A 71718-nucleotide genomic window follows, 5' to 3' on the forward strand; every position below is an offset into this window, starting at 1 on the left:
GGAGCTGTTTACGAACACCTGTCAAGTCAAATTAAATGAATATTATTGTGAACACTGACAGGGCTTTTTGATAATTTATACTGTTTCAAAACAGATTTATAGAAACTGAGGATGTCTCTTTATTGAATATTTGACAGTTTAGATCTGAGCAATAGTATTGTTTAAATGCTGATAGGATTGTGAAATCAGTCGGCTATTGTTCAGTTTATAACATTTTTGATTTGATTTTGAAGGGTTTTAAGACTTTGATCAGATAGCTGACCTGTAAGCATTTCTAACTGACAATACAGTGAGAACTAAATTGACTTTACACGAGGTCTTGAGGATTTGGTTCTAAAAAGTAAAATAATAATAATGATAAGGCACTGAGTATGATTAACAATAATGTCATGATATAAAAATACATGCATGACAATAAGTGAACAAGTAAATTGTATTTTTGAAGTTATGCACTTCAATACTTAAAATGTCATTTCGACCGAATGTCCTTAACATTGACAAGTTTAGGTTTCTGTAATTTATGTTTAAATAGCATGTGGACTGTAATGACTGCAAATGGATCCGTGGTGAAAGTAAAACTTAATAAAAGGGCTATTAAGTAATAAACTAGGAACTGTTCTAGGTTTTCGAGGAAATAATGTTTATGATTACTTTTATTTCTATTTTTAAAGATGGCTCAATATTGGTCTTATATATATTAATGATTTGTTAAATCTGGTTAATGAATATGCAATTTTAGTTTTAAGGCTGCTGTCTAAATGTATTGTCTAAAAAGAAAGTGTGAAGTAGCTGTAGTAGGAAGAGTGGTATTTACAAAGGTGTGTTGATGAAAACATATATGGATGGAGGACACTTTTACAGTCGGAGGGACAGAAACAATGATTCACTGGAAAGGACATAACTTTTTATGTGAATATGTGAAGAAAGACTAGTGCATGTAGGGAAGTATTTCTACGAAAGAATCTGTTCATTACTAGAAATGTACTTTCCGTAGTGACCTCACTTGGTAGACCAGACGTGGGGTATGGGAACCCACACCGGTCTAAAACGGGGGACTGAAGGAATGGATTGCAGATCTACAATGGCCCTCATAATAATGTTAATTATAATATTTCTTGAATAATAATTGATCAACGTTACATTTATGCATGTTAGAAAATAAGCTGAATATGGCTTTAGTCTGCCTTTTTACTCTCTAAGAAGCTGATTTCATTGTGTGTGTGTGTGTGTGTGTGTGTGTGTGTGTAGTTAACCATATTTGATAATATTCAGGGCAGAGCCCGGCAACTTTGAAGTACAGATGTGTTCTCTGCGTTTGTGTGTGAATGTCTATTTTTGCAGCTAGATGCAGAGAGAGAGAGAGCTCTGGGAGGAAATCGTCATTTGCCGTCACCCTGATGTCCAGGGTAACAGATATACGTCTCTGGAGAGACCTACTGCGTCTGACCTCTGATCAGTTGTCACCAAAATAATCACTAGAAGATATGCTTCGAGTTTTACGTCCATGTGTGGAGATTTTCTATGTTTACCATCCAGAATCTTGCTTACCTATGTATTGACGTAATTCGTGACCTCTGTTAGAGTATAACTGTTGGTGTCTAGAACATGTACGCAGAGCGGCCTATACGAACTCGATTGCGAGTCTTGAAGCTGACTTCTGCTGATGAAACTGCAAACTGTCTTCCTCAGTAAATTTTCTTCATTTTTATCGAATCTTTGACTTCTGGTCTTCATTCAACACACCTGGTCTGAGGGTCTTTACTGTAAATTCCCCTATTAGAAAAATCATATACTGATAATATACAACAATGCCAAGGTCTCTGGAAGAGGTTTGGATAAGTGATAGTTACGTTCTCTGTGGTCGAGTGAGCAGTCCGGTGGCGGTGACTTCATCCACTGGTTGTGCTGGTAACAATGCAGTGGGGAAAGGAGCAGGAATCCGTTTCGACAGCCTTGAACACGAAGCGCTGGAGGATGCTGATCTCCTGGAGCACCAAAGGGTCCTAGAATCTGGAATACGCAGATGTGGCCCTGGAGTAGGTGCAGAAGGTCCTTAGCCTGGAACACGCAAGCCAAGGTACCTTGGAGTGAAGGTTGGCTCGCTGGAGCTTAACCTTGTTACAGATGTCTGTGTGACTTCTGCCTCTTTGGGCTAGAGACTTAGAACTTGGTTGATCTGTTAGTGTCTCACCCTTGCAGGCCGGAGACTCAGATCTGGTTGATCTGTTGCTGCCTTCCCTGTAACAGGCCGAAGATTCAGAACCGGTTGATCTGTTGCTGCCTTCACTGTAACAGGCCGAAGACTCAGAACAAGGAGTGTCTTTTGGGAAGGTACCTTTATCTCTTTTCGATGAGGAGGAGATTGCAATCTGGCGCTTCTCTATTTCCATGCTGTGATTGGCTGTTTCCATCAGAGTGGGGGACACGGTGTGGCCCACCCTTCTTTCCTCCTGTGGAACTTATTTGCATAGTCCAAACACAAAGTTATAAAAGTGTCACAAAAGTTTTACAAATGCCTCATTCACTTACCAAACCACAACCAGAATACCTTTGGTAATGTTACGAACACATTAAGTCCAAACATGATGGAAGAAGATTGAACTGTCATGCATGCATTCATTGTCCATCAACAGCTGAGTTTGTGTAAGATGTTGCACTACACGTCGCTGTCACTAAGCATACTTATTTCTCTGAATAAGTAGGATGTGTGTGTTGTAGTTTGCATCAGTTTAAGGTTTGAGAACATAGTTATGAATGGATTTGGATGGAACTTTGTGATCTCTCTTTGTTTTACCCACTGCTGCTGCATCCAGAGGTCCTAAGGAATTTTTATGGCAGTCACAGGCCAAAACCTTAGGAATCAGTCTGTTGGTGGGTGAAGGGCAGAAATGGCATTTGACCAATGAGAAGTCCTGTCCTTCCTGGGCTTTTTACCAAAGGTCTTCTTCTTGCCCTCTAAGAGGTGTCTGGCTGTTGTCCTGGCATCTTTATCTGATGGCATTGGACAGTTTGCTTATGTTAGTCCACCAAGATCCAATCGAAATGTAGCAAATCTTTGTCCACTATTGTGGTCAGAGAGGGGCCCCGCCATGAACTGGGCCCTGGAATGTGCTGTCCACTACAGGGGTCAGTGAGATAAAAAAAAAAAAAAAGATACTTTTATTTAGCAAGGATGTATTAAATTGATCAAAAGTGACTGTGAATACATTTATAATGTTACAAAAGTTTTATTTTTCAAATAAATGCTAAAACCTGCTTTAAACTTTAAACCTAAACCTTTAGAAGAAAAACGGCATTTAGCCTATTTGAAATATAAGATTATTATTTATTTATTTTGTAACATTAGAAATGTCTTTACTGTCATTTGAACAATTTTAAAGCATCGTTGTTAAATAAAAACTACAGTATTTTAATGCCCTTAGGTATAAAGGCATGTTTGCAAGACCTTTCCTCTACAATCACAGACAGGCACTCATCCAAGAGTGTTGTAACTAAAGAGGAAATGAGGACACTGCATGCTTAAACATAAACTTACGTCTCTTTCATTACAAAAGTTACAGTGAAGACATGTATAATGTTACAAAAGACCTGCTTCAAACTTTAAACCTGTTGTCATTTCCTGTGAATGAATCATGAGTTTAGTATATGACTTTAGTGGTCATATATCATGCTATACTTCATATGTTGTAAATGAAGCTATAAATATACACCTTGTCTACTGTATAAAACAAGGCTGTGTATGTTTTACTATAGCCTACTTAATTTACTTAACATACTTGTTTTCTTAAAAATGAAATTTGGTGGCAAAATAAATGATTTAAACATTGCCCAGACATTTGCATACTAAATGATCAGCAAACTAAGAACTGATAGAGCACCTTTTATTGTTGCTGCATTTATTTGTCTGGTTTATTGCAGTGTACTTAAGACGAAAGCACATTCCGTTTAGACCATAGACTGTAAAAAAAAATGGACGTAGGGTCCGTGACGTCACCCGTAGGTTTCTGTAAAGCGTTTTTGAAGCCTAAAGTGGGCGGAGCCGACCGCCGCCATCTTGGAAGCGCGTCACCGCGCGTCACTCCCGGATAATCGAAAATGGGCAAAAAGGCGGGACGTGGGAGAAGCTGAGCTGAAACCACACCCCTCTATAGTGACAGCAGTGCTGCCGTGCAAAGACAGAACACCATAACTTCGTTTTTGGTCGAAAATTAGTTATTGATCATTTTGGGACATTAATGACCTCCTTTATCATGTGTTTAAGTATCATGGAGAAAAGCCCCGGAGAAGCCAAGGCAGAACACAGTATAACATCAGTTACCGCTCTTTGGCTTTGTTTTGGAAAGCTCAGATAAGTTACAGTGTATTACATACAGCATATGTTTGCATTCGTTCGTCAATACTGTGCCAGCCTGGAGTTACACGGTATTCTGCCTTTGTTTTACTGTCCATTAAAGTCTACCGCGTTTATTGTGTACTTCTATATCTATCGGCACTTCATTAGACAAACAAATGAGAGAGACCGCGATCTAACAAACTGCTCCATATAACAAAGCACTGTAAGCAATAACGATTAAAACATCTAATTGCCAGATTCCCAGTGTCCTACCTATAATTATTTTCTCTGTACAAATACAAATCTTTAAAGCCAGTTTTCTAAGTCTGGCACTAGCGAGTTTCACACTATGGAGCAGAGCGCGCGGCAATCCACCTGTCACTCAAGTGGCCACGCCCTTAATTATGCAGAACTTTAAGGCTTAATATAGGGCGAATTCCAAACGGCTTTTTTGCGCCCTTGGAGGGCACTTCGAGAAGGGGACGCCATTTGTAGGGACGTTCCAAACGAAAGTGAACAACTTAATCCCTTCACGAAGGGCCCTTCCAGAAGTCCGTTAGTGAAGGGAACATGCGACGGTCACTTCACGGAAGTGATTTCCGTTTGTGATCATGTGATCTTCACTTAGGAGATCTTGCGATGCATTTTAAAGCAAAGTTGGGGTTTATTTTGACTTTACATACAAACGTAAGTAGAATAATTTTTTTCTTTATTTTTATGTAATACAAAATATTTTCGTCAGTGATAAAAATATGATTTAAGACTGTATTGTTAGCAAGTTTAAGCAAGTTTAGTTTGAAAAAAGTTTAATAGTAAATAAGACACAGTTAGACAATATTTGAATAAAATAATAATAATAAGAAATATTTATTTGCAACAATTGTTGAAGCGCTGAATGCTGCACGCACGCGCAGCGTTGTCAAGGTAACATTTTGTCCGTCATTCCCTTCACCAAGAGAGTTCCAAACGCATAGGGATGCTCACTTCTGTTTGGAATTCGCCCATAATTTAAACGGATGAGTTATAAAAAAATTCACCCCCCTCACAGTTGTCACGAAGGGCAAAATTAGCTATATAGACCAAAATAAATTTTTGTACCAGGCTGTAAACATGTTTTTTTCTGCTGTAAAGTTGGGCATTTTAACATGGGGAGTCTATGTGATTGACTCCCTTTTGGAGCCAGCCTCCAGCGGCCAGTCGATGAACTGCAGTTTTAGTCACTTCCGTGTTGGTTTCACTAGAGGCAGCGGGAGGTTGCCGCTTGGTTTAGACGTTATTTCACACGGAACGATGAAGTAGTTCAATTTTAGTATTCGTAATCTCTAATATTACAATATTAAACGTACATTTATATAGTCTACATTTTATTGGTTAAAACTGCCCTTCTCTCCGCAAACAATACGTCATTTAAAAACAAACCTTGTGATTGGTCCGCATCGTCTTCGGAGGAGGAGTCAACACGAAACACCTTTTATATATTGGGCAGTGTGTCAGGAACTGTTTTTTTTGGCAGCATATGTCAACACTTTGCGCCTCACAACATGTGGATCGCTGTCATCGTAATTTCGTTGGCTTTAGTAGCCATTCTCTATAAATATGTTTTGGGAACTCCAGGAAGGAACCCTTTTGCTATCGACACGCGCGAGCCGCTGAAACCCATGGTGTTTGACAGAAAGCTGAAGAACAAAGTCCTGAAACAAGGTCAGTTAAAAATATGACCATGTGCATTAATGTTGATACTGACGACGTATTTATGTTTAACATAATTGTAAGTTAAAATCTTAACTCTGTGCTGTAAACTACCTTTTACTGACCATATGCATGTGTTTTTATGAAACGCCTAATAGTCCATAATAACTCCACATTTGTATCCACACCCAGGCTTTCTGGCCAGTAAGATCCCTCAGGACTTGGATGCAATAGTGGTTGGCAGTGGGATTGGTGGATTGGCAATTGCTGTCCTGTTGGCTAAAGTGGGTAAGAAGGTTCTGGTTCTAGAGCAACATGACCGGGCTGGAGGATGCTGTCACACCTTCTCAGAACAAGGCTTTGAGTTTGATGTTGGTGAGAATGACTTCTGTACTTCACAATGGATCAACCTGATATAACAGTATTTATCAGCCTAAAACCCTATCATGTCTTGCTTTGGCAAAGATAAGCACATTTACTGAGTTTTATTAAAACCATTAATGTGCTATATCTTAGGCCGTGCACAGGGGGGGTGGCCCGGTGGCTAGAGCCACTGCCCCTCTGCCCTCGTCGGCTGAGGTGCCCCTCTCACCTCTCACAATAATAATTTGCCCTCGGTCTTCTAAAAGTCTTAACAACTTTGACATTCTAAGAACGTGGATATTCTGTACAATCAAATTATTGTACCCGATCAGATCTAATATAAACAACACCAAGAGTGTTGTTGGTACTCTTTGTAGAAAAAACAAAAACAAAAAAGGAGAAAGAGAGAGAAAGAGCAAAGGAAGGCTGCTAAAGGCAGGCTCAAAGAGTGAGGGAGAGCCCACTCTATCAAAACATCTACAATAAAGTCTGAAATTATTACAGTGCTGTCTTCACTTTTAATTGTAAACTACCAGTCAAAAGTTTTTGAACAGTAAGATTTTAAATGTTTTTTTAAAGAAGTCTCTTCTGCTCACCGAGCCTGCATTTATTTGATCCAAAGTACAGCAAAAACAGTAACATTCTGAAATATTTTGTACTATTTAATATTCTATTTGAATATATTTTAAAATGTAATTTATTCCTGTGATTTCAAAGCTGAATTTGTAGCATCATTACTCCAGACGCATGATCCTTCAGAAATCATTCTAATATTCTGATTTGCTGCTCAAAAACATTTAATATTAGTGTTATGTTGAAAACAGCTGAGTAAAATTTTTTCAGGTTTCTTTGATGAATAGAAAGTTCAGAAGAACAGCATTTATCTGAAATAGAAATCTTTTGTAACATTATATATTCTTCACTCATTATAAAGTCTTTATCATCTCTTTTGATCAATATAAAGCATCCTTGCTAAATAATAGTATTAATTTCTCTCTCTCTCTCTCTCTTTCTCTCTCTCTCTCTCTATATATATATACTCTGACTCCAAGCTTTTGAATGGTTATAGTGTATAAATGCTGATCTTTGTATATTTCTATTCATCAAAGAATCCTGAAAAAAATCTACTCCGCTGTTTTAAATATTGATGATGATGATGATAATAATAATAAATGTTTCTTGAGCAGAAAATCAGAATATTAGAATGATTTCTGAAGGATCATGTGACACTGAAGAGTAATGATGCTGAAAATTTAGCTATGATCACCGGAAAAAATTACATTTTAAAATATATTCAAATAGAAATCAGTTATTTGAAATGGTTAAAATATTTCAAACTGTTTTTGCTGTACTTGGATCAAATAAATGCAGGCTTGGTGAGCAGAAGAGGCTTCTTTAAAAAAAACATTAAAAATCTTCAAAAATGTTTGACTGGTAGTGTATATTTGTAACAACTGGATAATTTGTATTAACAAGGACCCACCCCCTTAGTGCCCCTTTTTTTGGTTTGGCCACTGCCCCTCAAAATGTCTGTGCACAGCACTGGCTATATCACAGGTATAGGTCAGTTTTTGGTGATCTGAATGTCTTTCCCCTAACTCAGGTATCCACTATATTGGGGAACTACTGGATCACAAGCCATTTCGCTGTGTGGTTGACCAGTTGACCAATGGACAGCTGCAATGGGACCCGCTGGAGAACCCCTTTGACAAAGTGGTCCTGGGTCCACCAGAAAACCGCCGCATATACCCCATCTACAGTGGACGAAAACGCTACATTGATGAACTGAAGAAGTGCTTCCCAGGGGAGGAAAAGGCCATTGATGAATATGTGAGACTTTCTAAGGTGAGAAACAAGGATAGTATTTAGTAAGTTTAGGAGTTGTCTGTCAGGTGTCACTGAACATGCTGTTCATAAGGACCGAATATTAGAATATACACTACTATTCAGAAGTTTGGTGTCTATAAGACTTTTAGGCTGATGATACACAGGGCAACTTTTTGAGCAATGTTGCCGGGCAACTTTGGTTAATGTTGCCATCAATGGGCAACCATGTGAGGCACAGGGCCCACGACTGATCTAAAGCATCCAGATAGAAATTTGTTACCCATTCTCAGTGGGAAAGTTTTCACTGTCTCTTATGCTCACTTGCATTTATTTGATCAAAAATACAGGAGAAGCAGTGATTTGTTATATTATAGGTGTTCACTTTTAAAAGTATTAATTTCTTAAATTCTTACTGACCCCAAACTTTTGAACGGTAGTGTAGTTTTAGTTATTCAGTACTCTGAAAATCTAGAGGATTTTAATGTGCTTAGGAGATAAAAGATGAAATGTAGTTGTAACTGTATGTAGCTGTTTGCATGACCTTTCCTCTACAATCATATCCACAGATAGGCACTCATCCAAAGGGCATTGTGTCTTCTCTCTGAAGGGGAATGAGGGCACTGCATGCTTGCACATGAGCTTACATCACCTTCATTAACCATTTCTTCATTAAACATTTCATTACTTACAAAGACTAGACTTAGAAACTGGTTAGACCTGACGTCTACTTTTGAAGAACACATGTTTAAGAGCTTCATGGAGACACGGAGTAAAGCACAAAATATAACACTGACCTTTAATGCTCTTGTCAGAAAGTTGCAAATGGCATATGGTTCATGGTCCTGCTGAAGCTCCTCCCGACTCCTCTCGCAAAATTCCTGGTGCACATAGGCCTGGCCAGTCGCCTTTCTCCATTCTTCCGCTATGCGTCCCGCAGCCTGACAGATGTGGTGAGTGAGCTCACACAGAATAAGGATCTGAGAGCTGTGATGTCCTACATCTTTGGGACCTATGGTGAGACGATCCAGTTCTCTGACTTAACTGAAAATTTGTGCTTTCATGTGTTTTCTCTCTATTTCTAGCCATAAACTATTCAGTAACTCGCAGCTACTGACCTTCTTCAGTTTTTGTGTTTGTTTAAACAGGTAAAATGCCCAAAGATGCAAGCTTTTCCATGCACAGCTTGCTTTTGTGCCACTATTTGAATGGTGCCTGGTACCCAAAAGGTGGTGCTAGTGAGATCGCCTACCACATGATCCCCATCATTGAGAAGGCAGGGGGTGCAGTACTTGTTAGAGCACCTGTCAACCGCATACTCCTCAATGACGCGAAAGAGGCTATTGGTAACACTTAAGACACCTTCACACACTACATTTTAGAATTGATACAATTTAAAGCCAGGATTTGATGACTGGGCTGTTGTGTTGGCATTGATGCAGGTGTGAGTGTCCTGAAGGGGCAGGAGGAGGTGCATGTTCACGCTCCCATCGTGATTTCAGATGCTGGAATCTTCAATACCTACGAACGTCTCCTGCCCAAAGATGTGCAGACTATGCCTGGTGAGAGAGAGCCTGCGTTTATTCTGCTTTTTAGGAAGAAGATTCTCAAAGAGCTACTTAATGTACTTTTTATAATTATAGTTGAAACCTCTTTGCACTGTGTTTTTATTATTTTTTTTGTGATGATACTGTGCAGCGATCCAGAAACAGTTGAGTATGGTGCAGCATGGAGATGCTGGTCTCAGTATTTTCATTGGTTTGGATGGGACAAAAGAGGAGTTGGGCCTAAAAGCAGACAATTATTTTATCTTCCCTGAGAACAATTTGGATGAACTGTGAGTGTGAACCTACTTCCCCTAAATATTATGCAAGTGCTTGTTCATTTGTAAACATCTGTCCACTGTATCATCAGCACTGCTCTCATTTTGTGTTCATGTCTGCTGTTCCTCCAGATTGGAGGGTTACATGAAGGGGAACAGGGAAGAATCTTCTAAAAAGGTCCCTTTGATTTTTGTGGCCTCATCTTCTGCCAAAGACTCAACCTGGCCTGAAAGAAGTCCAGGTAGAGAGAAAAGGAGAAGATAAACGGATCTCTTGTTCAAATCTGGATTTAAGAATTGTCTTCTGATCACAAGTAGACAGACTTGAGTGTTTTGAGCTTGTCCGTATTTGACAACAGGAATGCAATGTGATTTTAAATCAGTTATTAAGGTTCTCCACTAAAATAACTGACACTTCTGCCTGATGTATCATCTTTGTGGTTAAATTAAAATCCAAATATGCTTCACCTACAGGTAAATCCACCGTGACTGTCGTTAGCTTTGCTAACTATGCATGGTTTGAAGAGTGGAAGGATGAAAAAGTGAAGAACAGAAGCATAGATTATAAGGAGCTGAAGGAGGCGTTCATCAACAGCATCTTAGAGGCAGTGACTGAGATCTATCCTAAGATCAAGGACAGGGTATGAATGCTCTAAACAGGGTCTTTGTCTCTAAATAGCACTTATTTCCTGCTCCTATCTTGTATTATACACCCTTTTTGTGTTTTTTTTTTTTTCTTTTCTTTCTTTGTCTCTCTCTGTCTGTAGATTGTATATGTGGATGCAGGCACCCCAATCACCAATCAGCATTACATTGCTGCTCCTAAAGGAGAGATCTATGGCGCTGATCATGGTATTGCTCGCTTCAATGTTGAACTAAACGCCACCATCAGACCACAGACGCCCATTAAAAACCTCTTCCTCACTGGTGAGTTTGTCTTATGCAAATTCATATGTATGCCATCCAGATTTTGAGATTCATTCCATGCTTTACATTTTTGTATTTGTTTTAGCTGATAGCACCTAATGTTTAGAATGAGGAATGTGTAAAGTGCTCTGGTTTATCCCCATTCTCTTTCAAATTTTGGACTTTGCTTACAGGTCAGGATGTAATGTTGTGTGGCTTTGCTGGAGCTCTGGCAGGAGCGCTGACATGTGGTTCTGTTATCCTGAACCGGAACCTTCACCTGGATGCCATTGGTCTCGCCAAGAGAGTCAAGAATGGCAACAACAAGAAGAAAGACTAAGTATCAGTAACACATAATGTTCATAATCATTCCCAGAAATACCAGATATGGCTCTGGAGAAGAACAAATGTAGGATATGTGTGATTTAATAACCACTGCACTGCCTAACAATAATGCTCTGTATTTGAACTTAATCATTTTAAAACTCATTTGTTGGTAAAGTGTTTACCAAGTGCCTTACTGGTTTAAAACTCAACTATACAGTAATTCAAATCTAGTTTTTAATACACTGAAAAGGGAAATGAATCACATTCAGCTGATTTAATTGAAATTATTTTACTGTAAGCTGTGAAATAATGCAGAGTTTTCCCATTAACCTTCTTTTTGAAAGGTTTATTGTGTGAAAAGCGGAAGACATGCTTGGCACTGTGTATTGTGGGTGTTTTGTAACTATGAACTGAAATCTTAGTTGCACTTAGATTTGATTAATTATAATGTGGATATAGGCCTGTAGGTCTGTATAAAGGGTCTACATGGATCTTTCTCAAATTATATATTTGAGACGCTGTCTGATGTTGTCATCTGCACCGTTATCTCTGTGTTTTTCTGACTTTAAGTTGCAGTGATATTTCAGACAGGTATAAATATGCCTATAAATGTGCTTATTAATATACAATGGATGCTTGTGCATACTGAATAAATATGTTCATTTCAACAACAAATCACTGTGTGGTATGTATCAGGTTTTAAATCAAGGGGGCAGTGTGGCTGAAAGTCCAGTCTTAAAACGGCAGATACTATATTTAATAAATGTTTTTCTTATCTGCCCTGCTGAAAAAAAACAAACCAAACAACATTCTTAAACAGGCCTAAACGAAATTGTTAAATAATATTACAGATATTTTGCATTTTTAAAATGTTTAAACTCATTGCATGGTACAGATTAATTTTTTTATTATTTTATACAGTATATGATTTATTTTGCTGACATCCACAGTGCATAGATGTACAAAATCGTTTCACATGGAAATACGTTTTCTTGAATAGTTGACATCACATGAGATGGGGGATATCCAGAAAAAAATCCTGGGCTGTTCATTGGTTGGTTTTGCAGATGCAAATCTCACACCCCTGCATGTTGTGAGGTATTATTAAAATCATGGCAAACAACGCTTATTGATCCGTCTCATTGATCCAAATTAGTAGGCAATCATTTTCCTGCTCAAGGTTTTGGGTGACATTGACAGAAAAGGTAAGTTAATTTACTTAATTATAGTTTTATATCTTCGAAAGAGCGTAGCCATATAAACAAGTGTCACAACGTGCACGCTTACCGCGGTATTAATTAACATAAATTGTCAATAAACACAATTTTAATGCGAGATGTATATCTTTGGATAAATCTCGTGTCACCGGTGATGGCATCTGAATTGAGCCTCTTGACGCTAAGTGGAAAACTCAAGTATTATACAGGTTCCAGTTAATTAATCAAATCAGATTGATTTGAATCTCAGTAAGGCCATGTGCAAAACTTTTTTTTTTTTTTTTTCAAAGTTTACGAACAAATCTTATGTCGACGGGATGTCCTCTTTAAAAAAAAAAAAAAAAAAAACTATACATTCATAAATATTTGTTATACTTATGTAATTATGATGTTTATTCATTAATTTATTTCATTTAAGTTATTTTAAGCCGTACAGTGCAAAGTAGAGTTGAACGTGTTTTAAAAAGCTTTGTCTGCGTTTCTAAATCTTGACTTTCGTCTCTTGCAGTAACAAGCTCTGACAGACTGATCTGATCTAAACATGGATGACAGCTGTTGGGAGAGCTCAGATTATGAAATCTTGGCAGAAATCGGCCAGGGCGCCTACGGGAAAGTGTACAAAGCCAGAGAGAGGCGCGGGCAACAGCGCTTCGTAGCGGTGAAGAGACTCCACATCCCCGAGGAGCCGGAGTCTGGCATCCCTCAGTTCGTGATTCGAGAAGTGGCTCTTCTGCGAAAAATAGAGCACTTCAACCACCCCAACATAGTCAAGTGAGTATGAAAACGGTCAAAAATGCCACACGTTTTGAAAAGCATAATGCATTTTCATTGTGAGTATGATGACATTTCTCCTTAGGTTGCTGAATGTATCAGCTGGATGGCAGAACCAGAAGTTTGACCTGACTTTGGTGTTTGAGTATATTGATCAGGATCTGACCACATTTCTCAGCAAAGCATCAGAAAAAGGCCTGGCCAGGGACAAAATCAAGGTTTTAACTTATTTGCTCCACTCATTTTTTCAGAGACTTAATCTTTCATATTCAGTAGAATAAATTAGTATGAGGAAAACCGGGGCTAATTTTCACAATTTTACTCTAGTAAGGGTTTCTTTTTGAAAATCAATTTCTGCATAGACATATGTGACCCTGGACCACAAAAGCAGTCTTAAGTCGCTGGGGTATATTTATATCAATATATTGTGTGGGTCAAAATTGTAAATTTTTCTCTTATGCCAAAAATAATTAGGATATTAAGTAAAGATCATGTTCCATGAAGATATTTTGTAAATTCCCTACTGTAAATATATCAAAGCTTCATTTTTGATTAGCAATATGCATTGTTAAGAACTTAATCTGGACAACTTTAAAGACGATTTTCTCAATATTTCGATTTTTTGCACCCTCAGATTCCAGATTTTCGATTAGTTGTATCTCGGCCAAATATTGTCTTATCCTAACAAACCATACATCAATGGAAAGCGTATTTATTTAGCTTTCAGCTGATGCATAAATCTCATATGACTGGTTTTGTGGTCCAGGGTCACATTTATGTAAGTCTTTGCTACAAAAAAGTCATTGTACTCTGCCACCATGATAGCCCATTAAAGAAGATACAGTCCTTTGAATGTACATACACCTTTAGTGACAACATGCCCCAATGTAGCAGCATATTGTCACACTGTATGGGATAAATTAAAGACAAGAGCATGTGTTCATGTGTTTGTGTTTTTTCCCCCTTTCTCTTTATATAGGATGTGTTGCGTCAGCTGCTCAGCGGACTTGACTTCCTCCACACTAACACCATCATTCATCGGGACCTGAAGCCAGACAATGTGCTTGTGAGCAGTCGAGGGGAGGTCAAGATTGCAGACTTTGGTTTAGCCAGGATATATACATACCATATCGCCCTCACCCCATGTGTATGGAGCTCAGATTGACATTCAGAGAATTAAGTGAGGTGCTAGTGAGCTCCTGCATGTGAAGTATTTGTATTTGTATTTGTGTGTGTGTAGGTTGTGACTCTGTGGTACAGGGCTCCAGAGGTCCTGCTGCAGTCCAGTTACATGTCTTCAGTGGATATGTGGAGTGCTGGGTGCATCTTTGCGGAGCTCTTTCTGTTAAGGTGAGAACAAAACAGAGAGACATTCTATACAATGGATGTCAAGTCACAACCTGACATGCACTACCGTTCCAAAGTTTGGGGTTAGAAGTGAATTTTTTTTTTTTAAAGAAATAATAAATATATATGTAGAATTTTATTCAGCAAAGACATTATTAAAGCAGTGACAGTAATGACATTGATATACTGTTACAATATATTTCTATTTCAAATAAATGCTGTTCTTTAGAACCTCTATTCCTCAAAGAATCCTGAAAAATGTATGACGTTTCCATAAAAATATTAAGCAGCAAATCAGCATATTAGAATGATTTCTGAAGGACCATGTGACACTGAAGACTGGATTAATGACTGCTGAAAATTCAGCTTTATCATCACAGGAATAAATTATATTTAAAAATATAATAATAATTATCATATATTTATAAATAATATTTCACATCATTGTTGCTTTTACTGTTTTTGTAATCAAATAAATGCAACCTTGCTGAGCATAAGAGACTTCTTTAAAAAAATCTTAATGACCCCAAACTTTTGAACTGAACATTTGTCTACAAAGCAAGAAAAAAGAAAGCAAGAAACATACTTCATTTTTTTCTTTTGCCTTGTGTAGTTGTTTATGGTTTTGAGAATGTCAAGCAATCTGATGACGTAGGCCTAATTTAAAACTCTCTCTCATCTTTTCTGCAGGCCTTTGTTTCGTGGATTCACAGAGATCCAGCAGCTGCAAAAGATCTTTGAGTGAGTCAAAATACTTCTGCATTTCCAAATCCCAGTTAATATTATTGCAACCAACAACTAAACCTTTTTGTGTTCATCTGTGGTCTTGCCTGTCCGCTGTCTCTCAGGGTCATTGGATTGCCGGGTGAAGAGGACTGGCCCATAGAAAGCCCTGTCTGCTACAGCCCTACATGGGCTGAGAAAAAGCCTACAAAACAACTACTGCCCAGTCTCAGCCATGAGGAGAATGACCTGCTCTCTGTAAGTGGTATTTATTTCCTATATGAGGGAGATTTTATTGACTGGTTCTCAAAATACACATACAAATAACTTTTCTTGTCTGAAACTTCCTTTTCCACACAGCAATTTTTGACTTTCAATCCAGCTCATCGCATCTCTGCCTGCAGAGCTTTGGCCCATCCTTTCCTGGCAGACTGCAACAGTGAAGATGAATGACAGATGAGTGAAGAGGACGGAGTCAAATGATTAGACGGGCTCCTCCCACCCAATCAGGGGTGCGCCAAGAATTATTCTGTTAAATTGATTTTTTTTTTTTTTTTTTTTTTTTATAATGGAGTAAAGTGCAACACCTTAACCAGTAGATCACGATTTTGTCTAATGAAAATGAGGTGCAAAATTTTTTAGTGGAAATGTACAATTTTACTGGTACTGCTAAAAAGAAACAAATGCCCTTAAAAAGCCCAGCTGTTTTTGGAGCTCTCGCTCCTTAATATACCATCACCTTATTCATGTGTTTACAATGGTGAGCAGGAATGGGAATTTGTCTTTTTCATGTGTGACTCTCTAATAATGACATTTTGTGTATGTTGCAGCACAATTGGTTGTCTAACAGGTAAGTTTAATGTTTCCAGTTAGTTTCAGTGTGCTACCTTAAGAGTTGTTTTTGAAAGTTGACTTATAGTGATGTTTTTGTGCCTTGTTTTGTGTTTGCTTCAGCATCCGTTGGAAGTGTTTGCTTATTTTTAATCGCATGCAGTGTTTTAAGTTCTGAGAAAATTGTTTGAAGTTTTTGTTTTCTGTTCCTGATGAATTTTCAGTAAACACAAACCAGAGCCAACAGTGCCTGTTTGTAATTAAATGGGCTGAGATTAAGTGTAGTTATGACATTATGCCCTTTCAAATCAATACAATTAAATTACATTTGTAATTGAATGCACATTTGACCCTTTTCTTTATACTGACACTTCAGTAATAAAACTTCAATTTCAATATTGTTTGCCACCTTTCTTCTTGATCCGTATAACAATTTAAGTTTGATTAATCGAATGCTGTTAGTAAAGAGCTAAGATGACCACAAAGTGTCTTGCTGACCACAGTTATGGAAGTTGGCCACTGGGAGGCAGTCATGCCAAAGTATAATTGCATATGATTTTTTTTTTTTTTTTTTAATACAATAACACATGACCATAAATTGGTTCAATCACAAGGAATGACATATCTGCTATTCCAAAGAAATCTAATGCAGAGGGGTCAGCGAGTTCATTAATTATTTACGCTGAATTTTTCCAGTTTAAAATGAAAAGTCCACTAAAAATTTCTGTTAATGTTTAGCTGACACTTGTTCACCTCAGTAGTACCAGTGGTTTTGCATTTACTGACATGTCGCCTGGATTTATTAGTTTGTTTACTAACAAATTTGTTTTTTTCGTTATTATTTATTAGAATGTGATGTCAACATGGCGACCATGAGGGGGCGACCCGCTGCATGTAGAACACAGCGGCTTTATATGATTCCTCATGTCAAAAACTTTAATTAGCAAGGGGGGAAAAACTCAGTGCGACCAAAAGTAGCTGTTTAATAAACTGAGCTGTTGCCCCTTAGAATGGAATGTTGCCCTAGTCATGGGGGTATTTTTATCTCTCTCTCTCTCTCTCTCTCTCTCTCTCTCTCTCTCTCTCTCTCACACACACACACACACACACACACACACACACACCCTAAAAGGGCTTTTCACACTTTCTCATTGGCCATTGGGGTGGTGTGTGTGAAGCTGTCAGAGCTGATCCGAGCGCACAGCTGATCCACCCAGACCGAGTAAGTAGCCTGCATTCATTCATTTCTGCCGTTACATTTATCACGATTTTTAAGAATAACAACAGTCAGGTTTTTTATCGTTGTGAAACGACAAAACGATCAGCTTTCGAGTTCATTTCATAAAGTTTCTTTGACAGTCCATGCTGAACGGTTCAGTAGTGTCTTTCTCGTGTAATGAAGTCGCGCGCTGGATTTAGCTTGCAGACCATGAGCTTTTATTGTGTTGCGGATCTTTACTGTATAAAATGAGTGACATGTTATATGTGCTTCGCTGTCCTGCTCACTAGATATCTGCTTACTTGTACCTATTTTCAGCGCAGCAAACGCACCTGTACACCTCAAACTCAGTAACTCACTTCATCGAGTTTCTTACAGCACTATCTATAAATGTACGCTACTGCAAATTCAAATGACTTAGACATTTGTTGATTTAGCAGAATCATTTGTCTATGCTGAGCATTATTTTCATATTGTGGTCGTCTGCATTTTCTCACCAGGACCTGATAAGCAGTATGATGACTGTCATAAGTGATTAAAGTAACACATTAGGCTACCTGAAGTTTTATAGGCTATACAATGCATATAAATGCATTCTGCATGCATAATGCCGCAATGCTTTATAATACATCTTGAGTTGTATATTTTTAATGAATACATGGAACTAAAGATTATAGTGCAGTAGTATGTTTTAATACTTCACTATTAATTGTTGTACCTATACAGAGTATTATAGAACATAATCAGCATCCAGCTTTTATATCACTATACCCAAAGGCATAGAATAGATATTGTCTGCAGATGTTTAAATGCATTGAATTATAATGTGTATTATAAAATCTTATGAATACCTCTGTAATACCTTATATGCACAGACTTTAAATAAACTCTTACAGGTTGTTATTATTATTATTATTATTATTATTAAGTTGTGGGTGACAATTACTAATCAAGGATAATGAACGCAATGGGAAAATTTGAATTTCTTTCTTCCTGGCCTGCAGTGAGGTTATGAGTCAGTTAGTCTTCATGTCTGTGTGTGTGTGTGTGTGTGTGTTAGGGTTACGACTTGTCTAGCTTGTGTGACCTGTGTGTTGTGTGAGTATAACCAAGGTCAAAAGCTATGTCATTTCTGTCATCCACTGCCACTATTTGTTTATATGTTATGTTCGTTCTGTTCCTGGTTAGCATCTTAAACATTGTACTGTTTACCGCTTGTCTTAAGACTATTACTATGTCTGTCATGATGTTGTTAAATATAACCATGACATTGCATTACCTGATCATAGCTCAGGATGGGGGCTAGAAATGCTGGAATCCCATCATGATTGTAGCTGTAAGTCCGTGAACTTGCTCTACTCTGAATCCTTGTGATGTAACAGAGCAGAACGACGTGTAATAGGATGTGTCTTGTAGTAGTATGTCTTATTGCAAACAGAGTCTTTAAAATAGTCATGCAATCTTTCTTTTTTTTCCAGCCATTTGGTTTACAATGACACAGGAAGTGTCATTATACACAAGTATTCAAGCACACATACACACTAGTAAGTGACTATAGGTGGCGTTCAAATGAAACAAACCGAATGAGTCTTTAAATCATTAACTCAACTGATTTGTTCAAAAACACCAAATCATTCAGGAAAAATACACTACCGTATTTTGAAACCGATCTGCTGTGGCCTTTTTGGTCGGAAAAGCATTGAACAGATAAACTGGCAATTATTTGCGTTAAATGTAAGCTAAGTAATAACACTTCTTATTTATTGAACTGTTTACCGTTTGCTGTTTTGCCTTGTAGATGCCATTAACACAGTTTAGAAACACAAGACAGAGTAATGTAATAAAAAAACAAAGTCTAAAAATATGATTTTAAAAAGTAAAACTTTTTAGCATTGCTCTTTTAGAATGCTTGCATAAATGGAAAAGCAGCGTGTTCTGTGTGAAAGCTGTCATTGCTAGTTCTAACGTGATGTTTTCGAATTAGTAATGGAAGCTTGGACATATCTTTTAAATTTGCAATGTAAGATCCTGACTTTTTGGCCATAACACACTCTTGCTTGTCTGATATTACTCTAAAACAGTGAATTGTCTAACATAACAGTCATTAATTTTCAGATAAATATATAATTTAATTATTGCAACAAATTATTTTGGTAATATACTATTAAACAATATTGTAACAATTTTTGTTATTATTATTATTATTATTGATAATAATAATAATTATTGTTATTATCATGGATATTCATAAATATTTATTTTTGTAGCCTGGTTCAGTATTATTGTGACAAAAAGCAGAAATAAAACAAAAATTTAAAGCTGATCTTACAATGTGTATCATACCGAATCTCACCTGCTGTTTGAATACATACCCTTTGGCTTTGGCAATTAATTGATGTCTGACGATCTCAAATGCATCTTGTATTACTTGTTTTTCCTGGCACAAGCCTTGGACTCTTATTATTTTAATGAGATTTAACAATCTAAATGCAGCTGGATTGTTGTGAATCAGCCAGAAATTCAGAAAGCACACCTTCCATAAGCTAGCTGTAGTACAATTAATCCAGCGGCTATTAAGCAAGATAAGTAGCATGTGCTGAGAATACCTCGGTCGTGACTGGTCAATCGTGAACACTGCTGTCTATGTGTGTGTGTGTGTTTGTTTGCATATGTCTGTGCTCAGCACATGTCCATGCCAGATAGAGTTACTGGATTAAGGACTGATGAGTCTAACTGATCCCAAACGTCAACCGGCCACTACAGTGCCTTTCCTGCCCGTATCCTCAAACTCCCTCTCACGTGACTCGCTCTGTCTCTAGTGTAACAGCTTTGTTTGGTTGCTCACTGCTGGATGCTGTGCAGGGACATCATTACTTACAAACCATGTCTTTAAAAAGCTCACATAATGTAAAAGTAAGGAAAAATAAATAAAATGTTTTAAGCAATATCAAAGCCAGAAGATAATGAATACAAAGATGTTAAATGCACATAGCAGACCTTTTTAACACAAATAGATGCTTAAAACACTCTTTGCTCTCCTGATCTGAGACTCTTATCAGGGTCATAACATGGCTAAGCTTGTTAAACCTCTCATGCAAGTCACTCTCAGACAAGACATGACTCTCATGCTCCCTGTAGAAAGAACATGGCAATGCTGCTGAAGATCCTGTCCGGTAATGCAGAGTCTTAAGAGGTTTAAGCTATTATTAGATTAGATTTGACAACAGCATTTATCAGTGTTTATTTACTATAACTTGAATTACAATCAATAGTCTTTCCTGTAGCTTGAACTGTGGAGTATGGCACAATGGGTCTAAAGCAAGAACTGATCAAATGTAAATGTATAATTTGAATGCAATGTAAATTGATTTGGATTAACTCTCAAAAAAAGTGTTTGCCAAATGCATAATTGTAAATTTTAATGCAATACCGAACAGGCTCTTTAGGTATGAGCTGTATGTAAATGAAACAATATGTTTTGACTATTTGAACAGTCCCCCATATAGCTCATACAACAAACTCCTACTATTTAACTTTGTAACGACATTGAGTTAAAGATGTTCCACCCGAAAATGAAAATTCTGTTATCATTTTCTCACCCATGTCGTTCCAAACCTGTATGAGTTTCTTTCCTTTGTTGAGTACATAAGAAGATATTATGAAGAATGTTGGAAACCAAAAAGTTGCTAGGAGCCATTGACTTCCATAGTATTTATTTACAATGGAATCAGTGGCTACCAGCAATGTTCTTTTGTGCTCAACAGAAGAAAGAGATTCGCACAGGTTTGGAATGACAAAAGGGTGAGTAAATGATGAAAGAATTTTTACATTTGACTGAACTATCCCTTTAAATGCATCAACCTGTGATTTCCGCTATTGACGGATGACAATATTTATAACCAACAAAAAGAGGAAAGGTTTTTTCTTTGTATTTTTGAAAAGTTTCATGTTCAGACTACAACATTGTCAAAATGATCCTTGTTCAGTTCCACAAAAACAACTAAAAATGCTGTATTATGCATGCCAGACCACAAATAGTGGCAATGTCACTTTGTATAGAAACAATAAACGCCTGCGCACATACGCATTCCTATAGACTGGACATGTAATATGCATGCAAATGACATCACCGTTTTCACAAATTCAGGTTTTCATAGTTTACATGGAGATGATAACGATATTGTTCTCAAGAACTTGCAATTTGAAACCCGTTTTCAAATGTTTGCGCTTCAGGCTCCCAAAACACTGTTGTTGTGTAGATGAATGTGCAAAATGCATAAAAAGTTTTCCAATTTTAGTTGAAAACGGTGTCGTGTAAACAGTCCCTTGTTCAGTTCTTGGAGGAAGAGCACTATTATATTGGAAGGTCATAAGAATTGTGATTCCTCATGTTATGAGTTCAGTAGAATTGAGAACTCAAACTCTGGGTTCCTGAAACACCATATAAGGCTCGCTGAGTGAAGTGGTAGCTCATTCTCTGCTGTAGTACTGCTGGATCTCTGCGCTGTTGTTATACTGGGCCTATTGTGTTTCATTTGTGAGAGGATCTGGCAGAATGCTGATGCTTACAGTTTGCTTATTTAGGAGCAGAGGAGCCCCTACAAATATACACACACACTCAGTCTGGCATTTGTGGTTTACAGGGACTCTTCATAGGCGTAATGGTTTTTATACTGTACAAACTGAATGTGCTATTGCCCTACATCTAAACCTACCCCTTACAGGAAACTTTGTGCTATATCAGGTTTTCAATACACTCCATTCTGTGTGATTTATAAGCGTTTTGAAAAGTGGGGACATGGGGTAATGTCCTGAAACTTCACTTTCTTCTTGTAATACCTATGTCATACCCTTGTCATTATACAAATTTATGTCCTCATTTGTCACAAAAACGCGCACACACACACACGTTTGTTTTTTGTGAAAAGTGGGGACATCCCATTGGTGTAATGGTTTTTATAGTGTACTTACTGTATGTGCTATTGCCCTACACCAACCCTACACCTAAACCTACCCCTTACAGGAGACTGTGCATTTCAACTTCCCCCAAAAAAACCTCACTCTGTATGATTTATAAGTGTTTTGAAAAGTGGGGACATGGGTCAATGTCCTCAAAAGTCACCTTTACCTTGTAATACCTATGTCATACCTTTGTCATTATACAAATCTATGTCCTGACTTTTCACAAAAACGTGCACACACACACACACACACACACACACACACACACACACTCTCTCTCATAACTGTTCTTTGATGGACTAAACTTCAAGATTGTAACCAGTCATTACTAGATATTCCCATTTCAAAACTATTCTTAACACTTTCAAAGGGCTTATTTAAAACATGAGTAATGGGTAATTATAGTTCAGTCTCATCACTAACTTTAGTTTGGCCTTCCACACACACACACACACACACACACAATGGTACATTCCCTACAGCAGTTCTCTTGGAGGGCTCCCATGGGTCGACCATCCACCACATGCCAGATCCATGTTGTATGGGTGATAACATGATGATGTCATTATTTATGTATGAGTAAAGCTGTGTTTGCGTTGTTATGGCAGTTTGGTGACTAGGTAACCACATCTGTGGATGAATGATAATTTAGGAAGACATGTTCGGAACGGTGCTGTTTGAGTAATTTCATGTATTACAGCTGAGTGTGACTAACATGATGATGGCTTACAGTCTCTTTTCAGACCAGATGCATTAGCTCCACTTGTTCTTCAGGTTCCTCATGTTATTGCTCCAATTGTAAGTCGCTTTGGATAAAAGCGTCTGCAAAATGACTAAATGTAAATGTAAATGCTCAGAAATGACTGTCTTTACTATACTTTACTTACAAAAAATTACAAATGATAGTTTATGATAAATAATGATAACATGCACGATAACAGCTTGAAATATGTTTCTCCGACCATCAGCATTTATTTGATAGTATTGAAGCATTATTAACTTTTTCTTTGGGATTAGTTTGACCTGAACAAAAACTGATAAAATAAAATAAAAACAAATAAAATAAAAACAAATAAAATAAAACAAAACAAAACAAAACAAAACATATAAAATAAAATAATAAAATAAAATAATTCCAAAAGACAATTAGCGGTTGTAGGAGTGTACTTCTACAATATATTTTTTAATTTTCTATTATTATTATTATTATTATTATTATTAATCTTTAATTTAAGCTTTTATTCAGCAAGGAATTAAATTGATCAAAAGTCACAGTAAAGACATTTATAATTTGACTAAATGTAAAATGTCCATTCATCAAAGAATACTGAAAAAATGTATCAGTTTCTACAATAATATTAAGTAGTAATAAATGTTTTTGAGCAGCAAATCAGCATATTAGCATGATTTCTGAAGGATCATGTGACACTGAAGACTTGAGTATTGATGCTGAAAATTCAGCATCACAGGATTAAATTACAAATTATTTTAAAATATAATTGAATACAAAACAGCTATTTTAAATTGTAATAATGTCACATAATATTACTATTTTTACTGTATTTTTGATCAAATAAATGCAGCCTTGGTGAGCAGAAGAAAATCTTATCGACCCCAGCTTTTGAACAGTAGTGTATGCTCAGTGGGGTCTTCAAAGGTATCATATATACATTTAAGAAGCATTAATTAGCTTAATCATTTTATGCAATGTTGTATGCTGTTTAAGCTGTTTTTAAGTAGGAATCATTGTAAGATATTGATTTAAATGTGCAGTATTATAAAAGCAATAAACTTGCTGAGACTGCAATATACTAAAATACACCTGTGTTGGGTGTTGATGGATCAGCTTGTCTGATGAATGGCTTGCTCTCAAAGACTGCTGAGTTGAGCTACACTTCAGAGGTGTAGAGTGTCAGTGCAAGAGGAGTTTCCCAAATACAGGAGCTCAGCAAAGCAGATTATGGAGCACACTTACCTCTGAATGACTTACGAATACCTCTGTTTTAATCAAGAACTCTTACTTGTTTTTCAACAGTGCCATGTCCTCGGGGAAGTATTCAGGATGGTACACAAATGCGTTATTAGAGGAACCTGCTGTAATTTGAGCTTCTGATCAACCAAACTTTCTTCAGTTGAGACTCCACCCTTGTTTTTCCAATTTGAGGTGTTGATATCGTCTTAATCACACACCAGGAATTATACTTCAGACTTCCAAAGTGAGTTCATGATATGGACAAAATGGAAAATGTAGCCCAGGAGTCCAGAGCTGAACGGATAGCTCGCTACAAAGCAGAGAGACGGCGAGAGTTGGCCGAACGTTACGGCAGCCAGGAAGAGGAGCTTCCATCTAAGTGGTCGAGAAGAGAGAGGGAAGGACGCGCCATCCGTGACTCCAACTATTCGGATAAGTCTGTTTCGGGAGGAATGAATGGAGGGATGGGGAGGAATGGACAAACGCCACTGGAAGAGAGGCCTGTTCCTGCAAAGATCTCCAATGGGTGTGAGGTGAACGCCCGTGGAGAGAACACACACCAAAACAGGTGAGCTTTCCTGTGCCTTTGTACCATACAAAGGTTTGTGACATTACTCTCAGCCCAACTAATGTTAATTTTGGTCACACTTCACTTTAAGGTCCAATTCTCGCCATTTAACTGTGACTTTTACCTCAATGAACTCTTAAATACTGCTTATTAATAGTTAGTAAGGTAGTTGTTAAGTTTAGGTATTGGGATTAGGGATGTATTAGGGATGTAGAATAAACACCCATTTTGTTAATAATAGGCATGCTAATAAGCAAATAGCGAGAATTGGTTCTTATACTAAAGTGTTGCCAAAATTCAAAATTATTGAGTTTTTTCTTATTTACTTTGCTAAAACAAACTCCTGGTTTTACTGTGGACTTAAGCAAGGCATTAATTGCAATGAGGGAGATATGGAATATTTTCTGCTGATATTTAGGCTGATTACACAGGACTTCCAGCTTTGAATATATTATGATCTCCACTAGGTTTTGCAACATTTCCCTGTGCACTAAAAATATTTAGACCTAAATTATTTGAATTTGAACTACACTGTTTTAACATAAACAAACTAATAAACTTAATGTGATACATATTTGACAGTCGTAGATAAATGAAACATGTCAGATGTCTGTACTCAAAAAGCAGGCATATTCTGTTATTAAAAATATAAAAAATTTGAATCTGTTTGATTTTATTCAAATTAATATTTTTAAAAGGCATTTATTCAACTTGCTTAGAATCGACATGCATCTGTTTATTGTGGAAACAATTACATTCATTCAGTTGAAAAGTATGAATATGCTTAAAATATGGCAAGTTTTGGAACAAGCAGTATTCAGTTAGTTCAAATGTGGTAGATTGTTAGATATATAAACCTTGTTATTGTGTATTTAAAACACATTCAGTTTAGTACTATTACTACTAAGTACTATTACAAAAATCTTATTTGTTTAATTTATGTATGGCAATTAAGTTAGTTTCTTTATGGCAAAACTGCGTAATGAAAATGGATTGAAATGTTATATGCAATTCAAAAACATAAATCTTAAATTTAGGCCTAAATATTTTTTTTAGCATTCTCTATATCCATCCCTGTCCCTCTTGTCTCTCAGCTGTCCCTTCCTTGCACCCTTTATTTCCTCCAGTTCTTGTCTCTAGTTGAAGTCTTCTGCCTCTTTCCAGGGAAAGTTTGTTGGGCTCGTCTGGTACAGTGGCTGGGGAAAACTCTCCAGACTCCCATGGGCCCTCAACCCCTGAAACTCCCCAGTTACACACTCATGTATCAGTAGGCCAGCTGAAGAACGCTCTTCTACAGCATACCTCGAGCCCAGCTCCGTCTGATAGAGTGTAGGGACGCCTCAGTGTGTGTGTTCATTTCCTGCTTCATTCTGTTTGTATTACCCCAGGCAAAACATTTTCAGTTATTTGGCCAGCGCTAACTCTAACACCAGTATTTTTAATAAAGTGTCCACTTTAAAATATGTTTGAAATTGTCCTATAAACGCTGTATTTATTTTAATATATAATCCATATTAATGTAATGTATATGCTACTATTCCAAAATTTGGGGTCAGTTTTCTTTCAGTATTTTTATTCTGCAAGGATACATTAAACTGGTATACCTTCTATTTCAAATAAATGCTGTTATTTGAACTTTCTATTCATTCTAAAATATTGAAAAAATATATCAGTTTCTAAAAATATATTAAGCAACACAACTGTTTTTAAAAAGAATCTTACTGACCTCCAATTTGAATGGTAGTGTATAAATACAAATATAAATATAAATATAATTATAAATATAAATATAAAATAGCTCCGGTCGAATCAACAAATTAATAGACTTCATTCTCACTTTTTAAAAAACTTTCAAACATTTAAAACCCTTTTTTTTATTAATTCTAACTATTAAAAATTCTAAATATATCAAACAATATTTTAAGTATTTGATTCATTGTTGGCTGGATCTTTATCCTTGTATGCTAAATATTCAATTTTGGGGTTCACTTTAATTTATCTTTATCACTGGCGCTTATCTCTTTATGTAATAAATTGTATTCTGTGCACATTTTGTGGTGCTAACACAATGCTAATGTGCACCTGTAGTTTTGGGGCAGTGTGATTGATTCTGTCTAACACTCTACTATCTTCAGTGTGCTGTGAGGAGTCGCACAGCTCTTTTCGAATCTTTTCTTTTGACTCATTGCTTCTTTCTCTGTTTCTTCTTCCCACACCCACACCCACACTCTTCCTCTCCTCCATCTGTTATGGTCTGTCTACTCAAATATTAGCGCCACTGATGGTGGCGTGGTGGCCTTGACTCTTGACCTCGCAGTTCAACCAGTTGCGGAGGGAAGTCGTCGGCGTACCCGTCGATACATGCCAGGGGATTCTGCAGGGAGCCGCAAAAATAGTGAACGTTTTCGAACTCAACCCGTTACAGCCTACGAGATAAAGGACAGCTGCGGGTATGGAGACGACTGTCTCTGATCTCCACTTAGACCTGCAGTGTGCTTACAGCTGTTGCTTACTACCTAGATAAACTAACTTTTTTGGGTGTTTTGCCTGTCATTAACATTTTATGATGTGACAAAAACCATTCGTACATGCAAATGCCTCTGATCATTGCTTACATGCAGTACCATTTAGAAGTTTTTGGCCAGTTTTTTTTTTTTTTTTTTTTAATGAATACTATTATTCATCAAGGAAGCTTTGAATTGATCAAAAGTGAAAGTAAAGACATCAAATAAATGTTTTTTAAACTAAAATTTAATTTTAAATAGTTTTTAAATGTTAATATTTTTGTATTTTCAAATGAATATTTTGCAATATTACTGGTTTTACTGTGCATGTTTTAAAGGTAAAAAATAATCTTGGTAAGCATAAGAAACTTATTTCAAAAACATTACAAAATTGCACCAACCCCAACTTTTGAACAGTAGTATATGTACATGTTTCTGCCACAGAATAAAAAAAAAGAATGGTTTTAATAAAAGATAATTGTGACTCTTTATCTTGCAATTCAGTTTTTTTTCGTTGCAATTGTGACTTTATATCTCTCAGTTCTGTCTTTTTTAAAGAATTGCAACCTTTTTTTACTTTTAATTTAATTCAGAGAACAGAGTTCAACTCAGCATTCTGAGAAAAAAGTCAGAATTAGGAGATATAAACTCAGAATTGCAAGGAAAATGTCAGAATTCTGAGTTGCGAGTTCTCAAAATTAAAAAAAAAAAAAAAAAAAGTCTGAATTGTGAAATAAAAAGGTGCAATTACCTTTTTTATTTGGCTAGGATTAAGGGATGTAGAATATGTTCATGCAGAATAAGACATTGATATGTGCTTTATAAGCACTTATAATCGGCCAAAATGCCAGTGACATGCATGCTAATGAGATATGTGGTCCCTAAACCAAAGTATTACCCCACACACACACACATATTTATAATATATACACTTTGTTGAATCACTGCATAGTAACAAAGAAATGTTCAAGAAAGTGCTGGGCGTGTTTGTTGCTATTTTAGTAATTCAAGAGTAAAGTCAAAGGACTTTTTGTGCTATTGTACCTTTCAATATCACAACTACCTGGAATATATTAACAGATGTCAGCGATCATAAGTCAGCACAGTCCTTTCCTTTGAGTCAGAAAATGAGTTCAGCATGTATCTTATGTGCTTGATAGGATCATCAAACAGGGTGTGTGTGAGAGCTCACAGTTTTAATAGTTAGCATTATGTCATGTTTATAACCTGCACAGATGTGTCTGTGTCTGTCACAATGCCTGTAGTGCAGGAGAGACTTGTTACAGCAGATCTGGCGTGAAGTCATCTCACTTTTTTCTGTGTATCTTTTACTTTGCATGAGAAGGTTTGAGTGAGTGCTTGAGTGTGAGTTTGATTGTCTGGTGCTTCCTGTTACTCTGAGAGTTCTCTTTTTTGTCTTTATTTCACAGAAGAATGGACAATGAAAATCAAGACACCTCACAAAGTAAGTGCTTAAAATTGCTGCATTTTTAATTTAGGTGATTTAAGTAGTAATTCATGTGGTTCCAAAGTTAAAACCTGAAGTGAGAAGCTCATTGCACTTTTTCAGCAGCTTTGACTTGAATTATTGATGAAGAAAATTAAGCTAAAACTCATTAAATTGCATAGAAATAATTGTGACAAAGTAAATAGATGAAAACAAAGATGATGCTATAATACTGAAGTGAATCTTACTCTTACTGACTTTGAGCGGTAGTGTATATACTGTAGTATGTACATATGCAGGAGTTTTGTGGTAAACGGTTGTTAAACTGTAGACTGAGGGGCCTTTCATAAGTTTTGTAATTCTACCACTACATAGTATCAATGCAATGTAATACCTATTAAAAAATAGCATTTTTATAGTACTGCTAGTTTTAGGATGGAATAAAATGATGGATCAAAGTGAGACTGTGTATAGTGGAAGTGTGTAGGGTATCATAGTAAACCAAAACATAAACACGCTCTTATACACTTTTACACATGCATATATTTTGAGTAAGTGGATACTGTCGTAAACAGTTATAATGACCTCTGTTTTATTACCAGAGAGAGGATAAATCTTAAGAGGCTGCATTAGAGCAAGCTTAAAGAGTGATAAATATAAGCTACAAACAGAGGGAAGAAGTGTGTGTGTGTGTGTGTGTGTTTGAGATCAGCCGTAAATCTGCCAGTCAAGAGAAGTACACACAGGTGAAGAATACATCTGCCAGGCTGTGTGTGAGTTTGGCCAAACACGGAGCAATGCATTTATGAGTGTGTGAGAGAGTACGGATGATATGTTTGTTAGTCATTTAGTGATCTCATACAGACATTTGGCCATCGTGATCTAAGGTGAATCAAATGCACATGTTGCATTTAGATAGCTATAGTTTGTGGACAAATTTGTCCTCAGAACCGAGTGAAATCTGACAAAATCTCTCAATTACAAAAACGATAGGAATAATATTTGAAATCATTCTGAAATTGCAAAACATCTTTTAATGGATGGATTGAGTTACAGTTAATTCATTATAATTCACTTAATCAACCCAGAAAAACAGTAGTAGTTATGGTATGTCCTCAAGTAGATAAATATGCGTGTGTGTGTGAATCAGCAGGGTGATCCTTTTCCACATGTAATGTGTGCTTGCTGTTTTTCTTACAGTGGATGTAAAGACAGATGACAGAGCCAAGATGAGTGTAGCTGCCAAGATGTCTCTGTTTAAAGTAGGTGAAACAAGAGCCCACCATATCTTTTTAGCAACTGCTGCAGGCTGAAAAGAAAAAGGTCATTGCCATGGATGGAATACACACACACACACACACACACACACACACACACCTACCTTGTATATATTTATCCATGTGGGGACTTCCCAATTTACTGTTCTTAATAGAAGCTAATTATATATACTAGACTATACTTATCCGGTACCATAAAATACACCTTTTGCTGTTTTAGTATTTAGTACTTTTATGATTATTTTGTTTTGTCAGGCATCATTGTCTTATATTTTCAGAAATTACACACTCAGAACATATACAAAGAGTTTTTATTTTATTTTTAGAATAAATCAAATATATATATATATATATATATATATATATATATATATATATATATATATATATATATAATTATACTAATTAATAATAAATATATAATATAATATAGTTGTGAAAAAAAAATAGGAAACATTAGATTATTAATTTTGAATGCACTCATTTTATACTCTGCATTTTGGAGTACTCTCTCTATTTCTGCTCCAGTATGTTGTTTCTTCTCTGTTCTTTCGCTTTGTCTTTGGGCTGTAGGTGGTAATAAGACACCTGGAGGGTTTGGTTACAGCGTGACCCACTGGGTTTCATCGGTTACTGTGTCTTCCCTACCCAGGCTCTATTTTATTCATTCTGCCATTGACCCACTTCACCAGAGACATTAAAAATTGCATTGCAATTTCATTTTCTTGCCAATACAGAAATGACAGGAATTGTTCACCTAATTGTTCACCTATGATAATCTGTGATTAATGATATGCATCCTTTTGGAGAACACATAAGTAGATTTTCACAAAAATGTTTTACGTATAATGGAGTATATTAGAGTGTATGCCAACAAGAATGTAACGACTGAAATCTGAAATCACTTTTATGGTCATTTTTTGAGTTTGATGGCCCTTGGTCACCATTCACATTTACTTTAAGGAAAAGAATAGCATGAACATTCATTAATTAATTTTTCATTTAATTGTTGTTCCTGTCAGGAGTTGGAGAAGACAGCTTCACCTGAGGCTTCCTCGTTCCTCAAACCTCGCTCCAGTAACAGTTTCCATGAGCGCAGAGTTCGTCGTAACAACGATCCTCGGGCACTCACTCAGCCAATCACCTTTGACGAAACAGCGATGGCAGCGAGGTAGGCAGGACAAATTTCTTGCAGCTTAACGCTCCATCTGTCTTACAATCTCTCACTATACTCACAGCAGAAGCGCCACTGCTACATTAAAAAGTAATTCTGAGAGTTAATAACAAGCAGTGTATTTAGGAGAAAGATTATGAGCTTATTAATGGTCTATTATTCTTCCTCCAGTCCGCAGCGGGGTGAGGCAGGTGAGGCTGAACCTGAGGTGGAGGATGATGCTGGCACCAAACTGTCGATGAGTGAGAAACTGGCTCTCTTCAACAAACTGTCTCAGCCCATATTGAGTGCTGTGGGGAGTTCCGCAAGAGACGGCAGCCCTTTAGAGGCCTCTGAGAGACGCAGACAGAAGGGGGCACGTTACCGCACGCAGCCCATCACTGTGGATGAGGTCAATTTGGTAAGTGTATTTGGTGTGCACAAACATACTGTATAGGTCTGCATATCTGTGATTACTAGAAGTCCTCTCCATTTGCTACTTGTGGAGTAACTGTTAAATATATCTAGTCAGTGTGTATACTGAACAGTGTGTACTGAACAAATCAGTGTGTTACAAGAGCTTTAGATCTGGTGACCCTCATGAAAAAAACAGATTTTCATGCTGGCTTATGGTGGTTGGTGCATGTTTAGCTGGTGGACCAGCATAGCCATCACATAGCCCCCTAATGTATGAATATCTAAACATGCAGTTATGTCAAAAGAAAGAGCTTCATGCATAGATTTTTTATCAACACTTGAATGTTGGTAGTTTTCATAAAAATGCAAAATGCTGAGAAAAATCATGCTTTTGTCAAAGAATATGTCTGGATCAGATTTGGAACGATGATCAAAACATAGATGGAGTAGATTGCATCCATCAACACCCCCAAAGCTTTATACCACTTCCTGGGCTGACATTTCATTCAGTATCATAAGGCAGTTTTGATTTATATGCTGTTTAATGTTTGATGATCATGCTATTTTACATATGTGATCGCTTTTTCCTGGTTCTTTTTGCCTTTTTTGATCCAGCGATTACATACTCTTTCAGAAGATGTGTAATAGCGTTCCCTGCCATGTAACAGTGAAAACACAGAAAGCTGAAAAATTCCGTCAGCGGTGGGGAAGGAGTTAAATAATAAATTATTATAAATTGCTAATTTAGAATAAAAGTAATTAAAAAGGTAGAAATACTGGACATTGGAATCGTGATCTTTGCAGTAATGCAGTTTTGCACCTGCAAATCTTCCATTGATGTTATATATAGCCTGGGAATTGTTTATTTTGTGACGATAACTTCTATGGCACCTTCTTTCAGAGACATTGAAAAGCTTTCTTTCACTTTTAGCTTCAGAAAGGGCCTGTTGAGCTTCCTCGTCTTCATCTGGCACCTCACCTCTCTGACCGACAGCAGGCTGAGTCCATCAATCTGAAGCCCAGTGAAGTGCATCTCTCTGGGCTGAGCTCTTCTCAGGAGTGGGGTTCCTCTTCTGAACTCTCCTCATCATCCCATCTGAAGCCTGCATCAGACAGCAACTCCCAGAATGCAGTGCAGATTAAAGGCATCTTGAAAAAGAGCTCTTCAGAGGGAGTGGTGTGGAGGAGTGAAAGCAAAGACAGGGATAACCTGAACGGACACGGCCTGGAGCAGAATGGGAGGGAGAGGAGAGAGAGGAGATAGAAGAGAGACATATGACACCTGTGGATCAATCTCCAGCTCCTCTCTCCAGCGCTCCCTGGAGGCAGAGGGCAAGGAAGGAAGCCTCTGCATCCTCTGGCAGAACACGGAGATCTGCTCCAAAGCCTGAGGAACGTCCGTCTCTATCAGAGGACCACCAGATCACAGAACAGAGCAGAGAATCAGCCATCAGCGACAGGTTCTCTCCCTTTCGCTCTTTGTGTGTATTTTCAGATATACACTACCTTTCAAAAAATTTGGGGTCATTAAGATTCATTTGTTTAAACATAATAAATGTAATGTATTACCAAAATATAAATATATAGTACTCCATAATGAATTCATTATATGCGCATAATGACTTTAAAGATCACTCAATTCAGTCACTCAATTTCTAAGTAAAGGAAGAATTGTGTTATTTTAAAGTTATTATAATGTTTTTTGTTCCTTTTAGGTGGCATATTGCAAATTGTATTGTGTTTGTATTTATTGTCATATTATTATTTATTATTTAATTTATTATTTTCATTGCACATTCATAGAAAATGTTACTTCTGCGTTTAAACAAATTTGGTGGATTGGGTTTTTTAAAAAGTTTTTTGTTTTAACAAAATTCTGCAGTGTTTTGACCCTATTAAATGAGAAAATCTTGTCCACAGGCTGACAGACTCAAAAGGAACTGAGAAAGAAGAGGAGAAGCAGAGTGCTAAGGAAAAGTGCAATATCAGTCTAAGCAGTGCGCCACAGGTTAGTGTACTGTATGTGTGTGGATGATAATTCCATTGTGTTTTCACAGAGAGCTAAAGTATCTAAGCGAATTTAACTATATGGCATATTGACTAAGAGGTTTATTCCTGTTTTTGTGATTAAATGAATGCATCAGCATGTTTTTGTGGTCAAATGTACACTGGCATGCAGCATGTGAGTCAAAGGTGTCAGTCTAATGTTTCCTCATGTCTTTCTCCTCCCTGGTTTCCACACTGCTCCCTGTAGGATGAGAGCGTCACTACAGCTGAGTCTAATCCCCAAACTCAATGCTGGGTAAGAATGTTATGTGTGTTTTTACAGGTTTATGATTTCATTACAGGTTTATGATTCAATCAATCAATCAATCAATCAATCAATCTTCTCTCTTCTCCTCTCCTCTCCTCTCCTCTCCTCTCCTCTCCTCTCTCTCTCCTCTCCTCTCCTCTCCTCTCCTCTCCTCTCCTCTCCTCTCCTCTCCTCTCCTCTCCTCTCCTCTCCTCTCCTCTCCTCAGGAGCCTGTGTTTTCCTCTGTATATTCTCGTTCAAGTTCCACACCTCAATATGTGATGTTTTTCAACGAGGTGAGAATTTCTTTCATTTTTTTTTTGTCCACATTAAACAGTTGTTGTGAACTTTCATAATAAGACTGTGAATGGAATGAATGTGTTCATAAGCTGCTATTGCTTCAACACAACATTGGTGCATCTGTTTTACAATATATTGTATCGTGAATGTGTGTGTGTGTGTGTGTGTGTGTGTGTGTGTGTTTATGTTTTTGTTTTGGCTGCCTTGTCATATTAAGGTCCACTGAATATTTGTGACCTTGGACCACAAAACCATTCATAAGGGTCGATTTTTTTTAATTTCACATCATCCTAAAGCTGAATAAATAAGCTTTCCATTGATATATAGTTTGTTAGGATCGGACAATTTTTGCCGAGATGCACCTATTTGAAAATCTGGAATCTGAGGGTGCAAAAAAATCTAAATATTGAGAAAATTGCCTTTAAAGTTGTCCAAATTAAGTTCTTTAACGCATATTACAAATCAAAAATGAAGTTTTGATATATTTACGGTAGGGAATTTACAAAATATCTTAATGGAACATGATCTTTACTTAATATCCTAATGATTTTTGGAAAAAAATCTATAATTTTGACCCATACAATGTATTGTTGGCTATTGCTACAAATATACCCCAGCGACTTAAGACTGCTTTTGTGGTCCAGGGTCACATTTGAGCAAAACCTTTTCAACATTTAACTGTCAATAATGTTATTATTGACATAATAATGTCATAATAATGTAACTGGTTTGCTTTAGCTTCGACCAGCAGACCTAGACAGTTGCTATTATTATACTCTTCTTCTTTCTCTTTGCCTCTCTAGAGGAGTCTTTCTTATGAAGCTCAGGAGGTTTCCACAACCACTCAAACTCAACCACAGGTGACGGGGAGAGTCAAGGTATTTTTAAGATACATAGACAACTACTGTTAAAAAGTTTGGGGTCAGTCAGATTTTTAAAAAAAAGAAAGAAATTAATACTTTTATTCAGCAAGGATGCAATAAATTGGTCAAAAGTAAAAATAAAGACTCCTACATTGTTACAATATATATATATATATATTTGTAGAATTTCTACTGTTCTTTTGAACTTTCTGTTAATCAAATAATCCTGAAAAAATTGCTTTCCACACAGAAATTTTATATAAACAACTACACAAATGTTTTTAACATTGATAATAATAATAATAAAATGTTTCTTGAGCAGAAAATCAGCATTAGAATTATTATAATGATTTCTGAAGGATCATGTGACGCTGAAGAATGCTGACACTGACTGGATTATGCTGAAAATTCAGCTTTGCTATCCAAGGAATATATTATATTTTAAAATACATAATTACATAGAAAACAGTTTTTTTTAATTATAATATTTCATTTTATTGTATATTTGTTCAAATAAATGCAGCCTTGCTGAGCATAGGAGACTTCTTTCCAAAACTTTAAAAACATTGGGATTTACCAATCCCAACTTTTGAACAGTAGTCTATTCAAACATTAACGTGTAATAATGGATATCAAAAAGTATATTAGAATATCAGCTAATTCAGTTTGTCTGTTATTTTAGGCAAGCTGTGAGGAGGAAGACTCTCCCAAACTCATCTTTACAGAAACACAAACCGTTTGTGCCAGTGAAGTCCAAGAGAGTGAGATGTTTGGTGCTGAGATGACCTCTGAACCCTCTTCATTACCAGCGTGTCCGACCACCGGAGGAGACACAGAGCCGGACCTGAGCACTCTCTGTCAGACCAACACACCAATGTAAAGCCAGCATCTGTACATGCATATCTGTGGGGGATTTCTCAGTGTGTGAGAAGATACAGGTTAACGCTCTGTTTGTGTTTAGTTTGAGCTCAGCTGTAGCCGAGCACAGACGCTCAGTTCGGCCGTCCCGCAGGACCCAGGGTTCAAGGAACCCATTACGTGCTCTTGCTGCTCGAGAAGATATCCAGCAGGATTTCATGCAGTCTGAAGAAAACAGTGAAATGGAGAATAATACAGGTTTACAATTAAAATTTGTAACCATTTTTTTCTTCCTGAATTAGTCGAGGCACTGGCAATTTTTTAGGTTTAGCTGATTAAACTATTTTGTCAAGATTAATCTAATGTGTTAACAGCATTAAACATATTTAACATCATTGTATTTCTTTTTGTTTTTTATCACTTTATTATTCAAGCTATGAAAAATTCTAACTGCACCCCGGCTGATGTCTCTTCCTCTGGAAAAGGGAGCAGACCCACAGTGCCATACAACAAACTTATGCTCATCCAGATTAAAGGTATGATGGTGTATCTAATATTCTTCTTTAATGCATTCCTGCTGAATAAAAGTATTGATTAAAAAATTGTACTGAGTCTGACCCAAAACTGAATGGTAGAATGCATTGTAAAATTCCATTGTTTGCATTAGGTGTGGAAGCACACTTGATTTCTCAGGTTTTCATACTTGGAAATTCCATAAAATGCTGAGAGTTTCATGCGAGAGTAATGTAGGTAATGTAGTCTGTGCATGTTTCTGTTCATCCAGGGTGGAGGCAGGTGCAGGTGCGGTTGGTGGAGCCGGTATCACGCTCTCTTAACAGTGGCGACTGCTTTCTGCTGGTCACACCTTCACACTGCTTCCTCTGGACTGGCAAACTCTCCAACACCATTGAGAGAGAAAAGGTACATCAGTTCACACAGAAACAGAGTGATTTCTATGGAAGCCAGTTTCCGCCACTGAATAAAAATGTGACTTTTTATCTCAAAATACTGACTTTTTCTCACAATTGCAAGTTTACATCTTGCAATTCTGACTTTTTTTCTCTGAATTTTGAGATATAAACTTGCAATTGCAAGTTATAAAGTCAGTATTGCTAGAAAAAACACAGAATTGTGAATTTAAACTCTAAATTCTAAAGAAAATTCTGACTTTTTATCTCAAAATTCTGACTTTTTCTCACAATGGCGAGTTTATATCTTATATCTGCGAGATATAAACTAGCAATTCTGTCTTTATTTCTCAGAATTGCGAGTTAAGTCAGAATTGTGAGATATAAACATGTGGTTCTGAGAACATAGTTTTTTCCCTTCAGAATTGAATTTTTATACTTTTATACAGATTTTATATCTCACAATTCTAAGAAAAAAAGTCTGAATTTCAAGACGTAAACTCACAATTATGAGAAAAAAAAGTCAGAATTGTGAGAGAAAAAATCTATCATTATAACTCAGAATTGTGAGTTTATATCCTGAGAAAAAAATTCAGAATCGCAAGATGTAAACTTGCCATTGCGAGATAAAAATTGAATTGTCAGAATTGTGAGATTAAAAGTCACAATTACCTATTTTTATTTTCTATTTAGTCACTATTTAGTTAAACGGTCTTCCATAGATTGCTGTGTAAGCCATTAAAGTAATTTTGCATCTTGAACAGTTTATTTTTTGGTGTAGAATAAGATATGAAATACTTGGAAAGTTTTGTTATTTATTGATACACTTTTATTTTATTGAAATAAAATAAATAAATAAAACAATAATATGTTATTAAATATTAATTTAATATTATTTTATTATTAAGCTCAGGTGAATCTCAAATACTACATTTAATTAAGATCTTGCATTTCTAAACATTTTGTAGTATTATTGCTGTCTTTTTTGTGAATGGGCTTTAGCTCTTGGATGTTGACTAATGGTTTGTTCCAGGCGTCTGAAATGGCTTCGGTGATTGTGACCCAGAGGGATCTGGGTTGTCAGGCAACAGGTGTTGTTCACCTGGATGAAGGTGTAAATACTGACAGCCTGCAGGCAGCAGAGTTCTGGAACCTTCTCGGGGGACAGACCCAGTATAAAGGCAAGAGACATAACAGAAAATTTCCTATCATAAACACTTTTATTTCTCAAAACTGCTCAAATGACATTTGTATGTTTGTGTATGTGTGTTTCTCTCTACAGGTCCAGACAGTGCAGATGATGATGAGCACTATGAGAGAGCCATATCAGAGTCAAACTGTATTTATAGACTGCAGGGGGACAGACTCAGTCCTCATGAGCAGGGCTGGGCGGTCGTACCGGAGCTCAGTCTTCTGAACTCCTCTCAGGTCCTGATCTCACTCCACACTATTAAAGAATGACATGTACTTCATATGCAGCTTGTGATTATACATGATTAAATATTTTGTGAAATGTAATGACAGTACTTGTTCCATTTCAGACTCTGCTGTTTGACTTCGGCAGCGAGCTCTATTTGTGGCACGGGAAAGATGTCGGCCCCAGCGAGAGGAAACTGGCCCTTCAGCTGGCTCAGCAGGTTTGGGACGGAGCGTATGACTACAGCAACTGCAGGATCAACCCTCTGGATCCCTCTGGTGGCAGTGCCTATATTCACAAGTGGGTTCACTGGAATAGGAGTGTTTTCATGTATTTGGCTACAGTGGGGTGTACAAGTCGACTAGTGAAAATACTTATGTTGTGCATTCTTTAAAATAAATACAGGTTTTTTTAAATGACAAATTTTAATGTCTCTTTTGTCCCTTTTTGAATAACAGCAGAACTTGAGCTGCATAAACTGCATTTGTTTGTGTAAATTTATAAATTATGTAAAACAAAATTGAAATAATGCTATTTTATATATTTTTTGTCCCACTGAATGAATAAAAATGTGACCCTGGACCACAAAACCAGTTTTAAGTAACACGGGTATGTTTGTAGCAAAAGCCAAAAATACATTGCATGGGTCAAAATGATAGATTTATTTATTTTTTTTTATGCCAAAAATCTTTAGAATATTAAGTTAAATCAAAACTTCAATTTTGATTAGTAATTGCATTTCTAAGAACTTCATTTGGACAATTTTAAAGGCGATTTTCACAATATTTGGATTTTTTTGGCACCCTCAGATTCCAGATTTTCAAATAGTTGTATCTCAGCCAAATATAGTCCGATCCTAACAAACCATACATCAATGAAAGCGTATTTATTCAGCTTTCAGATGATATATAAATCTCAATTTCGAAAAATTGACACTTATGACTGGTTTTGTGGTCCAGGGTCACAAATTTAAGTTTTAAGATGAAAGCAGTCAGTGGAATACCCTGTTGCATAACCTATTACTTGTTATCACAAACAGATGTACTAATTTGTGTGTTCAGGCAGGGTATTGGACGGCCAGACTGGGCGCTTTTTGGCCGTGTGTTTGACCAAAACGAGACGATACTGTTCAAAGAGAAGTTTGCTAACTCATGTGAAAAGACAAATGTGAACAAAAATAACATTGCTCCATCCACACAAGAGGAGGTGAAGGTGAGGAGACTGATATACACGAGTTATGACAACATGTCATGTTTCTCTTTTATACATATGGATTCCATCATCCTCAACATTTTTTTATATATATTCTTACTCACCTCTGGTGATTGGTTTTCACTTTTAAGTAATTTCATATTCTTTCTTTCTAGCTCAGTAATGTTTTGTGTCTTTTCTCCAGACCCCCTCACTCAAGTCATCTCCCCAGCCAGTGTCGGCTGAGCAGTGGTCATGTGATGCCAGAGCTCTCTTCGGTGGAGTCTGTCTCTCAGGGGTGTCTCAGATTGTTCTGGATGGTGTGGATGTACGAAGAGGACGGGACACGGTCACTCTGAGTGATGGCCGGCAGGCGGAGTTGTGTGCTCTTGCATTGAAAGCGTGGCTTATTTCAGAGGGTGAGGAGTGTGAAGTTTCCCCAGAGAGCTTGGGACAGTTCAATGAGGCCAGCACATATGCTGTACGCTGGACGTACAGCCTCACAGCCTTAGGTGAGTTAATGTGTGGGTAAGACCTTTTAAACTGAATGGCTCTACATATGTTAAGGCAGCGATTCCGAACCAGGTGTAAATATAATCAAAGGGAATATTATTTATTTATTAATTTTTTTGTTAAAGCTTTAAAATAGAATGATGAATTCATTTAGAAATAATTCTGAAAATAATTAATTTAGACTACTCTCATGATTTTTTAAGAATAAAAGTATAATGATAATAATAAGAAGAATTTAGAATAATAAGAATAGTACTGCTTGAGGAAAAGGTACAACGCTCACTTCAAGAAAAATAAATGTAAACTTTATCGGTTAAAATCAACAACTAAATTAACAAAGTAACCAATATCAACCGTATTTGGCTATATATTGTATAGTATAAAATAATATATTATATATTATTTAATAATATAAACATTTTTAAGTAATAAAATAATATGAATGATACTGTTGTGTTTTTGTTTGTTTGTTAAACCTTTAAAACATAATAATAAATTAATTCGCTCTGTCTGTCTCTATACTGTGTTTACAGACTGTAGAACTTACATTTACATTTACATTTTTGAAAATTGAAAAGTTTGAAAATTTTTATAATAGTTGTGTAAGTTATTCTGTATAAATGTATATAAACAATCTTCTGTTTGTGTCAGTTAATTTTTGTACTATTTCACAGGGGATCAAATGGCAATAGGTCAGGAGCGATCTGCTCTTTTCATTTGGAAGGGGCGGCACTCCAATATCAGTGGGCGGGACCTGTCACCAGCACTGACCAATCAGTGTAGTTCTCAGGTGTTCGTAGTAGAAGGGGAGGAGCCACCCTGTTTTCTGCAGTTGTTCCAGGGAGGAATGGTCATTTATAGACAACAACAAAGCAGAGACACAGGTCTGGTCAAATTTAATCCTCTCCCTTACTATGGGTTCACTTAATACATCTGACGTCATATGTTTGGTATGTGTTTCAGGAGGCTGGCGTCTGTTCTGTCTGAGGGGTGACGTCCCGGTGGAGGGAAGTCTGCTGGAGGTACAGTGCTCCTGCTCCAGTCTGAGGTCTCGTGGCTCACTGATCTTGTTGAACAGCCAGCAGGGGGCGATCTACCTGTGGCATGGCTGCAAAGTCCACAGCAAAGCTCGTCAGGTGGCCAAGCAGACTGTCCAACGCCTCACACAAATGTGAGCAAGACCTTTACAATTCTCTATCATGTAAACCCATAAAATGAAACCCATAATGAAAGATGCACGTTGCCAGATTGTGCTTGATTTCATGTGGTTAATGTGATGTTTAGGTGCCCACCTGAGCTGAGTCTGAGAAATGGCAGCTTTATGAATGTCCAGGAAGTGGAGGAGGGGAAAGAGCCAGCAGATTTCTGGAATGCTATTGGACCACAGGACAGGAAGTCATATGACTGCATGCTACAAGGTGTGATGCATAACAAACTATGATAAATCTCATGCGAACGTGTTAAGGTCATTGCACACTGAGTACGAAATTTCCGCACGGTAAAAAATAAATACGACCTCACGTTGTGTCAATCACGTTTACACACTGCCTCCGAAACTTTCGTCAGTCATAAAAAAAATTCCGATCAGTTTCGATTTTCTGTGTTTTCGCATCCGTAGCATGCATTTGATAGGAAAGGATGAGGAATATGAAAAAACGGAAAAACGCACGCGAACATTTCGGACTCAGTGTGCAATGACCTTCACTCTTCGTCATACAGTGAACGTTTGCAACCATTTTTTCACAAGAGATGAATTTCTTTCCTTCTAGATCCTGGTAAATTTAATTTTACCCCCCGCCTTTATCACCTGAGTGCCCAATCAGGAACTTTCAAAGGGGTGGAGATTATTAGCCCCTCCCATGTGAACAGTGTCATTACAGCAATGCCCTTCCTCCAGGAGAAGTTATATGCCATGCCACATCCAGGTGAGAGTAAGCAGTTTCACGTACTGTGCACAGAAGCACAAGTGCAGATAAAAAGTCTTTAACACTACACTTAAAGCAATGTGTTTACTACTTAAGGAAGTTGACAGACAAAATAAATCTTAATATAATATGCATTATTTTTCTTTCACACTGCTGTGGTGTTGTACCATTCTCTTGGCAGCACTGTTCCTGCTGGATAACTATCTGGAGGTGTATTTATGGCAAAGTTGTGAATCTTCAGTCTCACAGCGCCCCCACTGGGACAAAGAGAAGAAGTGCGCCATGGAGACTGCTTTACAATACTGCAAAGGTGAGTCTGGGCAAATGGATATTAGAAAGCCTTGTTTCTGATTTGTAAGTTATTGTTGGTGTTCTGTGTTCAGAGAGGAATCCCATACGGCCTCCCATGGCGTACCTTATTGATGAAGGGGCAGAGCCTCTCACCTTTACTAATATATTCCCTTCATGGGAGATGAGACTGACACAGGAAGTACAGGTGAGTGAGGACACATCATCATCATCATATACATTCGCATGTACAGAGGAATATGATTTACACTGAAATCTAATTAAAATATTTGTTTGCATTTTCTTCCAGGACTGCACGGTGCATAAAAAGCTGACTTTGGTGCAGGATGCTCTAGCTGCCCTTAATAAGACCCAGTTCCCCCTTAAGGATCTGCTGAAGAGACCTTTACCTGAAGGAGTGGATCCTTTACACCTGGAGAACTACCTGTCTCAACATGATTTCAAGGTTTAACTCTAAAACATAATATAAACTATAGTACGGTTGACTCACAAGATGAGCTTCAAAAGTATCTGAATAGCAGCCTTCCATTGTCATCAGTTATTTTTACACTGTTTTTAAACTAAAATTGTCTTTACTGACATGTAAAGCAACAAATTACAGTTAAATTAGTTTGAACATGCTGTTTAAGGGCTGTTTTATCTTACATAGATTTTGCTATGTGGAAGTGTAGTTAACTATTAAGTGCCTTGAACATAACTCTGAATATCTTATGAATACAACCTGAAAACAAAATCCGTGTGCCTTTCAATGTTGGCCAATCAATATCAAGTAATATCAACTAATATCAAGAAATAATAAAAAAAAGATATAGCTGGTGAGGTTTAAGTAACTTCCCTGTTTTTTGTTTTAGGTTGCTTTGGGAATGACATGGAATGACTTCAACTGTCTATCAGATTTACAGAAAATGGACCTGAAGAAAAGTAAAGGACTTTACTGAGTGTCAGCAGCACTGTGACCTACACTCAGAAGCAACATTTTAAAAGATGTGTTTGTAAGATGACATGTTCTTGATAGCACTCATGTGTACAGTGTAACTGTGAGTGTGTTAAACAGTGAGTGTGAGTGTGTGTCCTTTCGCTCTGCTTCTTTTCAGTCTGCTGCTTTTTTTAATGCCTAATGTCCAGCGCTCATTTTGGCCAAAAACTTTCTACTCGAAGCTAAACAGAACTGTTTACTCTGACTTTGAGAAATAGCTGTCATGTTTTTCTTTTCTTCCTCCCCTTCCTCCATTGCAGCTGTTTCTCCTCCCTCTTTCTCGCACTCTACACAAAGCAGCACGTGAATAGAGGTCTGGTTGTTTTACTGAACTTACAGTTGAATTTAGTAATGTTTATTTTAAAATAAAAACACCATGACATCTTTTCACTGTGAAATGTTTATTCACCTTTACAAATCTCAAATGCATAAACAGTATGAGAATGAAAGAACAAATAGAGGAACAAACAAGAAATGTCAGTAACAAGATTGCTCCAAGAGGAAATGAAAAGAGGAAACACTCGTAATCAACAACTGAATGTTGCAATATATTCTTAGCATTGAAACTGAATAGTATATGATTGATAACTGAATTCAGTACATGAAATGACAGAGTCCTGAATGTGTGTGTGTGTATCTGTGTGTGTGTGTGTGTGGCTGCTGAAAGTGTGAAGTGTGGCGGGGGGTTGAGAGAAGGAATTAGTGTGGATTTAGACTTCATGTGACTCTGGTGAAAAATTACATGCCATGTCTAGATAGCAGATAGACAAAAGAGTGCGCTTTACTTGCTGCAAACTGTTCACAACCAGCTAGCTAACCATTAAATGGATCAAAAGTGACAGGATAAACATTTATAATGTTACAAAAGATTTCTATTTCAAATAAATGCTGTTGTTGAACTTTTCATTCATCAAAGAATCCTCAAATAAATTGTAATATTTCACATAATTACTGCTTTTACAGTGTTTTTGATCAAATAAATGCAGCCTTGGTGAGCATAGGAGACTTTGTTCAAAAATGTTAAAAAATATTACTGACCCCAAACCTGAGGAAAAAGAGGAAGAATACTAATACGAAAGTGATATATCAACTGAACGTGATTGTACAATAGTGACATAAAGTTGTGAATTGACCATTTACAAACTGATCTGCAAAGAAGAACGAACTGGAGAAAAGGAAATGAACCATAATTTCTGCTTCTTAACTTTTTTTTGTGTATTTTTAGAGAGAGAAATAAAAGCAAAAAGATCATAAAATTCTTAGCATCATAAATCTTGATGCTAATAATGGAAAACGTAAATAATGTATGAAAAATTGTATTTGATTAAAGAAATACACTATGTAGTCTCAAATAAGAGAGACAAGAAAGAAAATACAGACCTTGTTTGATTTACAGAATATACTATTTGTTGTTGTTGTTTTTGTTGACTGTCTCAGGCATTTTTTTGGCATTAGTATCGACATATAAATCCAGCATGAGGAAATATCAGACAGGATGACCAGCGATTAAACTGGAATGTAACAGAGATAAAACTGAGATGCAGTGAAAGAGTGAGAAAGAAACAATGTTTGAAAGCAAGGCTAAGCTAAGATGCCTTTCTCTGTCATATCATGGATGTGCTGAGGTATTGTCCACTAAATATCATTCTTTACAGGTGCATTGAATGTGTGTACTGTATATACAGCATTTCTGCCACAGGTTTGTGAGTGACTCAGATTGACAGCTCTCTCTCTGGCAAACCTCTCTCTGGTTCAGATGCTAAAGCCGCCTCTCTCAACACGACCATGTGATCCTCGGCTGCATGCAGTGATTGGTCAATCCAGTCCAGGCTGCCAGACATGTGACAGGCGTTTCGTGTGACCAGCACCAAGTGACTGACCGACAATAGTAATGCTGTGGCCCTGGTCCAAAAAATACGTTGGTAAAGTCAATGCACTTGTAGAAACGTAAGAATACAATAGTTTCTGCCAGCATAAGGAGTTACCTGGCGTCCAGAAGAATGGGGTCCAGTGGAGGGTACATAGATCGAACCACGTCATCCACCCTGTGATGGCACAAAACAGCTCAGCGTCAGTACCCACGCTCTCAGATGTGTCATATCAGCTTCTCACACTGTTTACCTTGGGCTGATGCGTTTGGCCACGGTGATGATGTCACTGAGGCTGGCAGGTGCTTTGACCTTTGCTCCAGAGCCCATTGTCATCGCAACAAGCTTTTCAGTGAGAGTGTGGCATATCTGTACAGAACCAGGACAAGCATTTTATTTAGCCAAATGCAACAATGCTAAATAAAATGCTTAAACAACTGTTCAAAAGTTTGTGGTCAGTAAGTAAAAAAAACTTTCATTCAGCAATAATGCATTAAATTGATCTGTTCATCAAAGTCTGTTGATCTGTTGTTTCTGTTCATCAAAGAATCCCAACAAAAATATTAAGCAGGATAGTGTTTTCAACAATGATAATAATAATAATATTGAGCAGCAAATCAGCATTAGCATGATTTGTGAAGGATCATGTGACACCGAAGACTGGAGTAATGATGCTGAAAATTCAGCTTTGCATCACATGAATAAATTACTCTTTAAAATATATTCAAATAGAAAACAGATGAAGAGTTCAGATGCAAAAGCCTCTAAGTGCCGTCTGAAATTTTCATCTAAAATAAGCATTTTTATCAGGCTCCTATGTTTAGGTTCAGGTCATTTTCTATTCAATTAAAGTGAAACAACTGAACATAAATATAGGAGAGTGATTAAAAATGCTTATTTTAGAAGAAAATTTCAGATGGCACTTAGAGGCTGTTGCATCTGAACTCTTCAGATATTTTAAATCGAAATAATTTCACAGTATTATTATTATTATTTTTACTGCATTTTTGATTAAATAAATGCAGCCTTGGTGAGCGTAAGATATTTCTTTAAAAAAAAATGAAAAAATCTTATTGATCCTAAACTTTTGAACAGTAGTGTGATTATTATGCATGTCTCTAAATATTATTATATTATATTATATTATATATTTGTGCATAGAAATCTACCTTTAGAATCGCAATACAGTGAGACACAAGACCACTGAGGGAAAAAGAGATATCAGATATCAGTAAAGTGTCAAAACCAGAATATTATTATTAATCAAATACTATGGCTGCGGAGAGAAGGCATACGAGGCATCTTCGATCCAGTCTTCGTTCTCCAGCATGGCCTCAATGTGAGGATTAGTGATGACAACATCATCCAGCTCCAGCTCTGACGGTTCGCTCTGAGTTTCCATCGCTCCGATCAGATCCACTGTAGGTCTGAAATACAGAGAAAAACAAGAGGTAGATACAACTAATTTCCATTATTTATATGGCTAAGAACGAAATGTTGGAATGCAAAATGGTGATCCCTGTTTAATCCTCAGTGAGTGGGAATGAGGTCATGATTTATACACTCAAGTAGCTACATACTTGGAGTCAAACTGGTGCAGGAAGTCCGGAGGGTGGCAATAACGATGACGGCACACAACCACCAGCGCCACAAATGATGCCAAGAAGATGGTGGCGAGTACACCTATGGCCACGATCACCACCGTCTCCATGGTTACAGATGAAGAACGACGAGGAGGATTGTCAGAAAGTTGTTTGGCTGGAGTTTGCAAAAGCTAGACGATTCTGAGGAATGAGACTTCCATTTTACATCAATATCAATAACCTTTATAAATGGTCTAATCCATCTATCTATCTATCTTATTAATAATACATTTGTATGAACGACTATTTTTTATCACTTGTTTCCGGTATGTCTAGTTACACCAGAGCAATTTAAGCCAGCTTAGTTTTACATTTGTGCTGCCCAAAATAGTGAATAAAAAGGATCATAATTAGACTTCAGTATTATTGTGACATGTTGAGTAAATAATGTCTTGTTGAAAACATTTCCTCCAATTTACTCTCCTTATGCTTCACTAAATACAAAGATAACAGCTTGATTTATATGCTTATCTTTATCATTCGCCTCTTATCTGGACTATTTTTAATTGAATATGTAAAGCTTCATTCAGACTGTCCTTTCATCCTTTCTTTCCAGGGCCTCTCTGATACTTAGCCAAACTGTTGTTTTTATGAGTATAAAAATGCCAAAAATGTATGTAGGAGTATTTTGTGTACCAGTGTATGTAACTGTGTGTTTGTAAGGGTAACACCCATCAGACCTTTGATCAGTCAGTCATTAACCTGCTACACAGTGGCACCATATGTTTGCTATGAATCACTGTCATTATTACTGTACTTGCCCTTTTAGTCAAAACCAGAGGACTGAATATTTCAATTTGAGCATGAAAAGCCTTGAGTATCGTGAGGTTATAGCTTTGATTTCCACCACAGTCTTTCATGTAATGTTAACAACTACATCAGTGAAAACATTATTTTTCATTAATCCCAACTATATTTTGTCTGTTTAGTGATTAAATGCTTATTGAACACGCACAGCTGTTACGACATATGAGAAGTAGCATTTCGGTGAGATGATTATGTGAAACTGTATTTTGGAATGCCATAATTCCCTAATCGGATTAATTTGAACTCCCCTGGCCGTATCATACTGTGCACTCCCCATAGACACCAATTCAAATGCACCCTGGCATCCAGAGACGCTGCATTAACCTACGGATTTGACAAACACAATGCATTTTGGGGACACTAAAACAGTTATGTTATCACAAACTTTACACTGTGTGAGAGAAAAAACTAAGACTTTGCATTTTGACACATTGGCTTGATACAGAAACTAGCCTTTATTTTAGATACACAGACTTTAGTTTGATAGCCATTGTGTAGCCAATCAGATTAAATATAAAGACATAATTATGTAAAATTAAACCTGAAATACTCAATTGCAACATACTGTAGCCCAAGTCATCTGCTATTTGACTGACAATCAATCAATCAATACACTGCCGTATGTGTTTAGTGTGGGTGCCTTGCCATTTTAGTTAAATCAGCTGGGAAAGTCGGAATATTTCATTTTGAATTTTCAGCATACATAGCAAACACCAGTTTCTAAAATTAAAAGACATATATAAGTTTATATACTGTATAAGTTTGAGTTAAGATGTGTTTTTAAGTCAATATACATTAGTGTGAGCACAGTTTGATGTTTCATTATAGGAAGGTATGGTAGTTTATAAAGGGGTGACTGATAACTTTAAGTAATAATATTTATCCAGAAATCTATAATATTTATACTGATATAAAGTGGGGTGCAAAAATGTGAGACCATGCCCCAGGTTTTCACTTAATCCTGTGGTAAACAAAAAGTTTCAGGATTTTAAGATGTTATAAAAATAAATAATTCGGATTTTATTGCACAAATGCGAATGACATGGATCATGTGAATTCTTTGCACAAACAATTGTATAATATAATTGAATATTTTTTTAAATAGTTCTATTTGTATTGAGTTACACAATTTTCTCAAATTATGGGTGATGATGAAGTTTACACTCAAATTTTATTGACATTATAATTTCTAATTTAACTTGCACCAGATTAGAAAAGCAGGTGAAATAGAAGCATTTTGTGAATTTTGGACCCCAATGTGATCTGTTCTGCATTATATATGCTAAAGATTTCTTTTTAAAAGTTACATTTTTAAAGGTAAAATGTTACTAAAGCATTACCAAGACACAGAATTGTGTGAACTGTAAATTCTCAGTTATTGGCCTAAATCAATTCAGTCCTTTATTTTACTCCAGAAAGTCTAAAGGAGTTGATGTTTATGGCATAATGGATGCATCAACACATGAATAAAGATTTTCGGACTATTCACAGTGTAATACTGGAGCTACACTGAAACAAAGAAAGCATTATTCCAAATAAATCAGTGGGTCTTACAGACCGCACAAGATGAATTTTAATTTCCTTAAATTCAAACAAAAGAAAACGGCCAGCCTGTTTATATGAATCTTCTGTCACTGTTTGAAAAAACTTTTGACTCACCTAATTTTTGATGCAACACCAATCATTTTTTATTGCATGATCACATGTTCCTTTAAGTAGGCTATACATATCATTGGTCATTTAAAACATCATTGGCAATTATAGTTGTAGTTTAAGATCTTACCTATATATCCTTTCCATTTTATGGCGTTTGTCCCACGAAACAAAGCGCGTTTAGGGTGGACAGGCGGAGACGGCACGGAGATCTCCGGCAGCGCGGGAACGCGCCGTGAACTTCGCTCGTGCCAGACGCGCGCTCTCGCATCTACAGCCGCCAGGAGTCATTCACGAGTCTTGTGCTGTGTTGTGAAGCCCATGCGGTTTCTTCGATATTGCGCGCAAACGCATGTAGCAGCGCTTTAGCAAGTTCGCAAGAAGGTACGGTTGGTTATTCAGTTTTTAACCCAAGAGCGTGTGAGGCAGTGACAATGAAGGAATTATTTAACTTGACAGAACTTTTATTTAACATGCACATTCTCTTTGCTCTGTAAAAGTACATTTTAAATGCACAATAGAAACAGTGAATTTAAACTAGTTCTGCAACGAGCAGGTCCAAGTAAGCTGAACAGAGAAGAGTGTCATTTCATACGTCTGTTTATGAAAGGCCTAATCTACACTCCTTGCAACCACAAACATTAAAGTTAGCGCTACAACATGGGTTATAGGCTGCATTTTATTTTCGTCCACTCATCAGCAAGTTTACATGATAACCTAAGACATTAGCTAGCAATTGACAATGTTGTAATATTCGAAACAAACATCAAAAGTATTACAGCCTTTTGTGAACGATTTTTAACAATATCATGGGGTCCAAATTCATAAGAGAATTGGTTGGATTTACAAATGTAAAACATTCACTTTACCAGGGCTGCCAAGTTTGAGTTCAACTCTGAGAGAGATTTCCCACGGGGAATGGGTTGTTTTGTAAAGGTTAAATGCCCCTGGATAATTAAACTAAACCCATTTCGGCTGTTGCGAATAAAATGAAATGAAAAGTGTTGATTGCCATATTAAATTGTGATCTGCTCATGCTACATCATATTTCTTTTTATGCATTCTTTAGGGGCCATTCACACAGCACGCGTTTTTCCATTCCAATTCGCTACTTTTCCATTGTTTTTCTATGTAAACGCGCTTGACGGACGTGCATGGCCGTTACGCTCGCGTCTTTTGCAGAGCCTCGCACGAGCAGCGCCGCTCATCAATTGGACGAATTCCAAACGGCTTTTTTGCGCCCTTGAAGGGCACTTCTTCTTCTTCGACCTACTATACTGGAGTGTGGGCATGAGTCAACTACCTCCCGGATTTGAAGGGGACGCCATTTGTAGGGACGTTCCAAACTTAATCCCTTAATCCCAACACAAATATACACTTGGAGGGGTTGCCATACCTCTGTCGCCAAAATCAATTTATTACAGTTTCAACTGAGGGTGCTTTTGCTTTTCTTTGAGCACTTTCACTGCATGAGAAAATGGATGTGTGGCGTGAGAGCATTACAACAGTGTTAACTGTGCAGGTCTCATGCTGAATGCCTGAGAGTTAACAGCCCTGACTGGGCAACCACACAACACATCCATCCCATAACAGTAAATTAGTAATTTATCCCTCAAATTCTGCATGAAACATTTGGTAAAATTTCAAATTACAGTCACAAAGTTTTAATTGTTTACAAAAAGAATATTATGAAGAATAATAGGAAAAACATGCTGCTTTGTTGCATAATTGGCCCCCTAAAATGGTATATTTTGACTTTATTTGATGCTGGCATACTCAGAGTGCTCTGCCATGACAGTCTGTGTGCTGGTTTGCTGTCAGTCTTAATATAGACAACAGAAGAATAAGTCACCTCATTCTGGAGAGAAAGGAAAAGATAGATATATTTGGTTATAAAATAGCTGCATGTACTTATGCATTTATGCACACAGATTACACTCTGACTGACCACATTTTCATCCTGTTTAATGTTTTTTCCTTGAGTTACACTTTCAGGATTTACGTCACCCTAACAAAAGAGATGACATGATTAGAACACAGATGCTGCTCTTTATTTTATTCAACTTGTAAACGCACTGGAAGTGCAAGCTCTCAAACTCTAATAGTCTCATAGAATGGCATGTACATACATTATTAACATATTATATCATTTTCTGAATGTTTTTCAGTGAATTTGTGCTTACCTGTTTCTCATTTTCACTACACATTAGCACTAGTCCATCATTGATTGTCTTTTGGACATCTCTTCTTCCTAGAAAGTAAAACATCTCAGTGAAAATGCTGTGAAATATCAACTTCAGCTGTTTAACTTTATCATAAAAACAAAGGTTTGAGAAGCCAGTCTCATTCCAATGTGTACTGTGATATTACCATCACATGAACTGTATTTGTGTTTGTGTACCTCTGCATTTCCAGTAGATCAATGCCAGTACAGCCAGTAACAAAACTACTGGAAGCACTGACAGCAGAATATAGACTGTGGGAAAACTCAGTATAGAACAGAGACAAAAAGACATTCAATATAAAAATATGAAATCATCTTTAAAGCAAAATAGGCTGTTACTTGCGTTGTTTTTCTAATTTTTCTGACTGTTTAGTTGTAGGTTTGTTTTATAGGTTCATTTGTTGTATGGAATGTGTGAATTTGTGATTCTAAAATTATATAAACAATATAATTATATAAACAATATATATATATTACCTTAAATCTTCATCTTCTTCAAACAGTTCATATTTTTTCATGAATTACATAAATACTGAATATGTTAAAAGACACAACTGCAGTACATTTAAGAAAATATACCTTGAACACTGAGTCTGATGCTGACGTGTCGTTTCGATGACACAGAGCAGCGATATTCTCCCTGGTCATCTTTGTTCAGGTTTGATATCTGTAGAGGTTTTATTCAACAGTTTGACTCGACTCATATGTGGGTAAATTTCTTCAGAGTTTGTTTTGTTTAGTGGAGTAAATGTCCATGTAAGTTGTTTTGGTTTAGCCTGTAGTTCAGTACATGAGCAGGGCAGAACCACAGACTCTCCTGAGTGTCCCGTCACCTCAGCCACCGTTTTTTTCTGATCCAGATCACACCCTGACAACACATTCACAACTGTTATACTGACATTTACATTTACACTGCACTTTACTGAAAGAAACAAATCTACTGTATTTTGAAATGTTTGATTCAAAAAGCTTCCATTTACCTTTTATTTTGACCTCAAAGTCTGTGTAAGTTTGTGAAGCCTTACACCTATAGACCCCTTCATCCTTCTTTCTGAGGTCAGAAATGAGCAGAGACAGATTCGCTGGAGAACTTTGATTAAACAGCTTCAGTCTGTCCTTGTATTTGTCATTTTTAAATACTTCAGTCCACTGGTCTTCTCTTTTGTAGTGCTTCCAGGTGAATGTCTCGACTGTAGATTGAGGGTTATTACAGGAGCAGGGCAGCAGGACGGATCCACCTGTGTAAGCCGTTACTTCTTTAACCTCTCTATGACCTGAAACATGACATCCTGCAGACAGAGAGAGTTTCTTTCAGAACGGATTCAGAGCTTCAGAGATTAACATAAACATCAGAAGAAGTAACAGCAGAGAAGATCTCTTGAGAGATCTTTATTAATTAGACCATCACTGAAGAATAATTCAAAGTGAAATAAACTTTCACAAGTCACATGTTCATATAACCTTTATTCATATAATATATAATAATGGAGCACGGGACTCAGCTTGATCTTTACTGTATGTAATAGTCAGGGTGCTGGAGAGTGGAGACTGTATAGTTTTATGAAATTTTCTGTTTAAATGATAAACAATCACAAAATATCAACTGAATCATTCAGCAGAATCACAACCAATGAAGACTGATTAAATCACGCTGACACTAGTTCATTCACAACAAAATTATTTATAAACCTTGGCTTACCTTCAGTGAAATGAAGCATACAGAGGAAAATGAAGAAACACTCCCTCATGACTGATTTTCAGAATTCACTCACTGATGGCTCAGCAAGTGCACGTGAGTCTTAATTCTGTGCTGCTTGTTTTATTTTAAGTACTCAGGAACTCAAATATCTTATATAATGTCCTCTTTTCATCAGCTCTGTGTTTCTATTTATTATATCAGGGTTTCTCATGTCACTACTGCAGCTCATGATTTTCCAAAAGCAAACAGACTAACTCAAGTTAATCGCTTTTACTATATGGGTACCATAAGATTTGGTGTCAGACTTCATGAAGGACAAGGCTTTGACATTGCTGCTTAAATATTTGTGAGAACATGAACAACAGCTCAGATTTTGGTTGCAAAGCCAAAAAGGTAAAAATCTTGGGCCATAATTTACCCAATTGCTATTTAGTTACAAAAGTGTCTCATTTTAAAATAGAGTGTATAACAACTACTTTTAGCGTAGGCTTTTTGTATGGGCACTTCACTCTTATCTTCACTTCAACTGCAGCCGCTGACATCAAAGGTCAAGCAGTTTTCACAAGCAACCGTCACAAGAATTAACCAGTATATTTTAGTATTTATTGTGACCAATAATTGTAACCATTTCAGAACCATGTACTGCACTCAAAAGCTTATTAAAGGGATAGTTCACCTTCAGTTGCTGGTCCCCGTTGACATGCATAGTGTTTTTTTTCATACTATGGAAGTCAATGGGGACCAGAAACTGAAGGTGAACTATCACTTAAGTGTCAAGCTGCAACAAGTTATTTAGTTTGATTTGATTTGATATGCATATACTAAATTAATGTTTAGTAATATTCCCAATATATCAAACATTTATAGCATAAACATTATTTGCAGACAGCTAATTACACAAAGCTGTGTTAAGGGCTGTTAACCACACGGGGGCAGTAGTTCTTTAAAGATAGCCATCATGGTCGGAATTAATATCCCAAAAGTATGACAAATTTATGGGAACGTACGCATCGTACCAGATGAACAAATACCACTGAGATAATTATATTTTTACTGCTTATTCATAAAAATAAGTGATATGACCTCTTTATTGTTTTGAATAGTAACGTGAAAGTGGGTGAATGATGAAAGAAGCTGCAAAATAATAACAATTGTCACCGTCTGAAGTCTTTGACAGTCAGAAAGCACAAATCAAAGAAGCAAGATGAATGCTGTTAGTGACAGCTACATGGAGTTTCAGCTTCAGTGGAGGCTTCCCACAGAGTTCATGGGTTTCGTCTCAGCTGGATCGCTGTTGCACAAAGGCCTTCTTGGATTTTACAGGGTTTTGCTGAAAAGTCAACTATAATGTGTCACTTATCACATTAACAATAGGGTGCTTGAGCACACTTCCATTTTGACACTGTACTTTGTCCCGAATTTCATTTCTGATCCCATTCCAGTGAGCATCATATTTGTTTACCACATTACTGTGGCAGGAAACAGCTGTCATTTTAACACCAGTATCAAAGCAATTTAAGATAATTTGCCTTTGCATAAGAGCGACATATATGATACAATGGAAGTTTCTTCTCTTTATTTAAAATGTTTTAAAGAATCTAGGCCCAGCATTTTTGTAAATTGCAGCATGTAGTATATGAGAGAGAAATAGAGAGAGTGAAAGACACAAAGAGAGCGAAAGAAAGCACCAGAGACACAAGGCTAAAAAACATTACTCTCAAAGAGCTGTATGCTTTGTTCTCTCACCATTGGTACATTCGGTTGTCTCATTATCATCCATTTTCCTAATAGTTGGCCTGGCTTAAAAGGTGCCTTAGGTGTTAAATAGTCATTTATGGTCACTTCTTTGATATTAGATGTTTAAAAAGAATCAAGATGACTTTGTTTACCAGCAATCAGTTTTCCTGAGGTCTGTTTTTCTGGTATTTTCAGGACGTGTGTCTGGAGAGAAGCTGAATGTGTGTCTGGAGTGATTGACGGTTCTGGTTAAAGATTTCAGAGCAGGGTGAGTGTGTCATGTGTGAGTACAGAGCCAAAGTATGCTGTGATTTCTGATTACTCACCTCTTGGTGCAAGGAGACACACACACACACACACACACACACACACACACACTCATAACTGCGTTCATGATGGTGAGCAGCGAATGTATTTTTTCCTCTAATGTTTTCTATTGCTTACACTATTTTATTACAAAGACAAATGCAGACTTATAAGCCATTTTAAAGATGCATTATGAGAGAGAGTGGGATGTTATGATTAAAGTGTGTTTCTTTCATGCCTCTGTTCTCTCGCTATCTCTCTGTCTCTGTTTTCTGTGCTGAGTCATTAGGGCTTTCTTTACTGATGGATGTTTACAGACAGCCCTCTTCTTCTTGTGCCATGAAAAACAAAAGAGGATGCAATCTATTCATAGCTATGTCATATAAACAATACATTAATTTAGTGCAGTGTTAACTATGTATCGATCATTTCTGGCACTAAATATGTAAGCACTATAGCTTTGGACACTGAAGCTGAACTTTAAATTGTATGAATTTATTTGCATTAGATCAAAATGAGTGATATCTGATAAATGATGCTGGAGCTTTGCTCAGAACTAAATAGATTTTTTTTGTGGGTGTTAACTGAGTTCTATTTTAATGGCATACACACTATAACTATTTAGTGGAACATGAAAAAAGCAATAGCTTTTTGAAGGCTTACGTAAATGTAAACATATAAAGTATACATGAAACTCGATTAATTGTTGCATATGTTTTGCACTGATCTTTGTTCTAGTATTCTTATGCTTAATTATGCAGGTCTTCATAGATTTATTGAATTAACAAAGGAGACATTAAAAGTCAAGCCCCTCTCATTCCCTGATTACATTGTTTCTAATGTCTGCTTCTTTAAGTGTCTCAGATGGGGCTCACCTCCAACTAAGCTGTCGGGACTAATTGATATCACACTTAAAGTCACTTTTCTGCACTTTTTAACAAAGGTCAAGAGCTGAGAAGGAGCACACGGGTTGAGGCTCAGGAAATGTCATAAATAAAAAATATATTTGGTTCAGAAAGTTATGATCAACCAGCATTACCAAATTAATTAGTATGAAAAATTAAATAAATAAAATTTAAATTAAAAAATATTCTGGTTACAATGTGGCACTTAAAATGGAAGTGGATGGGAACAATCCAGTACCGTTTTAACAATATAGCCACAAGACTTAAACAATATGCATGCTAAAATTATTGTTATTATTGTGGGATAAAATCATTTACTAAACTTTTCTGTGTAAAGTTAATATCTGATTTCACAGTTTCAATGGAACATATTACAAAAAATGAGAACAACTTCACAGCTCAAATAATGCATAATTAGTTTTAACAGACGATTTAATATAAATGATCTATATTAAGTGGTCTATACTAAGTGTCACATTTCTGCCTTAACATTTCTCAAAATTGGCCCCATTTACTTCCAATGCTGGTCCCACTGCTGTCATTTAATCTCAAAGCAACCCCTTGAAATGTGTTTCAAAATCTTTTTGATAGTTCACTGCCTTCTAAAGCGCCGAATGGCTTTTGTTTCTTTTCTGCACTCCCACAAATGTCTGTTCTGGGAGTACGTTTGGTGAGCAGGGAAATTCCATGAAATTTATTTTTCCCCCCAAAATTTTTTAAATTGAAAGACGTTGAAATTTCAAACTGTTCTTTTTTAATTCAACCAGGGAGGTAGGCTATTATTGCTTTGTGCTGCTAAATGCTAGGGGCCACGTTAACCCGTTAAACCTTGACTTCTTGCATCACAGAATCAGGAAATTACATTGATGTCAGCTGGACCTGTTATGGCTGTGATTTGCCCGCGAAGGGCTTCTGATTGGACATGATGAGTGCATCATTGCTCGTTCATGCGCTCCTCTGTCTTTTTCACATTGAAGTTGCTTGTGTATGTTTGTTTGTACATCACATATTTTGAGCTTCAGGATCTTAATTGAGTGCCAGGCTCATATTTGATCAGACACATGCACTGTCACTATGAGCAGCACTGCCTGCTGGGTAGCATGTGGCAGACATAGTGGCTGAACATCATTAAATGCTGAGAGATTAACAAAAAACATCAGTAATATCAACAGAACTGCTACAGTTACTTTTCTTGCAGTTCCACCAAGCACTTCCACCTGAATTTCACATCTGGTTTTACATGTTCACACATTAAAAATGATGATTGGCCAGTTTATACGTTAAATATGCAGATTAACCATATGCTGTTTTTAAAATGCTTGAAGAAGGTCTTTGCCATTTAATAGATTTGCAAATGATGACAGGGTCCAAGAATTTTTTAATTTTTATTTTTACTGCTTTGTAGCAGGATTGACAGAACTAATTTAGTTCCCTTGAAGCAAAGCTTGCAAATATAAAACTTAAGGTTGCTGGTTTTAAATGTCAAAGGGCAATAATGGTTGTGAATGGTTTAACAAAGGGCAACCGTTCCTTTAAACTAAAATGTTGAGCACTGCCGTTGTCCCTGTGTGTGTTGTAATGGAGAAAGATCTTTCATATGGGTGCTAATGAGATGGAATGTAATGTAAAAATATACTAATCACAGGTTTTATTTTACATCACACACACACACGCATGCATTTGATATTGTATGTCAAATTCTATCCACAGGCTCTTTGCTTTAATGCAAAGTCACATTAGATTTCCGTAAGGTGTTAAATGACCTTTTGGATGAGACTCCTCTGGGTCTGTCTGACCATACCAGCCCGTCTACTGCATTTCTGACTATGTAAGTGCACATTTACAATGTGCATGACTTGTACACACACAAATAGCAATGTAAAAACAGTAGGAGTCATTTGCTAAAAATCTGCTAAAATCGTTTTAATTTTTTTATTTATTTTAAATATGCATTTTCACTACAGTACAGTATTCTCTCACACACACAAACTGATGGAGCCGGTATTTGGGATTACACTCTTGGACAAGCTGATCCCTTTGATGTGGTAACAGAGTGCTTGCATGTTAAAATATGAAGAGATGAGCGGAGGAGAAGAATAGGGGGATTGTGTGAACAAGAGACCGTCTGCGTCAGAGGCTTAATCTGAACAAAAATGAGTGTAATAAAGAAACAGCATGAAGTTTCCTGGTTTCCCTCATGCTAATGAATAGTAATGGCTCTTTCTGTCAATATCTACAATTATACGACTCCCTTAGAGCAAAAATAATAAACAGCTAAATCGCACACACAAATGCAATTATGAAAAAATATGAAATGACACTATATTTACTCAAATAAATGCAGCCATTGGTGATGAATGTCTTGCCAGCAAAATTCACATATAACAGTACCAGTTTTTATTTTTAGAAAGTTTAGAAGTTAAGAAGCTAAAGTTCAGCTGAATGTTAAGAAGTTAATGCATTTTAATGTGGGACAGACAATAGCCTCTTAAGATTTCTGCACTCTATTCCAAATCTTCTGAAACTATTCAATGCCTTAGTGTGAGAAACAGACTGAAAATCATTCATTTAGTATTGCTTCAATTACCCTAGCTGTTCTTATCAGCAATGATGAATGTGCATTTAAATTGTTTTGAAATTTTTGATTTGGGTCTCTTTTTTTATTGTTAATTAGTTCACAAACCGTCTAAGTGATTTTAAGTGCTCTGCTTCTCAAGTTCAACTCACTGATTCAGTGATCCAGTTGCAGCAGTTCACAGCTCACTGGAGGGGATGATTATCAGAGAATAGAAATAAACTTACATTTTAGTCTGTTCTTCACACAAATTTATCATATGACTTCAAATATACTGCTTTAAATATACTCCCTTTGTGTTGTTTTATGAAGCTTGATGAAGTGAAAAGAGTGACCAGCTCTTAAATGATAACATAATTTTCCTTTACATTATGTTTCATTAATGATAATGTTCATATAACCCTTGAGAGCTATTAAGTTAAACAAATTTTGGTCATGGATGGGCTTGAGCATGAGCAATTGATGCAGTTTTATAAATATAGTATAGAAAAAGAGGTGGAATTGGTGTGGTGGAGAGATGCTGGAGGAATTAATGAGAACAGTGGGGTAAAAATCTGCACATATACTGTATATTTGAAAGAAACTTTACTTTTCTTTCTGTATTCTCAATAAAGTTGACATAAGTGTTTGCGTGTGATTATGTGCACTATATTTAAAAGCCAAAAGCAGCAGATTCTCCGTGTTAATGAGGTTCAAAACAAACAGCCTGTCCTCACATCATCTCTCCTCTTAAAGAATACTGCTCAGAAAAGCAAAGTACCATTACATTTCCATTAGTCAAATCACAAATTTATATTACTCAAATCTCGCTCTTTGTGTGTGTGTGTGTGTGTGTGTGTTTGAGAGACTGACAAAACTGAAATAAGTACAGCCTCCCTTAGATTTTTTAAATGCAATTACCATAAAAAGTATCTTTGATAATTAAGTTGCAGAGTTATTGTTGGTATAAGTGTTGTTACACATAAAATAAGGTTCAGTTTGTTAACATTTCACGAACTAACAAAGCAACATTTTTTATTTATACTTTTTCTATTGTTTATTTTTAATTCATGTCCATTCATAATACATTAGCTCATCTTATTACATGGCTCCAACACTGTCATCCATGCCAACACTGTATATCGGTCAGTTCATCTGAAATAATGTGCATAATTTATACATCTTGAAATATTAACAGTGTATCAGTGAATGTATAGAATTAAACATTAGCCAATATTAAAAAAAATATGAAATTAGCCACTTATACAAGGCTGCATTTATTTGATCAAAAATGCTAAAAGCAGCAATACTGTAAAATATTAATACAATTTAAAATAAAAATTTTCTGTTTGAATATATTTTAAACTGTAATTTATTCCTGTGATGATAAAGCTGAATTTTCAACAGTCATTACTCCAGTTTTCAGTGTCACACGATCCTTCAGAAAGCAGTCTAATATGATAATTTGCTGTTTTCAGTATTATTTGATGAAAATAAAAATAAAAATAGAACAGCATTTATTCGAAATAGAAATCTTTTGTAACATTATGATTGTTTTTACTGTCACTTTTAATCAATTTAATACATCACTGCTTAAATTTCTTAAAAAAATAACTGACCAAAAAGTGTTTGTCTAAAATGCTGTGTCAGAAATCACCCATTCACATGTCTACACTTGGTCAACTCAATCAAGTCCATGTTTCTCAGGTCATTTTCTTTAAACTGATACTTCTGTTCTCATTAAAAAAGTTATGTCACAAATTGGACCTGGGTCATTTTAAAGAAAAACTTTACCATTACACCAACAAATCATAGTAATATCATTAGTGAACTAAATAAAAAAAAGTAATCAAAAGTTTTTTAAAAGGTTTTCAAATGTATTTATGCATTAGTTGGTCATGTCTTGTCAGTGGGGGCAGTGTGAGTCAAGACTGTCACTGGTGCCTCCACAAAAATATAAATAAATGCACAACGCCCCTGTGCTGCACTTTTTCTCCCTGATCTCATACACTTTCTCCTATACTTTTACTTCTTCACTGACCCAGCAGGTTGCTTAGGAACCCTATCAGATTAATGTCCTGCCTTATCGAGTCACTCTCCCAATTTCCTGTAGCCATGTCCCTCCCTCTGGCAGACGGTCCCCTGGAGCCAGAAATGGTGTGAAGACGAAGGAAAGAAGGAGCGGAGGGGGTGAGGGCAAGAGTGTAAGAAAGAGGCATGAAGCCAATGAGACAGATGGAAAAATGAAGAAAAAAAGCATAAAAAGAGAGGAGAAGAACAGAGAGATGGTTGTAATATTTATGTAAAGATGTTTTTCTAATTATGTCTCTTTATTTTAGGCTAAAATCAGTGAGTTATTATCTTTGTTGAGCAAATATCCATTACTTGGGATATTGTGTTGCACACACACACAAAAAAAGTGTAGCAACAGATCACTTACATCCAGGAATGTGTCATGGCACGAAGATTGCGGTTTATTGACAGTGTTAAATTGATAAGACACAGAATTTGGATTGATTGAACACGTCTCTTGAGGCATGGGGTCATAATGTCATTTTGATGACTGAAAGGGTCATGACGCAAGCACTCGAGGCCAAATCACAGGACACCCTCTTTGCTTAAAGGGATATTATGGCCCCATTTGTTCACTGACGTCTTTTAGTCTGAGAAACTGTGACACCTAAATGTTGGACTTATAGGAAGAGACATTTCCCACTGACTCAGTTCTGACGTCCAATCAGAAGGTGGTATTTCATATATGTTCCTGAAATACTCCTGAGGATCATTCTTGATCACTGGACCAGACAAGATCATATGTGTTACTTCAGTTTTTTATTTTCACTCCTCTTCAAGACAAGAAGTTAGTCACTGAATGCAAGGCCATCTGAATCAGACTCATTTCATGACATAATGTCATATTAGTTTTGCATATTATGCAAAATGTGCCATATCGGAGTAGGAGTTTCTTTTGATATTCGTTTGTTTGTTTTTGACTCACATCAATGCTGGGAATTATGAAAACAAATGAAGCGTAAATTTGGAGAAAATAGCTTTTATGCTGCTCTATCTATCTAGATAGACAGATAGATAAAATATTTTAACTATATAATATATATTAAACACTTTTGTTGCAGTTACTATTTAATAATACTATTTTATATATTTTATATATATGAAGAGTTTATTTGCAAAAACTGATAAACTCCACTTTTAAAAAAAAGATTGCCGTGCATTATTCTCCACATATAGCGCGATCTGAACCCTAAATACGTTTTGTTAAAAAAGCCAGTATTGTCCACTTCCAAGGCATTGTGAGTTCACGTTTTACTGTTCAGGTTCGAGTTTCTGCTTTTTCCCATCCTTAGCATGCATTTTGATAGGAAAGGATGAGGAATACGAAAAATCGGAAAAACGCACGCAAAAATTTCGGACTCAGTGTGCAATGACCTTAACTGTTAACAAACAGTTTAAGTATGCTAAATAAGCCAAAGCAAAATATGAAATAACTTTAAATTAAGTAAATAAACACATAGATATAACTTAGAAAATAGATTTATGTCCTTGTGCACATTTATCGCAACTTACGAAGTTTAACTCTTTCCCATTTTTTTCAGTGACAATTGAGAATTGTTTCCAGATGTCTGACTTGCCTTGCCTTGCCTTGCTTTGCTTTGCTTTTGTCATGTAAACAGCAGCTTTAATTTTCTTCTCAACTTAATGTGTTGACTCCATTTCTATTACACACCAAATCCCACCGTTCCCTGCGGGTCTCCAGCGAAAATTTCTGACCACCCACTCCCGCCCGCAGCAAAGGTAAAACCGCCCGCTCCCGAAAAAGCCCAAACCCAATGCAGCCCTCTAACCCGCCCGTCTAAATAAACGCTTCTCATGCGGAGATGTGTTGATGTGTGTGCGGCGTGCGTCTGAATGAAAGACTGCAGTTTCCGAAGTGAGGAGGGAATATTACTAAATTTATTAGTTTTCTGTTTCAGGTATGATTCTGTGTGTCCATCAGTTTACACTGTAATGACGCTTGCAAACTCGCGCTGTGCCGCGAATCAGTCTGTTTTAAAATTAAAAGACGGAAAACAGAAGTTTTCTCAAGCTAAAATAAATGACAGCGGATGATAAGAGCTCTGTTTTTATTTAATCTCCATTAGACGAGAGGAAGGTTCGGAACATTCTCTTGCTGTTTACTGTTGCTGTCAGGAACTATTTTTTAGCGGAAGGACAGCATTTAACGAACTTGCTTCAAAAAAGTAACATTTCAATACATACATTTTGGGTTTTAATATTTTTTATTGTGTGGTAACCGTTTTATAAAAGAAATAAGGTACTCGAGGCCTTGGTGTATCGCGAATAAATCACGGCTGAAGGGGTTGCAGGCACTCCGCTTCGCGTCGTGCCAACAACGCCTTCAGCCGTGATTTATTCGCGATACAGCATGGCCTCTTGTACCTTATTGCTTACTTAAAATTTCCTGGTAGATGGCTGTGTTGACTGTGGACTTCAGAAAACACAGTGGTCCAACACCAGCAGATGACATGGCAGCCCAAATCATCACAGACTGTGGAAACTTCACATTGGACTTCAAGCAACATGGATTCTGTGCCTCTCCACTCTTCCTCCAGACGCTGGGACCTTGATTTCCAAATGAAATGCAAAATTTACTTATATCTGAAAAGAGGACTTTGGACCACTGAGCAACAGTCCAGTTCTTTTTCTCCACAGCCCAGGTAAGATGCTTCTGACGTTATCTCTGGTTCAGAAGTGGCTTGGTAGCCCTTTTCCTGAAGACGTCTGAGCGTGGTGACTCTTGATGCACTGACTCCAGCTTCAGTTCTCTCCTTGTGAAGCTCTCACAAGTGTTTGAATCAGCTTTGCTTGACAGTATTCTCAAGCTTGCAGTCATCCCTGTTGCTTGTGCACCATTTCCTACCCAAATTATTCCTTCCAGTCAACTTTGCATTTAATATGCTTTGATACAGCACTCTGTAAACAGTCACACCTTTCAGTAACGACCCTCTGTGACTTACCCTCTTTGTGGAGGCGTCAATGTTCGTCTTCTGGATCATTGCCAAGTCAGCAGTCTTCTCCATTATTGTGGTTTCAAAGAACAAGAGATACCCGGAATTTATACTGTAGGGATGGTCATTTATTGAAACTCAAATGTAAATATTTTAATATTTTGACATACTGATTTTTGACTTTCATAAGCCGTCAGCTCTAATCATCAAAATTAAAAAAAAAAAAAAAAAAACTTTTGAAATGTTTTACTTTACATGCAATGAATTTAAAATATATGAAAATTTCACTTTTGAAATAACTTTAATTTTCACGACATTCTAATTTATTGAGATGCACCTGTATATATATATACTGTATACATACAGTATATATACAACCCGAATTCCGGAAATGTTAGGACGTTATTTAAATTTGAATAAAATGAAAACTAAAAGACTTTCAAATCACATGAGCCAATATTTTATTCACAATAGAACATAGAGAACATAAGAAATGTTTAACATTTCTTGAGAACATGAAATTTTACACTTACACTTACACAAAGAATATGTAAAAAGATTGTGGAATACTTTAAAAGCAACGTTCCTCAACGTCTAATTGCAAAGGCTTTGCAAATCTCATCATTTACAGTGCATAACATCCTCAAAAGATTCAGAGAAACTGGAGAAATCTCTGTGCGTGAGGGACAAGACCGAAGACCTTTGTTGGATGCTCGTGGTCTTCGGGCCCTCAGACGACACTGCATCACTCATCGGCATGATTCTGTCATTGACATTACTCAATGGGCCCAGAAATCTTCCAGAAACCACTGTCGGTAAACACAATCCGCCATGCCATCTGCAGATGCCAACTAAAACTCTATTGTGCAAAAGAAAGCCATATGTGAACATGGGCCAGAAGCGCCATCGTATCCTGTGGGCCAAGGCTCATTTAAAATGGACTGTTTCAGAGTGGAAAAGTGTTCTATGGTCAGACTAGTCCAAATTTGACATTCTTTTTGGAAATCACGGACACCGTGTCCTCCGGGCTAAAGAGGAGGAGACCTTCCAGCGTGTTATCAGCATTCAGTTCGAAAGCCAGCATCTCTGATGGCATGGGGGTGCATAAGTGCATATGGTATGGGCAGCTTGCATGTTTTAGTAGGCTGAAAGGTATATAAAGGTTTTAGAGCAACATATGCTCCCCTCCAGACAACGTGTATTTCAGCAGCAGGACAATGCAAAACCGCATACTGCAGCTATTACAACAGCATGGCTTCATAGTAGAAGAGTCCGGGTGCTGAGTTGGCCTGCCTGCAGTCCAGACCTTTCACCTATAGAGAACATTTGGCATCATTAAACGAAAAATACGTCAAAGACAACCACAAACTCTTCAGCAGCTTTAAACCTATATCAGGCAAGAATGGGACCAAATTCCAACAACAAAACTCCAGAAACTCATAACCTCGATGCCCAGACGTCTTCAAACTGTTTTGAAAAGAAGAGGAGATGCTACACCATGGTAAACATGCCCCCGTCCCAACTATTTTGAGACCTGTAACAGGCATCAAATTTGAGATGAGCTAATTTTGTGCATATATTGTAAAATTTCTTAGTTTAAACATTTGTTATGTTATCTATGTTCTATTCTGAATAAAATATTGGCTCATGTGATTTGAAATTCTTTTAGTATTCATTTTATTCAAATTTTAAAAAATGTCCCAACATTTCCGGAATTCGGGTTATATGCTGTGTGTGTATGCATGTATATATATATATATATATATATATGAAATGCGTATTTTTCAATTAAATATAACTTAATGTTGGTTATCATCAAAAGTATATGAACTGTGGCAATACCGGCGTATTTAAGTAAGCAGCAATACACACCCACATGAAAACAGTAGCGCAACTGGTGTTTATCAGAGCGAAGGCAACATATCAGATGAATTTTGTGAGCGGAGGAGTTTATGGCAGTTAGAAGAAATCTCTAGCATTATTTCTGATCATGGCTTGTCTTGAAAAATGAACACAGTTTGACGTTCATCGTAGGAGAAGTCACACAGCAGGACTGTGCTCCAAATCTTCTGACACTGCCAGAATTTCGTCTGAGGTAAAATTTAACAGCCATTAGTCGGCTGTCGGTGAACATGTCAAACTAATGATCAAAGACTACAGAGTTTAGCCTAGGATTATAGGAATCTTTTAGGATTTTCAAAATTTGTCTCAGACAGCCAAATCATGGCCAAAATCGTACAGTGTGAGCCGGGCTTTAGACAACAGAAGATTGACCTCTGTAATTGGTCTGAGATACGTTACATCTTTTCCAGATCCACTTTTAGAAACTTTCAACTGAACTTTGCGCACTCTCCCATCTGCGCTTGGAAAGACTTGGGACATAAGAGCCATGGGCCACTTGTTACGAGGGCTTTGATCGTCCTTTAGAAGTACGAGATCTCCTTCTTGGATGTCAGATTGAGTACTATTCCACTTCCGACGATTTTGAAGTGTTGCGAGATATTCCCGCAGAAATTTTGCAGAAATTTCTGCTATGAATGTGCATCGTACCTCATGTGAGAGAGGACGAGAACCCCAGTTCTTTGCTTGCAACAACAAAGTTAGTTCCACAGTCCGATCGAATTGTTTCACAGGCCCTCTAATGGCAAAGAATCTCTGAATTGCTTTTATACAGCTGGAAGTGTCAAGGGATTCAATTATCTCTATGTGAACCGCTCGCGTGGACATACAAGTGAAGAAAATTCCCCAGCGTTTACTCTCTGCGTGACCTCCTCTTGTGTGTCGAGCTGAGACTGAGAAAGGACCAAGCACATCCAGACCAACATAAGTGAAAGGTGGGGATGCACTGAGACGCTCTGGAAGGTCAGCCATTTTTTGAGTTTCTGTATTTTCACGCAGCTTTCAACATATAACACACTTATGTATGACACTGCTAATGGATCTTTTCCCATTGATCAGCCAGAATCCTGCAGTGCGCAAAGCTCCTTCTCTGAAAGACGGCCCTGATGCTTCACTTGTTCATGGAAGTGACAAATTAGTAAGGTGGAGATATGATGTCATCCAGGTAAAACAATGGGATTCTTCTCATCAGTAGCCACAGGTGCGTGTGTTAGACGGCCACCAACTCTGATTAGTCCATCTTTGCCCAGAACAGGATTCAAGTCAAGTTGAGCTTTATTGTCATTCCGCTACATGCGGGGGCATACAGTGGAACGAAATGTCGTGCCTCACAGGACCACGGTGCTACATAAATACAGGCATACAACAATGGAGTAAGACAATATAAACCTATACACAACTATCCTACTGATAGATTTTGACTATAAATATAAATATACTATCTATAAAAAAGTACCTATACAAACTAAAAAATACAAACTATACAAACTATACGAATGCTTCAGATAAGTACTGTACATGTGCAAGGAGAAACATTGAGTTCAAGCAGCTGGCTGGGGAACAGTGCAGGATGATTTGTAGTGCATGAGCATGTAAACATACATATATTACGGAGTTCTTTTTGTGGGATTTGTGTACACACAGCAGTGTGTGTGAAAAGTGACTAGTGCGCATAGAGGAGGAGAGTGTGCTACTACAGGTGGTTTGTAGCACACTTCGAATTGCACGTTACATGTTACAGGAGGTAGGGGGTTTGTATGGGGGTTCAGAGAGGGGTAGGGTGATTTGAGTTCAGGGCTCTCACAGCCTGGGGGAAAAAGCTGTTGAGCAGTCTGGCAGAGCGGGCTCTGATGCTCCGGTACCGTCTTCCTGATGGTAGGAGCTGGAAGAGACTGTGGGAGGGGTGTGTGGAGTCCTTCACGATACTATTGGCTTTGCTGGAGCATCGTGTGAGGAAAATATCCAGGATGGAGGGGAGAGGGGCACCGATGATCCTTGCAGCGGTGTTCACTGTCCGCTGGAGGGTCTTGCGGTCTGCTGCAGTACAGTTCCCGTACCAGACAGTGATGCAGCTGGTCAGCACACTCTCAATGGTGCCCCTGTAGAAAGTGGTGAGGATGGGTGGAGGAGACTTGCTCTTTTCAGCCGGCGGAGGAAGTGTAGGCGCTGTTGTGCCTTCTTGGAGAGTGACATGGTGTTGGTGGACCAGGTGAGATCCTCTGTGATGTGCACCCCCAGGAATTTAGTGCTGCTGACTCTCTCCACAGGCGAGCTGTCGATGGTCAGTGGGGGTGATCACGGAGTTTCTCCCGAAGTCCATCACAACCTCCTTTGTCTTACTCACATTGAGGGACAGGTTGTTAGTGCCACACCATTCAGCCAGCTGTGCCACTTCCTCTCTGTAGTGCGTTTCATCGTTGTTGCTGATGAGGCCTACCACTGTTGTGTCATCAGCGAACTTGATGATGTGGTTGGAGCTGGACTTGGCAGTGCAGTCGTGGGTCAGCAGCGTGAAGAGCAGCGGGCTGAGCACACAGCCTTGTGGGGCACCTGTGTTCAGTGTGGTAGTGCTCGAGGTGTTGTGGCCGACACGGACTGACTGAGGTCTTCGGTTAGAAAGTCCAGGATCCAATTGCAGAGGGAATTGTTAAGGCCCAGCAGGTTGAGTTTATTTATGAGCTGTTGTGGGATTATTGTGTTGAATGCTGAGCTGAAGTCAATGAACAGCATTCTAACGTAGGAGTCTTTATTTTCTAGGTGGGTAAGAGCCAGGTGGAGAGTGGAGGAAATTGCATCGTCCGTAGAGCGGTTCGGACGGTATGCAAACTGGAGCGGATCGAGTGTGTTGGGGAGGCTGGTTTTGATGTTGTGCATGACTAACCTCTCAAAGCACTTCATTATGATTGAGTCAGTGCTATGGGACGGTAGTCATTTAGACAGGACACAGGTGATTTCTTTGGTACCGGTATGATTGTTGTGGATTTGAGACATGTGGGGACGACTGCCTGGCTCAGCGAGGTGATTAATGGCATGGTCCATCAACTTAATTAATGAACTGCTCTGAGAATGTTCAACATGTCTCGTGAGAGCACTATACTCTTCAGGAAAGACAGACTTCTGGACTGAGAGAAGGATGATTCAGGCGGCCGGGTTGCTCACATTTATGCTAGCCTATAAGTTTACATGTCTGTCCTTTAATCGTAGAATGAAAGGAACATGCAATATGGATCAAGCACGTCACTGCTCTCAACAGAGATTTCCATGTAGAAAAATGTTCAAACAGTTCTGGTTTAAATGGTTTGTTGGTTACACTTGTGGCAAAAGTGCTCACTTGAGGTAAAGGATGAACCTCAGAATCTGTCTCTGGATCCACCAGCTCCAAGGTCTCTTGCAAGGTTAAATTGCTTGCTAAAGGTTTATAAAGAAAGTCTGGTCCTGTCAGCCACATGGTGTTCATAAGAAGAGAAGCTGGAACAGACCTAGAGGCACTGTCAGCTGGATTGTGCTCGGTAGGCACATAATACCATTGCTCAGTCTTTGATGACTGCCTGATACTTAGGACACGATTATGGACATACACATAAAACCTCCTACTTTCATTTTGTATGTAACCCAGTACAACCTTGCTGTTGCAGAAAAACGTTACGGAGTCTGGTTTGAAATCGATCTCATCCAATATTAAATTTGAGATCTTGACAGCCAACACAGCTGTGCAAAGCTCTAACCTAGGGATAGTAGGTTCGTCTGGAGGTGTCAGTTTAGCTTTACCCAGAATAAAACCATTGTTAATCTGTCCATCTCTTGTGGGTAGTCTTGAGGTATGCTACTGCTCCAATAGCCTTGAAAGAGGCATCTGAAAATATGCACAGCTCTGTAAATTTTGCTTTTGAGAGTTGAGAGTATGTCCTCTGAACATGAATTCTTTCCAGGTCTTGCAGTGAATTTCTCCACATTTCCCACTCTCTGCATTTCTCTTCAGGGAGGGGTTCATTCCAGTCATCTATTCATTTTGACAACTCTCTCAACAGGAATCTTCCATGGATCGTGACAGATGCTGCAAAGCCTAAAGGGTCATACAAGCTGTTAACAAGTGGAGAGAATGCAACGACGAGTCAGAGGTTTGGTATTATCTGGTGAGTGGAATGTAAAGGTGTCTGTTGATATTTTCCCGCTCAAGCCAAGACTGCGTTGAGCAGGGATGGTTTCGTCTTCGAAATCAAGATCTTTGACACCTTCTGCACAGTCTTCAGATGGAAAGGCTGCCAACACCACCGGGCTGTTTGACATTATTTTGTGAAGCCTTAGATTTGATTCTGCCAGAGATGCTTGTGTCCTCTGAAGTAGATCAATAGCTTCAAAGGCAGTTGGAAAAGATCTTAGACCGTTGTCCACATAAAACCTCCTACTTTCATTTTGTATGTAACCCAGTACAACCTTGCTGTTGCAGAAAAAGTCTGGTTTGAAATCGATCTCATCCAAGATTAAATCTGAGATCTTGACAGCCAACACAGCTGTGCAAAGCTCTAACCTAGGGATAGTAGGTTCGTCTGGAGGTGTCAGTTTAGCTTTACCCAGAATAAAACCATCGTTAATCTGTCCATCTCTTGTGGGTAGTCTTGAGGTATGCTACTGCTCCAATAGCCTTGAAAGAGGCATCTGAAAATATGCACAGCTCTGTAAATTTTGCTTTTGAGAGTTGAGAGTATGTCCTCTGAACATGAATTCTTTCCAGGTCTTGCAGTGAATTTCTCCACATTTCCCACTCTCTGCATTTCTCTTCAGGGAGGGGTTCATTCCAGTCATCTATTCATTTTGACAACTCTCTCAACAGGAATCTTCCTTGGATTGTGACAGATGCTGCAAAGCCTAAAGGGTCATACAAGCTGTTAACAGTGGAGAGAATGCAACGACGAGTCAGAGGTTTGGTATTATCTGGTGAGTGGAATGTAAAGGTGTCTGTTGATATTTTCCCGCTCAAGCCAAGACTGCGTTGAGCAGGGATGGTTTCGTCTTCGAAATCAAGATCTTTGACACCTTCTGCACAGTCTTCAGATGGAAAGGCTGCCAACACCACCGGGCTGTTTGACATTATTTTGTGAAGCCTTAGATTTGATTCTGCCAGAGATGCTTGTGTCCTCTGAAGTAGATCAATAGCTTCAAAGGCAGTTGGAAAAGATCTTAGACCGTTGTCCACATAAAAATCTCTCCTCACGAAGTTGTAGGTGTCAGTTCCATGCACAAGCTCTCCTTCTTTGGCAGCCCGAAAGTCTGTAAATCGCCGCTGCTGGGGAGGGGCTGCTCGAATACATCGACTTTCATCCCGCATTCAATTACATCCTTGTCGAGATCATTCTCATGGAACCATAGGAACCTCAAATAATCTCTGTGGTCTTCCTTCACTGTGAAACAGTGGAACATCTGCTGTATATCGACAGTCACAGCAACAGGCTCCTTTCTGAATCGAATCAGGACACCTAACAAGCTATTGTTTAAATCTGGTCCTGTCAAAAGGACGCTGTTTAGTGAGAGACCCTGATATCGTGCACTGGAGTTAAACACCACTCTAATTTGGTTGGGTTTTTGGGATGATAAACCCCATAGAATGGTAAATACCAACGTTCTTGGTCACCACTTAGGAGAGGGGCATAATCGGCATGATCGTTTTCAAACAACCTTTGCATGAAGTCTGTGAATTGCTGTTTCATCTCTGGTCTCTTCAGCAGAGTACGACGGAGAGAGTAGAACCGAATGCCAGCATGCTCTCTGTTATTGGGGAGTGGTGGTCTTGGGTATCTGAAAGGAAGAGGACCCACCTAGCTATTGTCGTTATCTCTAAAAAACTCGTTATCCATGATCTCCATAAAGAGACGATTTAAGAGATAGAGCAGGCTTGTTGTCATCCCTTGTGTGCTGGAATACTGAACAGCCAAGGTGATTTTCCTTGCTTGTACATGCACCCTTGTAGATATGAGGGATTCCTTGTACTTCAGCTGTGAGATTGAAGCTATCCTTCACATTGATGTGACTTTGACATGGGGAAAAGGTTCTATGAGGTTCTACCATTGTCCAGCACATGTGTCTTGTAACTCAACACAGTTGGTTTGTGAGAATTACCCAAGCATACATCTCCAACTATCAGCCAGCCTAAATCTGTTTTGATTGCAAAAGAAG

At 37.5% G+C, this 71718-nt stretch overlaps 4 protein-coding genes across 6 annotated transcripts; 3 read left to right on the plus strand and 1 right to left on the minus strand.

Moving 5' to 3' along the window:
• Positions 1–5802: 5802 nt before the first annotated feature.
• LOC131536306 (all-trans-retinol 13,14-reductase) lies at positions 5803–11892 on the plus strand. The gene is made up of 11 exons (XM_058769150.1): positions 5803–6034; positions 6215–6397; positions 7989–8230; positions 9025–9226; positions 9358–9555; positions 9652–9771; positions 9908–10046; positions 10164–10273; positions 10506–10672; positions 10799–10958; positions 11132–11892. The coding sequence occupies exons 1-11, from the start codon at positions 5875–5877 to the stop codon at positions 11275–11277; spliced, it is 1827 nt and encodes a 608-aa protein (XP_058625133.1). The 5' UTR covers positions 5803–5874; the 3' UTR covers positions 11278–11892.
• Positions 11893–12318: 426 nt separating this feature from the next.
• Positions 12319–16549, plus strand: cdk21 (cyclin-dependent kinase 21). Of its 2 annotated transcripts, XR_009269911.1 has the most exons (9): positions 12319–12469; positions 12990–13252; positions 13338–13470; positions 14232–14399; positions 14493–14602; positions 15290–15340; positions 15448–15580; positions 15683–15834; positions 16153–16549. XR_009269911.1 is itself a non-coding variant. In XM_058769152.1 (8 exons), the coding sequence occupies exons 2-8, from the start codon at positions 13023–13025 to the stop codon at positions 15773–15775; spliced, it is 918 nt and encodes a 305-aa protein (XP_058625135.1). In that variant the 5' UTR covers positions 12319–12469; positions 12990–13022; the 3' UTR covers positions 15776–16549. The 2 variants fall into 2 exon arrangements, 1 of the variants encoding a protein (XP_058625135.1); XM_058769152.1 differs by having other exon boundaries at positions 15683–16549.
• A 583-nt stretch (positions 16550–17132) lies between these two features.
• Positions 17133–43239, plus strand: svilc (supervillin c). Its single transcript, XM_058769163.1, is given in 31 exon segments — positions 17133–17375; positions 24370–24874; positions 26039–26203; positions 27148–27324; positions 28809–28843; positions 30026–30087; positions 31125–31273; positions 31448–31676; positions 32604–32935; positions 32938–33132; positions 33593–33680; positions 33927–33974; positions 34193–34261; positions 35069–35143; positions 35811–36004; positions 36090–36244; positions 36421–36522; positions 36771–36907; positions 37928–38075; positions 38177–38322; positions 38436–38611; positions 39373–39523; positions 39708–40014; positions 40690–40899; positions 40979–41186; positions 41300–41433; positions 41785–41940; positions 42122–42250; positions 42324–42436; positions 42539–42694; positions 43101–43239. Coding segments are annotated over 30 exon segments (4635 nt in total). The 5' UTR covers positions 17133–17375; positions 24370–24572; the 3' UTR covers positions 43188–43239.
• A 74-nt stretch (positions 43240–43313) lies between these two features.
• Positions 43314–49988, minus strand: tmem98 (transmembrane protein 98). Of its 2 annotated transcripts, XM_058769160.1 has the most exons (7): positions 49327–49984; positions 46674–46877; positions 46389–46520; positions 46263–46296; positions 45347–45462; positions 45211–45270; positions 43314–45127 (listed from the first exon to the last, which is right to left on the minus strand). In XM_058769160.1, exons 2-7 carry the CDS (start codon positions 46802–46804, stop codon positions 44938–44940), a joined length of 663 nt encoding a protein of 220 aa, XP_058625143.1. In that variant the 5' UTR covers positions 46805–46877; positions 49327–49984; the 3' UTR covers positions 43314–44937. The 2 variants fall into 2 exon arrangements, with proteins under 2 accessions (XP_058625143.1, XP_058625144.1); XM_058769161.1 differs by lacking the exon at positions 46674–46877 and having other exon boundaries at positions 49327–49988.
• Between the last annotated feature and the right edge of the window lie 21730 nt (positions 49989–71718).

The sequence above is a fragment of the Onychostoma macrolepis genome, chromosome 03 (genome assembly GCF_012432095.1).
Source record: "Onychostoma macrolepis isolate SWU-2019 chromosome 03, ASM1243209v1, whole genome shotgun sequence".
Taxonomy (NCBI): Eukaryota; Metazoa; Chordata; class Actinopteri; order Cypriniformes; family Cyprinidae; genus Onychostoma; species Onychostoma macrolepis.

What these genes read in the sequence shown, in the direction of transcription:
- cdk21 (XM_058769152.1), top strand. Translation starts at nt 13,023, where the DNA reads ATGGATGACAGCTGTTGGGAGAGCTCAGATTATGAAATCTTGGCAGAA. An exon ending in AACCACCCCAACATAGTCAA is followed by an intron (nt 13,253 to 13,337) that starts GTGAGTATGAAA and finishes ATTTCTCCTTAG; the next exon opens with GTTGCTGAATGTATCAGCTG. An exon ending in TGGCCAGGGACAAAATCAAG is followed by an intron (nt 13,471 to 14,231) that starts GTTTTAACTTAT and finishes CTCTTTATATAG; the next exon opens with GATGTGTTGCGTCAGCTGCT.
- LOC131536306 (XM_058769150.1), top strand. Translation starts at nt 5,875, where the DNA reads ATGTGGATCGCTGTCATCGTAATTTCGTTGGCTTTAGTAGCCATTCTC. An exon ending in TGACGCGAAAGAGGCTATTG is followed by an intron (nt 9,556 to 9,651) that starts GTAACACTTAAG and finishes GCATTGATGCAG; the next exon opens with GTGTGAGTGTCCTGAAGGGG. An exon ending in ATCCTAAGATCAAGGACAGG is followed by an intron (nt 10,673 to 10,798) that starts GTATGAATGCTC and finishes CTCTGTCTGTAG; the next exon opens with ATTGTATATGTGGATGCAGG.
- tmem98 (XM_058769160.1), bottom strand. Translation starts at nt 46,804, where the DNA reads ATGGAGACGGTGGTGATCGTGGCCATAGGTGTACTCGCCACCATCTTC. An exon ending in GACTGGATCGAAGATGCCTC is followed by an intron (nt 46,297 to 46,388) that starts GTATGCCTTCTC and finishes TTTTTCCCTCAG; the next exon opens with TGGTCTTGTGTCTCACTGTA. An exon ending in GCCAAACGCATCAGCCCAAG is followed by an intron (nt 45,271 to 45,346) that starts GTAAACAGTGTG and finishes GTGCCATCACAG; the next exon opens with GGTGGATGACGTGGTTCGAT.